The sequence below is a fragment of the Haemaphysalis longicornis genome, unplaced genomic scaffold (genome assembly GCF_048455015.1).
Source record: "Haemaphysalis longicornis isolate Haplotype H1 unplaced genomic scaffold, Haemaphysalis longicornis Haplotype H1 scaffold_99, whole genome shotgun sequence".
Lineage (NCBI taxonomy): Eukaryota > Metazoa > Arthropoda > Arachnida > Ixodida > Ixodidae > Haemaphysalis > Haemaphysalis longicornis.
In genome coordinates, this window is record NW_027526471.1 from 873,439 (window position 1) to 934,187 (window position 60,749).

At 48.4% G+C, this 60,749-nt stretch overlaps 1 protein-coding gene, 1 long non-coding RNA gene and 15 other non-coding genes across 17 annotated transcripts; 1 reads left to right on the top strand and 16 right to left on the bottom strand.

The window, feature by feature from the left end:
- Positions 1–32,829: 32,829 nt before the first annotated feature.
- Trnam-cau (transfer RNA methionine (anticodon CAU)) lies at positions 32,830–32,901 on the bottom strand. Its single transcript has one exon. It is a non-coding gene; the product is annotated as a tRNA-Met (tRNA).
- Positions 32,902–33,082: 181 nt separating this feature from the next.
- On the bottom strand, positions 33,083–33,154 carry Trnam-cau (transfer RNA methionine (anticodon CAU)). The gene has a single exon. It is a non-coding gene; the product is annotated as a tRNA-Met (tRNA).
- Positions 33,155–33,588: 434 nt separating this feature from the next.
- On the bottom strand, positions 33,589–33,660 carry Trnam-cau (transfer RNA methionine (anticodon CAU)). The gene has a single exon. It is a non-coding gene; the product is annotated as a tRNA-Met (tRNA).
- Positions 33,661–33,841: 181 nt separating this feature from the next.
- On the bottom strand, positions 33,842–33,913 carry Trnam-cau (transfer RNA methionine (anticodon CAU)). The gene has a single exon. It is a non-coding gene; the product is annotated as a tRNA-Met (tRNA).
- A 179-nt stretch (positions 33,914–34,092) lies between these two features.
- Positions 34,093–34,164, bottom strand: Trnam-cau (transfer RNA methionine (anticodon CAU)). Its single transcript has one exon. It is a non-coding gene; the product is annotated as a tRNA-Met (tRNA).
- A 179-nt stretch (positions 34,165–34,343) lies between these two features.
- Trnam-cau (transfer RNA methionine (anticodon CAU)) lies at positions 34,344–34,415 on the bottom strand. The gene has a single exon. It is a non-coding gene; the product is annotated as a tRNA-Met (tRNA).
- A 2,553-nt stretch (positions 34,416–36,968) lies between these two features.
- On the bottom strand, positions 36,969–37,040 carry Trnam-cau (transfer RNA methionine (anticodon CAU)). The gene has a single exon. It is a non-coding gene; the product is annotated as a tRNA-Met (tRNA).
- Positions 37,041–37,221: 181 nt separating this feature from the next.
- Positions 37,222–37,293, bottom strand: Trnam-cau (transfer RNA methionine (anticodon CAU)). The gene has a single exon. It is a non-coding gene; the product is annotated as a tRNA-Met (tRNA).
- Positions 37,294–37,472: 179 nt separating this feature from the next.
- On the bottom strand, positions 37,473–37,544 carry Trnat-cgu (transfer RNA threonine (anticodon CGU)). Its single transcript has one exon. It is a non-coding gene; the product is annotated as a tRNA-Thr (tRNA).
- Positions 37,545–37,723: 179 nt separating this feature from the next.
- Trnam-cau (transfer RNA methionine (anticodon CAU)) lies at positions 37,724–37,795 on the bottom strand. Its single transcript has one exon. It is a non-coding gene; the product is annotated as a tRNA-Met (tRNA).
- Positions 37,796–37,976: 181 nt separating this feature from the next.
- Positions 37,977–38,048, bottom strand: Trnam-cau (transfer RNA methionine (anticodon CAU)). The gene has a single exon. It is a non-coding gene; the product is annotated as a tRNA-Met (tRNA).
- Positions 38,049–38,229: 181 nt separating this feature from the next.
- Trnam-cau (transfer RNA methionine (anticodon CAU)) lies at positions 38,230–38,301 on the bottom strand. Its single transcript has one exon. It is a non-coding gene; the product is annotated as a tRNA-Met (tRNA).
- Positions 38,302–38,480: 179 nt separating this feature from the next.
- On the bottom strand, positions 38,481–38,552 carry Trnam-cau (transfer RNA methionine (anticodon CAU)). The gene has a single exon. It is a non-coding gene; the product is annotated as a tRNA-Met (tRNA).
- A 5,488-nt stretch (positions 38,553–44,040) lies between these two features.
- Positions 44,041–46,094, top strand: LOC144154834 (uncharacterized). Its single transcript, XR_013319461.1, has 4 exons — positions 44,041–44,420; positions 44,476–44,616; positions 44,842–44,932; positions 45,006–46,094. It is a non-coding gene; the product is annotated as an uncharacterized LOC144154834 (long non-coding RNA).
- A 6,253-nt stretch (positions 46,095–52,347) lies between these two features.
- On the bottom strand, positions 52,348–52,419 carry Trnam-cau (transfer RNA methionine (anticodon CAU)). The gene has a single exon. It is a non-coding gene; the product is annotated as a tRNA-Met (tRNA).
- Positions 52,420–52,599: 180 nt separating this feature from the next.
- Positions 52,600–52,671, bottom strand: Trnam-cau (transfer RNA methionine (anticodon CAU)). Its single transcript has one exon. It is a non-coding gene; the product is annotated as a tRNA-Met (tRNA).
- Positions 52,672–56,478: 3,807 nt separating this feature from the next.
- Positions 56,479–57,931, bottom strand: LOC144154839 (uncharacterized). Its single transcript, XM_077685931.1, has one exon. It carries the CDS (start codon positions 57,929–57,931, stop codon positions 56,867–56,869), a length of 1,065 nt encoding a protein of 354 aa, XP_077542057.1. The 3' UTR covers positions 56,479–56,866.
- Between the last annotated feature and the right edge of the window lie 2,818 nt (positions 57,932–60,749).

The following is a 60,749-nucleotide window of genomic DNA, read 5'->3' on the forward strand; positions in this document are numbered from 1 at the left end:
AACTGTGTAACCGCTACTATTGACGTGTATGCTCCTGAAGCAAGAACGCACTAAACGACCAGTAGTCAGACCAACTAGAGCCAAGACGGTGCCCTCACTGGCAGGCAGTAGCTGGTTCATCCAGTCAGAACTGTGTAACCGCTACTATTGACGTGTATGCTCCTGAAGCAAGAACGCACTAAACGACAAGTAGTCAGACCAACTAGAGCCAAGACGGTGCCCTCACTGGCAGGCAGTAGCTGGTTCATCCAGTCAGAACTGTGTAACCGCTACTATTGACGTGTATGCTCCTGAAGCAAGAACGCACTAAACGACCAGTAGTCAGACCAACTAGAGCCAAGACGGTGCCCTCACTGGCAGGCAGTAGCTGGTTCATCCAGTCAGAACTGTGTAACCGCTACTATTGACGCGTATGCTCCTGAAGCAAGAACGCACTAAACGACCAGTAGTCAGACCAACTAGAGCCAAGACGGTGCCCTCACTGGCAGGCAGTAGCTGGTTCATCCAGTCTGAACTGTGTAACCGCTACTATTGACGTGTATGCTCCTGAAGCAAGAACGCACTAAACGACAAGTAGTCAGACCAACTAGAGCCAAGACGGTGCCCTCACTGGCAGGCAGTAGCTGGTTCATCCAGTCAGAACTGTGTAACCGCTACTATTGACGCGTATGCTCCTGAAGCAAGAACGCACTAAACGACCAGTAGTCAGACCAACTAGAGCCAAGACGGTGCCCTCACTGGCAGGCAGTAGCTGGTTCATCCAGTCAGAACTGTGTAACCGCTACTATTGACGTGTATGCTCCTGAAGCAAGAACACACTAAACGACCAGTAGTCAGACCAACTAGAGCCAAGACGGTGCCCTCACTGGCAGGCAGTAGCTGGTTCATCCAGTCTGAACTATGTAACCGCTACTATTGACGTGTATGCTCCTGAAGCAAGAACGCACTAAACGACAAGTAGTCAGACCAACTAGAGCCAAGACGGTGCCCTCACTGGCAGGCAGTAGCTGGTTCATCCAGTCAGAACTGTGTAACCGCTACTATTGACGTGTATGCTCCTGAAGCAAGAACGCACTAAACGACCAGTAGTCAGACCAACTAGAGCCAAGACGGTGCCCTCACTGGCAGGCAGTAGCTGGTTCATCCAGTCAGAACTGTGTAACCGCTACTATTGACGCGTATGCTCCTGAAGCAAGAACGCACTAAACGACCAGTAGTCAGACCAACTAGAGCCAAGACGGTGCCCTCACTGGCAGGCAGTAGCTGGTTCATCCAGTCAGAACTGTGTAACCGCTACTATTGACGTGTATGCTCCTGAAGCAAGAACGCACTAAACGACCAGTAGTCAGACCAACTAGAGCCAAGACGGTGCCCTCACTGGCAGGCAGTAGCTGGTTCATCCAGTCAGAACTGTGTAACCGCTACTATTGACGTGTATGCTCCTGAAGCAAGAACGCACTAAACGACAAGTAGTCAGACCAACTAGAGCCAAGACGGTGCCCTCACTGGCAGGCAGTAGCTGGTTCATCCAGTCAGAACTGTGTAACCGCTACTATTGACGTGTATGCTCCTGAAGCAAGAACGCACTAAACGACCAGTAGTCAGACCAACTAGAGCCAAGACGGTGCCCTCACTGGCAGGCAGTAGCTGGTTCATCCAGTCAGAACTGTGTAACCGCTACTATTGACGCGTATGCTCCTGAAGCAAGAACGCACTAAACGACCAGTAGTCAGACCAACTAGAGCCAAGACGGTGCCCTCACTGGCAGGCAGTAGCTGGTTCATCCAGTCTGAACTGTGTAACCGCTACTATTGACGTGTATGCTCCTGAAGCAAGAACGCACTAAACGACAAGTAGTCAGACCAACTAGAGCCAAGACGGTGCCCTCACTGGCAGGCAGTAGCTGGTTCATCCAGTCAGAACTGTGTAACCGCTACTATTGACGTGTATGCTCCTGAAGCAAGAACGCACTAAACGACAAGTAGTCAGACCAACTAGAGCCAAGACGGTGCCCTCACTGGCAGGCAGTAGCTGGTTCATCCAGTCAGAACTGTGTAACCGCTACTATTGACGTGTATGCTCCTGAAGCAAGAACGCACTAAACGACCAGTAGTCAGACCAACTAGAGCCAAGACGGTGCCCTCACTGGCAGGCAGTAGCTGGTTCATCCAGTCAGAACTGTGTAACCGCTACTATTGACGTGTATGCTCCTGAAGCAAGAACGCACTAAACGACAAGTAGTCAGACCAACTAGAGCCAAGACGGTGCCCTCACTGGCAGGCAGTAGCTGGTTCATCCAGTCAGAACTGTGTAACCGCTACTATTGACGTGTATGCTCCTGAAGCAAGAACGCACTAAACGACCAGTAGTCAGACCAACTAGAGCCAAGACGGTGCCCTCACTGCCAGGCAGTAGCTGGTTCATCCAGTCTGAACTGTGTAACCGCTACTATTGACGTGTATGCTCCTGAAGCAAGAACGCACTAAACGACAAGTAGTCAGACCAACTAGAGCCAAGACGGTGCCCTCACTGGCAGGCAGTAGCTGGTTCATCCAGTCAGAACTGTGTAACCGCTACTATTGACGTGTATGCTCCTGAAGCAAGAACGCACTAAACGACAAGTAGTCAGACCAACTAGAGCCAAGACGGTGCCCTCACTGGCAGGCAGTAGCTGGTTCATCCAGTCAGAACTGTGTAACCGCTACTATTGACGTGTATGCTCCTGAAGCAAGAACGCACTAAACGACCAGTAGTCAGACCAACTAGAGCCAAGACGGTGCCCTCACTGCCAGGCAGTAGCTGGTTCATCCAGTCAGAACTGTGTAACCGCTACTATTGACGTGTATGCTCCTGAAGCAAGAACGCACTAAACGACCAGTAGTCAGACCAACTAGAGCCAAGACGGTGCCCTCACTGGCAGGCAGTAGCTGGTTCATCCAGTCAGAACTGTGTAACCGCTACTATTGACGCGTATGCTCCTGAAGCAAGAACGCACTAAACGACCAGTAGTCAGACCAACTAGAGCCAAGACGGTGCCCTCACTGGCAGGCAGTAGCTGGTTCATCCAGTCAGAACTGTGTAACCGCTACTATTGACGTGTATGCTCCTGAAGCAAGAACGCACTAAACGACCAGTAGTCAGACCAACTAGAGCCAAGACGGTGCCCTCACTGGCAGGCAGTAGCTGGTTCATCCAGTCAGAACTGTGTAACCGCTACTATTGACGCGTATGCTCCTGAAGCAAGAACGCACTAAACGACCAGTAGTCAGACCAACTAGACTCAAGACGGTGCCCTCACCTGCAAGCATTACCTGCCTTCTCTGACACCAAGTAGTATCTTCAATAGGTGGGAACCACACAGTTACTGCAGTGAAAATACATACCTTGAACAGTTCCCGTCGAGGCAATGCCCCGAACAGCAAAGTAACCGGTTTAACCTGCAACAAGTATTCGTTATCGCTTTCAACTTCCTTCAACCCATTATGTCGCTTTCCTGGTTGTCTATTGCAGAGCAGCCTTGCCGTTATGTGTATTTCTAGATTACGTTTTGCAGTGGAAGCTGGACCCGGAAATGTGGAACCTCAGCATTGTCAGCAGGCATGGCCCGCTGTTCACCAGACTCGGTGAGAGGTAGCAGCTCGGACCAACGGTGGTATACACTTCTTTTTGAGTAACTGGCATAAGGTGTTCTGTATACAATGACGTCGCCCTTCAGGATATGTTTGCCTTTGTTTTTAAACTTTCCTTGTTTCTTTTGTCGAGAGCAGCTTATAATTTTTATGTGCTCAAAAACACGACTTTGCTATTTTAGGGTTGAGACAGCCCAAACAGATTTGGGAGCACTTTGGAACAGCAATATTTCAATTTTGGAGCAGAAGAACCTTTGTTTCGGAGAAGTGGCGACATTTATTATGTCGTCACAGGGCTCTGAAAATAAAATTTGTAGCGACGTTGCGGGGGTAGACCCATTTTTAATTAGTTTGGAGTGTTCAGAACACTGAGATAACGTCTAGAGAAAGTGTTTGAGAGTATCACAAGGAATGATCTGCACTACCATCTTGCAAACTTTGTAAACATTATTGAGGCTGTATGCAATACAATGTAAAATAGCGTAAAAATTTTAAAAGTGGGAAACGCTACAATGGTGTTTTTTTTTCACCATTTCAATGCTGAAATTATTTTTGCAATCTCTGAATACCTTGTACGATCAAATGTGGAGCCAGGGCAAAGTTGCCCAAAGTGAGGTGGCGGCCGTTGCACCATTTCAATCCCCGAAGCACACGGTCACCCCATTCGTAATTTGAGTGACGTTGCTATGTTTAGCCACTTCACTTTTGTCAATATCACTTCACATACATCAATTATTACTACTTGTGCAACCAGTTCTACTATCAGGCGCAGATGCCTGAACACTTCACGGGGACGCAGCGTACACAGCAACCTACTTCTGAAATGTCGATCGCTCGATTCCAGAGGCTCGCGAGCTTGCTGTCGACAACAGCACCAACCGAACGTTTTATAACATTAGAGAGTCCAAAGGATTACTTCACTAAGATGCACGCACTGCACTTCACACTCAAGCACAAGCCACTGCCAAGTCTGGCACCGCATTGTTTTCGATAGACTCCTTGCTTTGAGCCGTGCCACTTCCCGTAATCTTGCACACGTTAGTACGCAACAGATAAACTGACTTATTGAGAATCCAACTGACTGCTTAACCTAAACCAGAGAAAGGGCCGGCGAAGCGTACTGAACCCCTTCAACTACGCAGCAGCCGCTCCATCCAGCAGCCACAATTTGTGTTGCCATGCACGGAAGGCCATTTCAATGAACACAGCCAGAGAGCCAATTACGCTTTAGAAACTATTATATACTTCATTTCAGTCTTTCTCACCCTGTTGTCCCATCCCTGTATTTGATAACCATTATGTTATATTTTTGTCTTTTCAGCTTGCTGTAAGATACAAAGGTCTTTTGCCAGTTTGTGTGCCTCTGTAGGGCTCATGACTTTTGCTTAGTGCAAATAAAGGCCTTTGTTGTTACCCTTGCTTGTTAGTTTTTGTTTTGCAAAGTTTTCAGGAAAAGCAGCTGAGTTCGGTATGCCAGGAAACAACATGCAACCGCGAGAGGAACATTTACCAGTCGAAAGCCATTGTCAACGAAACTGGTTCCTATTTCGTGCAAAACCTTCATGTAGTTTGCATGTTCAGTAACCTTGTTCATTTCAAGCAAGTGAAGAAATTTGTGTACCATTGCGCGTTGATTGGCAAGCACATCTTTCTTCTGATGAACTTATTGTAACATTACATAGCCGAGAGTATTTCAAGGGTCAATAAAAGTTCCTTCGCAGCAGCTTTGGTGAATCTCTGCCTCCTGCATCCGAGTATGCCAGCTTTCTTTTTTTTATTCACATTCCAAGCGCAGCAAAGTTTGTATGGAGGCAGCGGCGTTGGAAGTTTTGTCTCCAATAAACAGCTGTGTCAGTGCCTGTACTGTTGCAGTTCGACCTCACGTGTGACCTCAAAACGTGTGACCTCAGTTTGCTGGGAAAGGTGGCATCTAACTTTGTTGGCAGAGCAAAATTATGCAATGATCTTGGCGCTGTAATGACCCCGTTGCTGGACGGAAAATTTTCATTCAGCCGAGCACATGCAATATAATTACTGATTAGCTCATTCCTGTCAGATCGAATGCAATCTCTGGAAAATTTGGTGACTGGGTGATGGCACCATAAATAGCCGATGGTGGTGGTCAGTGGCGTAGCCAGAAATTTATTTCGGGGGGGGGGGGGGGTTGCGTCCCAACCCTAATGCGTGTGTATATATATATATATATATATATATATATATATATATATATATAATTGGTAGTTTTTACAGGACAACATTCAACATTACATTTTAACACATTTGAAAGACAAGAAAACATCCAGCAATAAAAATTTCTGGGGGTTTGAACCCCCCAAACCTCCCCCCCCCCCTGGCTACGCCACTGGTGGTGGTAAAAACGTTTGCGCAAAGAAAATAAATGTTACGAAAACTAAGGTTAGGTGCACGATTTGAACCTATGCTAGGGTATGCCCGTCCAGTCCCACACGCGTCCCTTGCACCACGACTAATTAGATCTTACTCACTACAAGGTGAAACGGGAAAGCCCGGCCCCGTCCACTGAGCCGCCACGGCCGCAGAGCGCCGTAGAGCACCGCGTACCTCCCGTTGCGGCCAGAGAGTCGTGGGTTCGAAACCGGGCATGGCCTAAGTATTTTTTTTATAGTAGAGTGCGGACGCCGACGCCGCGGGGCATAGACCCGAGCAAGAGATGCTTCGCATCTAAAATAGAAAAGCCCCCCCACCCACATCGATGTGGCAATGTCAACAAGCTGTTTAGGAGATACTATCAGTTGTCTTGTTCAATGAAACGATTCATTCAAAACAAAATGGAAATTGGAAATTACCTTCTCCGCGAGTGTATATATGCTCGGTAAAATAAACTCTGAACAACGGTATCAACATAAAATACAACAATACTTTCCTAAATTTAGGCTTTGATTTCTACCTGGAGAGTGAAGCTACGACGTAGCAGTCTTCCTATACAGTGTTTTTTTTTTCTTTTTGAATAAAAGGCAACCCTGTAGAAAGTGGAAGGAAGAACGCCGAGCGGCCCAAACAATTCGCTATATGCCATAGCTATTCTCATAGCTATGGTACCACAGACATATTGTGCTGAAGTGAACAATCGAAGTGCCATAACAACGCTTTATTCGAACCATCTTCCCCTGCCCATATTCCCAGATCCCACAACAGGGCCGCTTGGCCTCCTTTTTCAAATAAAGTCATCCTTCTCCTCTCAAACACTTTCAAAACGCCATCAGCAAACAACTACAAAGAGCCGCGACCAGGCTCCCATTCAGAGGGACTTCCTCAGATAGGGAGGGGGGTGTCGTGGGTTGGGGAGGTGAATTCGCTACGGTATTGTGGAAGGGAGGGTGGGGGGTGCTTGTAGGCTCGGCAGGTTCAGCTTTTCTCCAATTTATGTGCAGCGAGAATTCTTTTTTTCTTGAAGTAAAAAAAAAACACTGTTTACCGTGTTGACTCGCGGTGTCCTGCCTAGAGTTCATACAAGAAGCTGCGTGCGCCTAACTCACCGTGAAGGAAAGCCGCAGGGGCCTGGCGGTTCCACCTGGCCCTAAGCCCCCTTCACGGTGCATTAGGCGGACTGTTCACAACGATGTAGCCTCCACAATGCTGTACGCAGCTTCTGGTATGAGCTACCACGCACGAGCTAAGGAAGAACGCAACAAGGGTGAGCACTGACTCGAAACGGGAGCTTATAAGTAGTTATAATCGCATTTGAAAATGAAAAAAAAAAAAAATCTGTTCGGTGTTCCCGCTAATGGGTTAGTATTCTGCCTTCCGACCAAGAGAGAAACTACATAGTGCAAGCAGGCCAAACAAACGCAGAAAGGCTTTAGTTGATGGTGTCGCGTGTTTCGATCTTTTTTTTTTATATGTATAATAATTCTGAGCAGCATGTTCTGGCGTCGACAGAGAAGCCAACATTGCCGCCGTGCATACGTCGAGGGTGTTGCTGATGAATGAGCAAGTGGAAAACCGCCGTGGAAAACAACCCCCATACAACCTAACAGCAGCGTATATTTACCTTCCCCCCGCCAAATAAAAATAAAACAAGAAAACATCGTCGCGTGTCGCCAAGAGTCCGACCCTCAATCTTGGCCGATTCGTTTCACCCGGCGGAAGCAAGTTTCTGGAAGCAAGTTAGTTCACTCCTCCAGCACCAACATCCTGTTGAAAGGTTAGGATAAGTGGAACCAGAAGCAAGGGAGAGGAACACAAGAACAAGAGGGATAGCCAGCTGCCTTTGGAAGTTCAGCCTGACACAGGTGTAGGGCAGCGACAGCACCGTGAATAGAGATTTCACTGGTAAAAAAAGAAAAGACAGGTGGCCTCACAAAAATAATAATCATAATAAATCTATAACATGGAAGCGTGTGGACCGAAAACCCGTGACATGCTGAGGTGCAAAGTGATGAACAGAGGTAAAAACGAAGCAACCTGCCGTATAGTGACTTACTGTGAACAGAACAAAAAACGCCATGAACGAGAACGAAATCAACGGAAACGCGAAGAACAGAATCAAAGGATTTGTGGAGACAAATTTATACCCATCACAAAAATATAAATGGCACCGAATAGTCCGTACACGGAAGTGTCCGGGTCCCGCGTAAAAGGTACACGCTCCGCGTCCACGGCCATCTATCTCCACACTCCGCTTGCTTTTGCCAGAGGAAAAAGTGCTAGCTTTCTTTCATATTATTCTATTTGTTCATCATCTGTGTAAACAGCGAGAAAGAGAAAGCCTTGTTACAAATGAGAAGGTTTGCCTGGGCGAATTTTGAGATAAGGTATCGATTTGCCTGGATTGGCGGGTTGGTTCACCATTCATGATTACTGCAAACTTCAAACCATCCGCAACCAAATAAATTTGGTTGCAGGTGGTTGAGAAAAACATTTTCGATAAAACGGCTTCGATAAATCGTCCATCGATAAAAAGGCGTTCGATAAAACGGGGTTCGATAAAACTGTCCGGACCCCGTTGCGGTTATAATAGCTGCCACATCTCAAGATGCGCCTATTTGAGATGACATACAAGTGGACTAGAACATGAAAATGGGGTAATGCTGATGGAGAAAACATTGCTTCCTCAAAAATATGCAAATGTGCAATTGTTCTAAGCAAAGCGTTATGCCAAATTGAAATTTATTATTCTTTGTGTTCTTTTTCTTGATCAAAACAAGCTGTATTTTGTAATGGTTACACAAGCCGTTCGATCCTTCAATTCAGTCTCAGAGCAGGTAAAAATACGCGAACGCCGATTTCTCTATGAAAGAAGAAAAAAAACATGAAAGAAGAAAAAAAAAACACGGCGATTTTTCTATTTTTATTAATTTTTTTTTAGTGTGAGAAAGGCAACTTCGGTGGAATGTCAACGCTGGCAGCCGTCGCTTTCTATTTATCTTTATCCGCTCAGTCTATGTGTCTTCTGGCTCTTGGAAAAAATGTCAGCTGCCGGTAATCGCTCGTCCCATAGCGCTTGCTAGTTTTACCCGTACATCTGTAGAGTGCGGTTTGCTAAAAATGGGTCCCGCACCAATGAATCCAGCAAAAGCGAAAGTGAAAAAATATCTCTCCCATGACACCTTAGGAAACCGCGCGAAAACGTGGACGAAGAGAAGGCGAAGACAGACGTGTCTGTTTGCCTTCTCTCCGTCCACGTTTTCGCGCGGTTTCCCAAGGTGTCATGTGTACCCAGCTAGCCCAACGTTTGCTTTAGTCATCTCTTCCAAGTACTGCTTATGGGAGAACGGAAGGGGGAGGGGGAAGATAGGAGACAGGAGGGAACGGTGGCCTTTGATGGCGAATCACGTGTTTTGTATATTCCCGACCTGTCCTCACCATGGAATGTGTTTTCACTCTCCGGATCGTCACTAAACCCCTCTCCCCTAGCATGACAGCGCACCATCCTCAACTGCGGCAGAGAGAGGGAACAATCACGTGGTTTACGCTGTCGATAGCTGGTCACCTATACCAGGGGTTATTGCTGTCTTCTCAGCGGACTGACGGAGATCGTGCGGCAACGGTAAGCAAGCTTATCAGCAATATTTTCTCATTTCTAGCTAAAATGTGTACAAATGCCGGACAGATTTTGTAGCATATTTGCAAATGAGGCCTTCCACGCGTTATCTTGAGGCTCTTGGGGTGTAACTGAGCAGTCAGTACCTATGTAGGTTGTAGTTGAACACATTCCAGTAATGCAGTGCAGACTTACGGCGAAACACAGTTTTTTCATATTCATCATGAAAACCAGCACAAGGAACACAAGGACAAAAGAAAAGGGGACGACGGCACAGCGCTGACAGTTTCGTCTTACTCCTTTTTTGTTGATGGCAAGTACGCGTGGCTTTTCAAACAAAGACAACCGAGTTCACGGTGCAAAATCTAATGGCATCGGTCGCTTTTACTGAATGGGGTTGGGGCAGGAGCGCATTCTCGTTGTTCGGCCGAACTTACACAGTCTGTGATGTTTGCTCGCAGATGTTCACCAACTCCCCTGCGGCGCTGTGGGGGCACCAGCTAGTCGGCGACAGCATGCTGACGAGGCTGGCGGTGCAAACTTCAGGCTTGCCTCGTCGCGCAATAGGTGAGACTGGTGGCAGCTCTATCACTCGGCTACAAAGCTGAGCTGCTAATAGAGAGTTTAGCATAGCGGCTCCCGTACGCTACGCTAAGTTTAGCGGGTCCCGACTGCGCATGCGCGCGCGGGGCGAGGTGCGGAACGAATGTGCGCATTCCTTCCGCGGAGCGGGAGCCCATGCCTTGCTGAGACTGCGACGAATTTGTTCGGGTGAAGGGGGATCTCTTTGCCCTCTCCGCGCGCGCATGCGCAGTAGGGTCCCGCTACCCGCTAAACCTAGCGTAGCGTACGGGAGCCGCTATGCTAAAAATCTCTAATAAGTGTGTAAGCTTTGCGTGTTGCTGACCGCCTGAATTTTCTTTCGCACCCAGAGAGCCCAACGCTTGTACCGGGTTGCCGTGCGCGGAGGCTGATTAGTTGCCTGAGAAACCTCCGCCACATGGAGCCCAGGGTCGTCCTGATGATCGGCACCAACGACCTGCGCCTGGTATGCACAACAGATGCAATTCTGCCTCTGAGCTAAGGGTATGCTCAGAATTTCTGCATCAACACTGCCATTTTCATTCTTTTTTTCACAGGCCAGAACCATGGACGACGCGTACCAATTGATTGTGGATTTGGAGGTCGTATTGGCGCTGTTACTCGGACGCGGATGTGGTGTTGTCGTCATGACGCTGCCGCCGGTGGCCCGCGCTGCGCGGTCCAGCTCCCACTGGCGAATTCTGAATGCCGTGAACGCGTGGATCCTCGGGCTGACTATGGGTACTATGTCTCTCTTTACGACAGTTTGCGGCAGAGAATAACCTGTTCGTTGCGCTGCTTTCACGCAGACGGAGTTGTTGCTGTTGAAATCCATCGCCTCTTTGTGCTGGGCAGACGTCGTGTCCGCTATTGCCTGTACGAGCGGTAAGCTGTCCCGGCTACATTGGTTGTAGTGTAATCAACACTGACACATTTACAGGCGGATGGGGTCGGACCGGCGGCTGGACATGGTGCACTGGAACGAAGAGGCGATGGGTCGTGTGACAATGGTGCTGAGGGACGTGATCGGCGCCTGAACACACCCTCCTCCTCTTCTCAGCAAAAAAAAGAAAAACGGATAAGTATCAGCTGCACTGCTTTCAAAAGAACTCGATTATTTCGCAATCTGTTCATACGTAATTTCACACCGACCATACATTTAGGACTCAATTTCCGTTGCAAAAGCACGTAGACTCGAAATTTGTCTGTTTATTTTATCCTTTACCTAGTGATTTTTTTTCAATTTCACTTCTATATCCTTTTTCCCCTTCAGGTATGCATAAACTTCCTTAGTACGTAGAAAACATATTTTTATAGCTGAACTAAGTGTCCTGACCGCCATTTCACCATTTCGTTTTGCTGGCCGCATCCGGCATGATTATTTCAAGCGTAGTTATAAATAATCAAAATTAGTCCCGAGAACACCCCATTGTATTGACGAAACATTCCCGTGATATTTTATAACGCGCGTTTTGCTATTGCACTAGCATCACTGCCCCATTGCAGGTTAGCTTGGCTCTTCTTATAGATCATTTGTTTTTGCTCATAGCGTGCACATATGTCACCCATTCTTTTTTTCCTTTTTTACAGCGGAGTTCGGCCACGGCCAACTCCCACCGGGAAGCAAGGGTGGGTTGAAAAGCAATTTCCTGCGATCTCCTGCGCTTGCCTGTGGGAGCTGAAGCCGCTGAGCGACGTATATGCTGAAGCTGATATGGTCTTCGCACTTCGCCCCCCCCCCCTCCCCCTCTCATACCACCAGCTGCAATATTTATGTTGGAAGCTAAATAAATATTTCCTCTGACTCGGCGTGCTATGCTCAGTTTCATCCGGTGTAAAGCCGTGATTGCAGTGCAAAGCATGTGGGCTGAAAGGTTCTACGAAATGTTGACTGCCGCAGTGAGATGTTGGTTATATTTTCGAGGCGATCACGTGGGATGCCACAAAGACATGTGATGTCGGAAAAAAAATTTCGAACAGTAGCACCAGGATAAATTCAACAGCGCACCTGTCGCATCCTTTGACCGGACAAAATGCTTTCGGCATCTTTTGACCTCTATCTTGAACATGCATGATGAATTACGTTTGGTGCCGGAAGGCAAGAATAGAAGACAGGCCATCTGATACTTGCGCATATGGCGCAGTCTATTATATTTGCAGTATTATGTATGTATACGATAAAAAAAACTTTTGTGCCAGACTTAGCTTGCAACCCATACTAGGGTCCAAAGGTGTTCTGATTCCGGCTAAAGTTGCCATGACATCAACACAGAGGACATTATTGCACAGCGGGAAAGACGAGGATAGAAGGAAATATGCACGGCCCATGCCGACGATTTAGCGGCGGTTCATTGAGAAAAACCACCTGAAATATATCAAGAGACGTCGATAATTTTCACAGTATCTCTTTCTTCATTCCTTTACACCGAGCTTTCTTTCTGCTCTTTTAGTAATGTGCGCTGGCAATCTTGGCGACATACGTATTGCTCATTCGTCCAACGTTTCACCCCAACAACAGTGAAACGTTTAGTTGATTATTTTGTTTTATTTGTGCTACGCGCGTGTACAGAGCAAAAGCTCTTCAGCGCGATTTCGGAAGCCGAGCGCCGAGCAACTCGCGGCGAGAAAGAAGGCAGGGCCAATCCAGCAACCGTGCACAGCGGCGAACAGAATCGGTTGGTCATGGTTCAGGTTCGGACAAAAGGAGCGTCTCCCCTCGCAAATCGCAGGCGGAGGGGAGGGGACGCCGGTACGGGGAACATCGCGCCCGGAAAGCCTGTGCCGGTATTTTCGTCCGCCACGGGTGGGTGGCGTAGTCTGGTGGCAAACTCTGAACTAATTCCAACATGGCGGGTGTGGGACCGCCACCTGCCTTACGCCGCGTTCTGCAACCACGCATCCGTCCTCACCTCCTGTGAAACGACACACCCGGCCACCGTTGCGAAACATCGAGACTCCACTCGACGACGATAAGGCAATAGTCGTCAACCACCTGGACCAACACGAAAATTCATCACACCAGGGATTCTACTATGATGTCAAGAAGACCAGCTCCGATACTGGCAAAAGCCAGTCTGGAATTGATCAACTGCGCGAAGTGGTTAAACAGCTCCGCCTTGAACTACAGGGTCATGTATCTGAGCTAGCAGAAAGCAGACGGAGGCAATCGCAGATGGGGGAAGAAATGCGGCTGCTAAAATCGCAACTAGCAGACCTTCGAAAGAAACTACGAGCGACTTGTCTGAACTCGGAGAGCACAAGTGAACCTGAAGAGGGTCAAGAGGAAGAAGCTAACAAGACCGCGGGAGACTCCGAGAAGGCCGACGAAGCTGACAAGCCCGGGGGAGACGCCGCGAAGGCCGACGAAGAGGGAAGGCCCACGATCTTGAAAGAAGCGGAGAAGGCCAACGAAGAGGATAAGCCCAAGATCGAGGACGTCGAGTATGACGAGGTGTCCGCTGACAAGAAGAAAAAAGAAAAAAAAATCGCGCCAATCCACTCCGTGAATGTGGTGGGAAAGCAAAGCTGTAAACGGCACCCATAACGATTACCCATGCGACGTCACTTAAAATCACTCGCATGGCTCTACAAATAGTAAAACCAGAGAGAAGTGAAATGCACTTTACCACACCATTTATTACTTCAAAGAGATTTTCTTGGTAAGGTTAAATCAATGCGTGAACAGTGTTTGGTTGAGTTGTATTGGTGTAGCACAAGAGTGGAAACTTTTTTTATAAAATTAAAGTAAGCTCCAACCCGATGTTAGACAATCTGACTTCTCCGTCTCTGCGCCGCGGACGGAGGCGACGAGATTTGCGACAGAGAAGGAGATGGAGGAAGAAATACTTCTGTTCAGATTTCTGAGCGGCCCAGAGTGCAGTCCTGGGGAGTGATTCCTTCTTATGTGGGGCCCATATGCAGTCCGCACGGCCTGTGTTCTGTCCACCCGCTGAAGCTGGGTAGGTAGAGAGGGCCCGGACAGCAGCATCTCCCATTGCTCTTGTTGGGTAGTTGACGGACAGAGAAGAGGGTGCTCAGGGCTCAAGTCGCACACACCGATTACGGGACGGAGTGTTCCTACTTCTGAGCAAAATTTACATTCAGCGTCGTAGCGATTCTGATGCATCAAGTGAAGACGAGTAGGCTGTGGGAAGAAGCCCGGATTGTATGAGCCGTAGGGTAGTTTGTTGTTCTCTGGACAGGTCAGGGCAAGGCGAAGGTACGGTCTGTCTCAGAAGGCGATAATGCTGGGTTATTTCCCTAAACGTGAGAAGCGGGTGACTGTCCTCGTGCAGCTCCATAGCACGGGAGGTACAAGCGCAGGCTTGTTGGGTGGGCGTATTTGTTGCCCTTCATTGAAGCGTGAGGGGGTGTCCGGATGAGCTGAATGGTACCGTTTGGGGAGTGGTTGTTTAGCACGCGCAGTGCAGGTCAGGACACCCAACCCGACTGGTATTTCGAGTAGGCTTGCTGGGAATCGGTGACTACCCTCTGAACCCCTGGTTGAGTGAGAGCCAGGGTGATGGCTGCCTCTTCTGCTGCCGTCATTTCTTTAGTCCTAAGCGAGGTACACGCAAGGAGGTTGGTTCTGGAGGTAGCCACGATGATGGCGTATTGCTGCCCTCGATGTTTGGAGGCGTCTGTGTAGCTAACTGCATGATCCCCACCGAGGGTGGTGTTTAGCGCTTGAGCCCGTGCTTTTCTATGACCCTCGTCATGTGAGGGGTTCATATTTCTAAGCAAAGGGAGCATCCTTAGTTTTAGTGACCAAGAGAATGGGAGTACGTGAAGCGGAGTGACATTCTGGGCTGCCCAGCCAATCTGGTGAAGCATGCGGTTACCCACCGCAGTTCTGAGTCGGACCTTCTGGTTAGAAAGATGGCCTTTTATCAGCTCTTCTACCGTATTGTGGAGCCCCGTGCTAAGCAGCCTCTGTGTGGACGCACTCATGAGAAGACCAATGGCCTGCTCGACCGCCTTTCTAATCAGTATATAAAGCATCTCTATGTCTTCCTTGTCGAGAAGAAGACAGGGTGTTGAAGTAAGTGACTCTCGAGCGGACAAAAGCTTCAATTAATCGAAAGGTACCGGATTTCTTTAGGCCTTGCTTCTTGGGGGAAACTCGCCTGATCATGTGTATGATTTGATTAATGCTGTTTTTTGAGGCGCTGCAAGGAGACCTCACGCTTGGTGTTAGCCTCGAGATGTAGGCCCAGGATTTTGATGCTGATTCTTGGAGTGATGGCCTGGCCATCAAGGAGTATTTGAATGTATTCCTTGATTTGGCGTGAGGGTGGACGATGAGGAGCTGTGATTTTTTACGTGAACACTGGAGGCCACAGGCTTTAGCACATTGGCGTAGTAGAAGTGAGATGCCATGCATTGGTGTGAGCTTCCTTTAATTTTTGTAACTCTTAGCACATGAGTAAGGTGCGCACATGGCCGCTAGACGGGCGTGAGTGGTCGCGTGACGCTTTCACGTGGCATTCAGCGAGAACACAGGGGGTAAACCCGTAGATGTGCTTGGTGAGTACACCACCTGTCTTCCCCGTCTTCGCGTGGGCTCGTAGCTAAATCAGTAAGACAACGGGCTCTCCCTTTGTTAGTCTATTAGTTCAAGGTTCGATTCCCGGCGGTGCCAGTAAATTCTTTTATTTGTTCGCTGGAGTTTTCTGGTGACACCAACGGTCGCGAAAGAACCCTTGGGGGGTAGAGGTAAAAAGCTTTGCTTTAAAAGGGGAAAGGAAACAATGCAGTGTGTGAAGTGAAGCGCAGTGCAAATACAGTGAAGTACATTTAAGCGAAGTGACAGTTAGTTTTGGACATGTGGCTGATACTACCTTTGCTGTGTGGACTGTGTCAGTTGTTGTGTAGAGTATGGGAATGTCAATTGCTCGTTTTATTCTTTTCTTTATAAGGGGGAAAGATAAAGTACAAAAAAAATTTAAGGGAAGGAGTATGCAGTATCTGGGGTTTTTGCATCTCGGCGTTTCGGTGGTTCTACCACCAGGGGGCTAACCCCTGAATAAATTATTCTGAATAAATTATTCTCTTTTGGCTTGACTCTTTCACCGGGCGTTTGTCTCCTGCTTCGCCCTTCGGGGCCGTCGCCGACGCGACACTACATTTCCCATTCCACGCCATTGTTGCAACCGATGCTTCTGTCCGGAAGGAGAAGGCAGGCGTAGGTATTTTTTCTTCGGGTCTAGATTGGGCCTTTTCTCTCCGGCTGCCTAACTTTACTACATCTTTCCACGCAGAATTTCTCGCAATAGTCTTGGCGCTTCGTAAGTTTGGTTCCTCGAAAGGACAGGCAATAATTCTCACGGATTCATTTTCTGTTAGTTCTGCCCTTACTTCTTCAACTTCATCCCCCCTACGTCGAGGCCTTGCTTCTTTATCGCCTTCCTGCCTTCGTGAACTTCGTCTGGTTTGTCTACCCGGATATGCAGGTATCTGGCTTAACGAATCGGCGGATGCTCTGGCGGGAATGGCATTGGGCGGTCCAGTAGTTGAGATTCTGCCGCCCATTTCCCTCATAACTTCTGCTCGCTTCCGTAGGCTGTGCTTACTTCAAAATCGGCCTGATTCTGCTTACGAAGACTCGGAGCTCGAGCACCTAAGGTACTCATGGAAGTGCAGCATAAGCCAGTCGCGAGCTTGCGAAGTCACCCTCACTAGCTTTCGCTGTCGCGTGCCAAATTTAAATTATTACTTGCACCGGTCTAATCTGGCCCTGTCGCCGTTATGCGCCTTTTGCAAAGAACCAGAAACAATCGACCATTTCTTCTTCTACTGCCGACGGTTCTCCTCGATAAGACGAAAATACTTAGAAAGTTTTTGATTGATTGATTGAAGGGTTTAACGCGCCGACGCAACGCAGGCGATGATGCGCGCCGTAGTGGAGGGCTCCGGATCAATTTTGACCACCTGGGGATCTTTAACGTGCGCCGAAATCTCGTACACACGGGCGTTTTTGCTTTTCGCCTCCATCAGAAAAGCGGCCGCCGCGGCCGGGAATCGAACCCGCGACCTCGTGCTCCGCAGCGCAACGCCTTAGCCACTGAGCCACCGCGGCTTTTTTTTTTTTTCTTCATTGCCTGCTTGGCGACAACACAACACGCACTGCTCAGTACACAAATTACTAGCTCCAGCCACCAATCGGCTGAAGGGAGTGGCTTAAAACATCTTAAATTGCGCTAGAACATCCAGAACGGGTAACCACTCAGGCTCTTCCGGCATCACTCGATAAACTTCTCTTATATAAGCAACGCTTTCAATGAAGTACTCTCGCACTGTGCGAGCATCCTCTTCGGCATTTTGAACCGCCATGCGAGTTTTCCACATAGAATGCAGACTAAGTGCCATGAACATATCATAGGGCACGCCTCCATCGTTGTTTACGGGCAAAAAGCGAATGCCATAAGGCGTTAATGGTAAGTCTTTTTTCAGGGTTCGTTGGAGGATGTCCCAGTGAAACACCGCATCCCAACAGTCCAGAAAAATGTGCTCAATTGTTTCCAGCTTTTGGCATAGTCTACAGTTAAGTGTCCATGGGTGTACATATAGTCCTTTTTCCTGCAGCCAGGGTTTTACTGAAAGCGTGCCGCTATGAAGTTTAAAGAAGAAAGATTTAACAGATGAACGTACTGGCATTCGTTTCACTCTTTTTAGAACATCTTTTCCTGAACCCACTGCATATAACTGACGACAAACCGGAACAGGTAGACACACATCAATCATATCTTTGTACAAACGTTTTCGCGGTACACTACTCAAATACTCCGAGGAAAACCTAACCCTTAAAATTCTAAAAGCATCCACAACTTCCCGCAAGAACCCACGCACACGTACACATCGCATTTCAGAAGTTGAAACTACATAGTCTGGAATGACATCACGTAGTCGGGCTTGTACCACAGTACGTAGAAAGCAATCTCTCTGATCTCTCAGAAACATAAACCTAGAAACTATTTGTCGGATAAACAAATGTGCCAGTCCCAATACACCACTTTTCACCGAGCGAAACAAATTAGTTCGACTCATGCGCTCCCAACTTGAGCCCCACAAAAACACCGCAAACACTCTGTGCAGCTTTTGTATGTTCCTTCTTGACATACAAATCGCCTGTAGGACGTACCATACCTTGGCAACAGCAAACACATTACATACTGATGCGCGGGCAAACATTGACAGATCCCTTCCCCCCCATTGTGTTAATTTCTCTCTAACTCTATCAGTTTCTCCGTCCCAGTACTCTCTAGCATCCTGGTAGTTTTCAAGGGGGATGCCCAGATACCTGGCCGGAGTTGTCGTCCAAGGCATGTTCTCGAAAAACACTGGCTTACTTTGCCAGTCACCATGCCAAAATCCTATGCACTTGTTCCAGTTAACTGCACTGGCAGACAACTCGCAAAATCGCTTTAGATCGTTCACCACCTCCCTCACACTTTTCCTATCACTACAAAAAACAGCGATGTCATCGGCATATGACAAAATTTTAACTTCACTGCAGTGCAAACGGAATCCGTGTATATTTTCATTTTGAAGAATCTTTAAACAAAAGGGTTCAAGATAAATCGCAAACAACAAGGGACTCAAGGGGCACCCCTGCTTCACCGACGACAGTATATCAAAACTTCGTCCCACTTTTTTGTTTACAATAACACGAGCTGAGCACTGAGTGTACGACATCTTTACACCTTCGAGGATGACGGATCCTACGTTAACGTGTTCTAACACTGAGAAAAGAATGTTATGCGCAACACGGTCAAAGGCCTTCTGCAAATCAATTTGGATCATCGCCACGTGGCCCCCTAGAGCGTCGCAACACTCTAATACACTTCTAGCGACATGAATATTGGTAAAAATAGATCGTCCCTGAATTCCACATGTTTGATGGGTTCCAACAATTGTTTTTATTACTCCTTGCAATCTTCTAGCCAAAACCTTCATGAAAATTTTGTAATCAACATTCGTTAAGCTGATTGGCCGATACGACTCTACCGCCAACAGCTTTTCAGGATCATCAGTTTTAGGAATTAACACAATATGACTATTCCGGAACGAAGGCGGTGTTCTCTTGGATTCATACGCTTCCGTTATGACCCTGTACAAAATTAATGCTATATCTTCTTTGAAGAACTTGTAAAACTCGGTTCCCAATCCATCTGGCCCCGGTGACTTCCCTATGGATAATTCGTCGATTGCGTTATTTATCTCCTGCAAACTGATCGGCGCCTCCATGCTTGCTCTGTCATCATCACTTAACTTTGGCATTGACGGCAAGAAAGTTAGCTCGTAATCTTTACTGCCTTGCTTTTCAGTTCCCAGCAGTTCCTTATAATGTTCAAAAAACGCGCGCTCCACGACTTCAGGGTCCCTAGAAACCACATTATTGTATCGAATAGCTTTAATCTCATTCTTTAGCGCATAACCCTTTTCGTCACTCAGGGAACGTTTGGTTGGCGTTTCGCCCAACCAGAGTCGCTCTGCGCGTGCGCGCACTATGGCACCCCTGTACTTCTCGATGTCAATGACCTCCAACCTATTTTTAACTTCTCTTATTTCTTTTGTAAAAGTTCCAGGCTGTTGAGCCTCAATGCCTAGCAAGAAGTGCAATTGCCTTTGTAGTTGTGTTTCCTCCTCCTTTTCTTCATGGCGTATGACGGACGATCTTTCTATTGCACTTATCTTAACGTCACTTTTTAGCTGTTCCCAGACGGTGATAAGTGACCCACTTTCTGTTCCGATTGCCTCCTCTAATCTTTTCTTTACTACACCAGTTGTGAATGGTTCATCATTCAGTAGTTTTACATTGAATTTCCAGGTATCCCAGCTAAAGCGAGTTTTCCTTTGCTTCTGACCTATTGTAAACGTCACCATGCTGTGGTCGCTGAAGGACAGCGGTTTCACGTTGTAGGCCTCGCACAGAGGCACAAGACCCAGTGATATGTAAACTCTGTCCAATCTTGCGTGACTTTCACGTTGAAAATGTGTGTACTGTGGTGCATTCATGTTCGACAGAACACACGCGACGTCCTCCAGGCCAAACTCATGCACTAGGCTATTTAAAACCATCGTACTCAAATCATGTGTCGGCGGTTTTTTTGCTCTATCAGCGCTCGAACAGACGCAGTTGAAATCGCCAAGAAATATTACGGGCCTATCGCAGTTTAAATACACTTTCAAACTTTCAAAAAAAAGGCGGCGATCCACTTCCTTATTTGGCGCATATACACAAATCACTCTCCATGCCATTTCCGAGTACAAAAAATCGCACACAATAAAGCGACCGCGTTCGCAAACACTGACACTTTCTTCAAAAATTCCCACAGAATTACGCAGAAAAAGCGCACATCCAGCCGACGCGCCTACCGAGTGGGACACGCAAACGTTATATCGTGCTCTGAAAGTTTGCACCATCCGGTCCGTTTGCTCCTGACTTTCAATTTTCGTCTCTTGAACGGCGATTATGTCGATATCGTCTTCCAGAAAAAGGCGGTTAAGCTGGTACTGTCTCCTTTTTGACGACAGGCCCCTGACGTTGATTGTTGCCACCTTAAGTGCTGAAAGGAGATTCGTTGCCATTCACATTAATGAGCGTGTGGACAGGATGGTGCTTTCATTAATGCCAGGAAGAGGAGTGAACCGCTGTAGTCAGCCAAATGCACCGTCGAAATGGCATAGAAGCTGTCATGTGCCCCATACCAATTTATGGCACCTGTTCCGACCTCGACAATATCCTTACGTTGTCCTGCCCCCCCCATACACTACAGACAGCACCACGGGTACGGGACGTGAATTCAAAAGCAGCGCAGAATACACTACTGAATTACGGGCCTGGAGTTTCAGACACAAGGATGACCGACGCTGGCTCACTCGCCCACCGGCGCACACCACTCGTGCGACTACGTCGGCGTCTTCGCCGGCGTCGACGCTGGCTCCCTCCTGTCCGGGGGGACGCTACGCTTGGGCTTCTGTGTGGAACGCCGCCCCAGCACCGCCTTCCAAGGCGGCTCGTCGGAAGCCGCGTTGTCGCCTTCTGTCATGTCGGCGTTGCTCTCGCGTCCACGCTTTCCGCAGGTGCTGCTAGCGAGGTCCTTGCTCGTGTCCATATCGATGGTGTCATCGTCAGACTCCTTCCCACCGTCCGCTTGGTCGGTTTCCAGGATAGCTCCTCCTTGGGCAGCTTGGTTCACTGGTGGCAGTGATAAGTCGTCTGTGTTGAGGCCCGGCCGGTCATTATCTTTTCCCTGGCCCATGCCAGCTTGTACGGCGGGTGACTTGCACGTCGGCAGGTCCTTGAGCTCATGCGTCGGCGCTGGCTCGTCTCCCCCTCCTCCAGCGGCGACTTCTTCCGCTTCAGCTTCATCCATGAGGTGCTCAGATTTGTCGTCACACCCCACTGGTCCGGCGACAGTGGCGTAAGTTTGCACGCACTGTGAGGCCTTGTGGCCAAAACGACGACAACGAGTGCAGCGCGGAACACGACACTCCCGTCGCACGTGTCCAGAACGCTGACACCGCAGACAAAGCGGCAGACGCCCCGGAACGACTACGAGTGCGTTGTCCCCGGCGATTCGGAGCTGGTGGGGCACGTCGTCGGGGGAGACGCCTGCCTTGAGTTTCAGCGACACAAGGCGCGTTGTCGAGCCCTTGTCGCCGCACCCAGACACACGCCATCGGTCTCTTGCGACGTCAGTCACTACGCCGTACGGCGCAAACGCGGCTCGCACCATGTCGTCGGGCACACCATAAAGAACCCAGTGCACTTTCACTCGCAGCACCTGGTTGTTCGGGTCGATGACCATGCAGCGAAGATCTTTTACTTTTACGTCGCGAAAATCAACCAACTTTTTGGCACTTTCGGCGTCCTTGAATGTTACTGCCCACACGTGATTCATTTGGAACGCTCCCAACGCTATCACGTCGGGGAGCAGTTCCAAGCGTGCGAGCGCGTCTCGAAAATCTTCCACTCGATAAGGCCTCGCTTTGACGTCAGCGTGCAAGAATACTGTGTTCAAAACGAACCGACCTGATGGCAGTTGAGGCAGAATTATCTGGTAGTCCTGTGCTTCGTTTTCCGTTGTCCTGTTTCCGCGGCCCGAAGCCGCAACGACCGCTCCAACTGGGGAGCTCGACATCTTGCGTCCGCTCGCTAGCGCTACCGGAAGCAGAGTCTGAGCCACCGCGGCGGGTTACTTAGAAAGTACATGCAGCCGGCTAAACCTCCCGTTGTCTACTACAGTTATTTTGTCATTCGGGGCGAATGAACTGGGATTCTGCCACGGGGATATTTGCAGTGCGTTGCACTCATTCATCCTGGAATGAGGCCGTCTGCCGTGCTAGACATCATTTAGTCCTACTGGATTCCCTTGTCAAGAATATGCGCGCCCAGCTCACTGCTTCGTCTGTACCACTTTCTTCGTGTTTCTTACTTCAAATTTCCATTAAATTGCGTTCGTTTTTACTTTTTTTTCTTTCTTTCTCTATTCTCCTTACTTTTATTTCTCTAGTCATCTACTGCTAATCCATCGTAATATTTAAATATTTTTCTTTCTCTACAAAAATTACCGGATTTCTTTCGGTAAGGCGCCCATTTCCTGGCCAATCCCTCTGAGTGGGTACGCGCCATTTCACTGGAACCACCACCACCACCACACGTACACAAGACGCTCTGCAGAAGGCGACTGCCACGGTGGCTAAAATGTCACACACCGAATTCGCCAACTTACCCATGGAGATTCTCATCGTCCAAAACAACCCCTACATAATCAGAAGAACGGAAAGTTGGGCTAGTTGGTATGTGTTCATTTTGGTGGAATACAGAAGCGCTCAAAAAACAAGGACGAAGGAAGAAGTAGTAAGCGCCGTGCTGTTTTTCTACTCTCAATGTTTTTTTCTCGTACTTCTTTTTTTTTCTCTCTAAAATAAACCGGGTCACAGCCTAATTATTACAGGCAGCTTCTTGGCCAATCCTTCGCGTGGGTACGCGCCATAACGTAAGGAACCAACCAACCTACTTCTTCCTTCGTCCTTGTTTTTTGAGCGCTTCTGTATTCCACCAAAATGCCCTACATAATCACCACAAACATCGACGTCGTCGACGGGCGTGTCAACGGAGCGGTGGAAAGCTTGACGGACCCGCCGCGGTGGCTCAGTGGCTAAGGCGTTGCGCTGCTGAGCACGAGGTCGCGGGTTCGATTCCCGGCCGCGGCGGCCGCTTTTCTGATGGAGGCGAAAAGCAAAAACGCCCGTGTGTACGAGATTTCGGCGCACGTTAAAGATCCCCAGGTGGTCAAAATTAACCCGGAGCCCTCCACTACGGCGCGCCTCATCGCCTGCGTTGCGTCGGCGCGTTAAACCCTTCAATCAAATCAAAGCTTGACGTGTTGAGTCTATATGATGTGATCGTTAGTGGCTAACTTTCCTGGGTGATGCTCGTAGCAGGGGCAGTTGCACAGTACAAGTTCAGTAGTCTGTGGTATGTGACCACAGTCCCGGTCACTCGCACCAAAGATGAGGGGTTGGTATACAACGATACGCCGAGCCGCAGTCGATGGAACGGAGACGAGTAGCTTCGCTAATTCCCTGGGGGCATCGGAAACCTGGAATAAGGGCCCAGACGATGGAGCCTTCTGTGGCGGTGGTCAGGGTGGGCCCAGTAATTCGTCGCGGTGTCGCGAACAACAGTGGTGAGAAGAGCGGTCGTGTCTGGTCTTGCGAAGGGAAGGCGCACTACGACTGCGCCCGCTGAAACCTCTTCTGCTTGCGCATCAGCCTGAACCAAATGTTGAAATAAAGTAGTACTACACACCACTTGCCATTTCTCGCTTCTCGATATCACTTTTCCTCCGTAAGGTGATCGACGATTTCCCTGCATCGCATGAAGTCGTCGTTCCGGATTCTGTTCGAAATGCGAAGAATTCATCCTCCTCCCTCTTCTACCTTTTTGCTCTGCTAGTATAGTTCATACCACAAGCTACATGCAGCACTGTGGAGGCTACATTGTTGTCAATAGAGCGCCAACTCAGGGCGCCTAACTCACCGTGAAAGGGGTTACGAAAGGAAAGGACCTTTCAGTATCTCCTCCCGGCAGGTGGAAAAGAAAGGCCCGGGCGTCTATTCTCGCTTTCCTTCGAGGTGAGTTAGGCGCCCTCAGTGGGCGCTGTATTGACAACAATGTAGCCTCCACAGTGCCGCATTTAGCTAGTGGTATGAACAATTGCTGACAGCGACAGGGGAAATCGGAAGCATCAGTGTTCAGCTGGCGGGGCATCGAAAACTCACTCCTTCTCGCCTAAGCCAGTCGAGGTCACAACGTGTATCCTTGTAGGGTAGAACGGAGGAAAACTCCCGCTAGAGCAATTCGCAGCCTCCGTGCGCCAAAGTGGGCTCGTGAGCATCGCGGAGACCAGCGCGAAGCTAGTCGGAGCTTTTTTTAAACCAGCGCGAAGCTTGTTCAACTGAGAAAGAGAAGGCCCTTTATTCAAAAAGCAGAGGGGTTTGCCGGCGTTTGCAATCGCGCCTGCATGCTTGTCTGCTATGGGTCGGGGATGTAGGGAGAACAGGCCCTAGAAAGAGGTGGGCAGAAAGAAAAAAAAAAGAACACTGGCGTGGATTGACGTGCGTGGAGGACTATTTTTCAGATTGTGTCACAGAATTCACAATTTTGAAATGTGACTAATTTAACTTCATTTCTTTTTTTGAAGACAAAAAATGAAATGAAATGAAATCGGTAACATTTTCAAAAAAAAAGAACCCTGCTGTAGCTTGACGTGCGTGGCGGGATATTTTTCAGATTGTTTCACAGAATTGACAATTTTGAAATGTGACCAATGTTTTTTTTTTCAAATAAGAAAACGAACTTTTTAAAGCCTGACGTTGCTTTGAGGGACAAGTCGATGGTCCTACGATAGACTTCAGAGTTACCGGCCCTTGTTCTAAGCGTTCAATATCTTCAAAAAAAAAAAAAAAAACAGGGTCTTGGTGCCAAGTAGGCCACACATGTTCAATGGTTTCTACAGAAGAACAGTTGTCGCAGTACGGGTTGGTCGCCAGTCCGAGACGAAAAAGGTAACTGTTGGTGTAAGCCGAGCTTTATGCAAACCTGATGCGGACTTGAGATGCTTCTTTAACGGAAAACCCATGCCGATTTTTGTGGAACAGCTTGTTCGATAAAGACGAGCAAACTTTTCCGGCTGGTCGGTGATAGCGATTCCGAGATATTTCTACCGCCATTGCCCTATGTGATTGTATGGTTTAACGCGCCGACGCAACGCAGGTGATGAGGCGCGCCGTAGTGGAGGGCTCCGTATTAATTTTGACCACCTCGGGATCTTTAACGTGCGCCGAAATCTCGTACACACAGACGTTTTTTGGTTTTCGCCTCCACCAGAAAAGCGGCCACCGTTGGGCCATTTCCCTACGTGAACTGCCTGCACCATCGCAGGGCCGTGTCCACATCGCTTCGCCCCCAAATACAGTAGACTCTCGATAAACGAAAATCGCTTAAATGGAATTGCCGCTTAAACGGAACAGTAGGCTGTAAGTTGGATAGTTTTGTATTTAGATAACGTAAAAAGCTCGCGGTAATCGGAACTAAAATTTCCGCGTCACCGTACAAATGGAACTAGAAATGAAACTTCGTGTGAAAAGAATTATCATGCGAATCAGCTTTTTGCGGTTCCGGCTGTTTCGTTTTTGTTTTGTTTTACTTCCTTCCTGCTTTGTTTAGCTTTGTTAGCCTCGTAAGCCTTGTCTCGTTAGTGGTCAGGCGTTTTAGCGCAACAAGTGCAACATCTCAGTTCTTGTTCTAGTCGTCCGGTTTCGATTCAAGACGCCGAGGTTACAGGGCTCAGCTCCTGCCGCGAGCTCGCTCGTGCCATCGGGGTGCTTTTCGCGCTCCATTACCGTGTTGCCTTCTTATAAACTCGGTGGCTCGTAAGCACTCGCGAAGTGGAGGCCTGTAGCCTCCGTGAATATGCAGTTGCAAGGACTCAAAAAGAAATAATTGATGCATTTTGTAGTGAACACCGGTTCATTGTTGCAAAATAAACTTTGTGAGTGCTGTGCCTAAATCTCTTGTAGTTTTCTTGCTTTCTAAAAACATATCAGCTACATTCGCCTTCGAGTGCTTAAACTTCCATAATATGGTATTAAGAGTGCGCACGCACATAAATTTGCACTTTCACACATCTATCTCAGTAAACGGCACAACTGTTAAACGGAACTAATTTTTTTCGGTCCCTTGAAGTTCCGTTTATCGAGATTCTACTCTAATGCCTCGTAGGTTACCCCCATTGGACTCAATTGTCCAGCCGCAGTCTTTTCATGCTCAAAACTTTTGGGTAGACCTACATTTTGGGTAAAAGAGAAATGAAAGCTCATTCATTACTGATGTTTTTTTCCCCATTATTATTTGAGGACATGTGAGGCGTCTTTTCTTCGAAATGAGCCAGATGTACCTAGCGCGAATTTGAGAAACAAGCATAAGTTTGTTACCGCACCTAAATGCAGCACCGTCGATACTACTTTATGATATATTTCACATGTCAGCAACCGGAAGTTTATGGCCACAAAAAATTGAAAATTTCGCCGTGAATTTGAACAATATTTGGGTGATAAGTTTAGGTTTGGCTCATATTTAATTGAAACACTCAAGTTAACGCTGCATCCTTACGAAAACTTTATTTCAATTGACTTTCAGGCATTGTGCGATTGAGTGTTGGCGGAAAAGGCATTAAAATATGCAACAGGGCCTCAAAGCAGGTGAGTCGTCTTGGCACCATTGGCTGCTATTTTCGAATTCTTCCCTAGGATAATTATGTTCGGTACGTATCAAGGCACTAACGAAGCAAGCAAGCTCTTCATTGTTTTGCCATGAATTTCCAAAATGCTTCACAAGAAGGCTGCTCATATATTATTCTAAAGTTATTCGTACTCTCAGAGCGGGGAATAGAGGGGGGGGGGGGGTGTAGCCAGTGCTTGTTTTGTAAAGTACTGAAACGGTAAATATAGGAGAGAAAAATAAATATAACCAGAGTTATTTTGTAGGAACGAGAAAGACGAAATGAAATCATTGTTTCACATCTCTGTTTCATTTCGTTCACTTATTCCGTTCACTTCATCGTCGACATCTGCGGACAGATCTTTCGCCGATCTCCTAAATGCAGTCTGAATTCATAATAAGCCAGCTCCTAAACGCAAAAAAAAAACTTCCGAAAATATCCACGAAACAGTCTGAACACTCAAGCCAAAAGCAGACTGCCATTGGACAAATGTATTTGGCTCATTTTGATTCATAACAGCAGGATCTGGCTAATTTTCGATACGAGCTACGATTTGCGTACACGTTTTCAAAGGGTTAACTAAGCTAGTTTCTATCGACCCCTTTTTTAGCGGAAAATTGCCGAGTTTTTCTTGTCACTGCAGCTTTATCCGACTCAGTTTCGGCTTTTGGATCTGGTTCGTTTCGAAAAAAAAAACGCCTCATGTGTCCTCGTTCTGCGCAAACCTGTCTTTAACGTGGCCCATGAAGTTGACCCGTTATCCTGAGATAAACATGCTTATTGGATACATTAATGAGTGGTTTGTAAAGTATATTCACGTTAGTTTCATCAAAAGCAGCATTTCTGGTTTTAATCTCGCGCAATGGGTGGGCGCCCATCGGGTTCACGTCGGGAGAGAGACAGAGCTAGAGGGAGCGATTTCAAATGAGTCTGGCGATGTTAGCTGAGCTAAAGCTAGATGTTACACATATGAAGAAAGCATCAGTAGAGAAATGCAGAATACACCATCTCTGTCTATTTTGTTCTGTGGACCTCGTAAAAAAACAGACAGAAGCGGGCCCTTTCAGCCAGCCGAAGCTGATCGCCGGGGTCCGGGCTGGCTAGCATGCCGTCCCATTGCTCATGGTTGGGGGAGGGAATAGGGGGGATGGATGGCGTGTGGGAGCACGCCTAAATCATAGGGTAGAGTGTGCAGGGTTGGGTAAAGTAAACTTGCAGTTGACGGAGTAGGAGGTGGGGTGGACGGCGTGGAGGAGAGAGAGAGAAAACTTTATTATTTGCAGTAGGTTTAAGGGGTCGGAGTGGCCGTAGGCTCCAGCCTGACGGCGACTAGCATGGCCCTGTCCACGAAGGAGAGTTATGTCCTTAGGTCAGAGCTACAGAGCGCCCCCTCCCATTGGTCGTCGGTGGAAATTAGAGGGAAAGGGTCTTTAGGGCAGCCCCACATGGAGTGGGGTACAGTGGAGCGTGTGCCACAGGCAGGACAATTGGGGGCGTAGAGGAGGGTGCCATACGGTTAGGTGTTGTTAACGAGAAATATTTAAAAACGAAGTTCTGTGAGCTAGTTCAGAAAAACTGCCATTTCGAGAAACTGTACCGTGAAGCTGAACTTTGACGTTCATCGTGAAAGTACACGGACTTAATAAATACCGGTGGATTTCCCGGTATTCCCGGGGGGCACGCATCGTGATATGAGTCGCCCTGTGAAAACGGCCATTGTATTCGCCGCGTCGACACGTTGTCCCGATAGAGAGTCCATTTAACGGGATTCGCCGAGTAAAAACGCGGCTTCGTTCGACGGTGTCCGACAATCGGCTGTTTCGACTTGGCATGCTTCAGCTGCACCGTAAATGTAATTGGAGAAGCAAAGAGGACTCACAAGGATAACCACCTTGTAATGCGCACGCCCGTAGACGCATTTCTTATATTTGTGGATTAGTGACTGTAAGAATCGGTTTTCCCAAAACAAATACCATTTTAACAGCCAGCGATGCATTTATCAAATCGAAATTTTTCGTGCCCGCGGTTAAAAATACCCAAGCGCGTGCACTTGAGCGCGGGCTTCGCGGCGACCACCCGGCAGTTAACCAAACCAAGAAAATGCCGAGCGCTCGTGTGTCCGAGCCTCGCGGCAATCGTACAGCGTCGCCTGCGCACGTTTGTCAAGCAAAACATAACCACTTAGGGAGATTGGCCAAAATTGGCAACAAAAGAAATCTTCAGCGTTAATCGTACTCGTGGCAACACTAGCTCCGAACGAGAAAGACTCAAATGTTTGCCGTAACCGTGGCAGAACTTGCTCGGATCGTGAAAGACGCGTCGTAGCGCACATCCCTCCAACTTTTGACAAAATGAAAGCTCACCTGTATTGCGACAATGATGGAGTAAAGTCGTTGCGACTGTGAAAAGGTAGCAAATCGGCTGCAATAGTGGACTTAAACATTCGTGATGCTCGTGAAGCTTAGGTACAGATTCGTTACCGTCAAGTCTTACCCGTTAGCGTAAGCTTCCTTCATTTTTTCTCGCTATCTTGCCTCACAACTTCGTTTATTTTAAATGGTTATCTGATCGCTGCGAGGCAATTGCTTCAAAACCTGTGACTTCGATGGTTTTCTTGAATAATTTTCTTTTTTAAAAAATTAAAAAGAGCACAATGAACGATGACAGAGAAATACAGTAGACTGAACGAGCGCTCACCAACTGGCTTATTTCGAAACCCTTGTCACCGTATGAACGTCAGTACATCACAGGTGCGCCTGCGCACACACCACCCGATAAGAAAGACACATCCGCTGGGACTGATTACGGCAGAACAGGCGAAACTCGCGCTCCCGCAAACACACCGACGTCTGACTGACACAATCTGTGCCCTTCTTTTAAATGCATAGCATTTTAGTAATTCACAACGTCACGCGGCGTTGGCGTGCCTTGTCGTAGTCCGCAGGCGCGCCTTGTCGTAGTCCGCAGCCAGGCCACTACACTATAAAAGAAATAACAATTTCCGGCGCCCGGTTTCGAATCCTTGACGCCGCGGGCGGAACGCAAGGTGCCCGGCGCACTACCGACTGAGCCACGAAACCGACACTGATTTCGATGCACCGAACGCGCCTTATATCCTTCACTCATTTCTGGTTTGTTTCGAAAGCGCCACAAGTTGTCCCGCGCCTCCGAAAGATGGCGACACGGGTCCCGCGATCGAGAGATACGACTTGCCGGCGCACCCCCTCGGAAATGCTGTGCATTTGATCGTGCCCATCGCGAGGGGGATGTCTTTTTTCCCAGTGATTTCAAATATGGCATTATTTTTTCAGTTGGTTAATTAGCCTCTGAGATAATTAGTCATTTTTGGAGCAACAAATAGACAAAACAGTGTTGGTCATAAATCTGTAATCTTTACATTTTCCAATTAATGCTGGTGAGTGCAATAAGAGAATCAATTTTCTGATGCACCGCTTAGAATTAATTTTACAGGTCATTAAGCTTTGGCGGCAGCAGTCGCAAGGAACCATTTTTCATATAATACACCTCCAAAAGTTCGCGTGCCACTGTGTCCCGGCTGCGGCCCAGCACCTTCAACTCAGACAATAAAGGCACATATTTACACACTGCGCATGTCGATCATTTGTAAGTGATACGGGCCGGGTTATTGACACATCGTTTGGTTTGTGCAATATAGGACTTTCCACAGTCCAGTGGGAACTCGTAAGCAACATATACTGCACAATCCACATAGCGTCTGGTGTGCCTATTACCACAAGCCGCACCCTTTTTTGCATCACCTCACAAAATTTGCCTACTTCCTGCTCTCCTCTCCAACCCAGATATCTGAGGAAGAAAAAAAATAGTAGCAGAGCGTAGTTTCGATCCACGGACCTCTGGGTTATGGGCACAGCACGCTTCCACTGCGCCACTCTGCTGGGACGGAACAGGAGTAATTATGCGGGGAAGCAGCCCCTGCTCCGAACATTCGTCGCCATCGTTGTCATAGAGTGTATATGATAAGAAGCGATTAGCATCCTTACCTATTACCTACCAAAATTTCCCTCCTTCTTTCTCTCCTCTCCAACCCAGATATCTGAGGAAGAGAAAAAATAGTAGCAGAGCGTGCTTTCGATCTATGGACCTCTGGGTTATGGGCACAGCACGCTTCCACTGCGCCACTCTGCTGGGATGGAACAGGAGTAATTATGCGGGGAAGCAGCCCCTGCTCCGAACATTCGTCGCCATCGTTGTCATAGAGTGTATATGATAAGAAGCGATTAGCATCCTTACCTATTACCTACCAAAATTTACCTACTTCTTTCTCTCCTCTCCAACCTAGATATCTGAGGAAGAAAAAAAAATAGTAGCAGAGCGTGGTTTCGATCCACGGACCTCTGGGTTATGGGCCCAGCACGCTTCCACTGCGCCACTCTTTTTTTTTTCTTTATTGCCTGGTTTTGACAACACACAGAACATTACAGATCATCACAATAAAACACTCAACTCAGGAAAAATGGGGCTGCCAGCGAATAACGGGCTGGCGTTGTCATTAAAAAAGCCTCATCTTTGTCAGCTGCTCCATTTCTGGCAGCCAAACCGGGAATAACTCCCGAGACTTAATAATTTCGACAAAGCAACCAACACTCTCTTTGAAATACTGTAGTGCAAAACGGGCATCGACATCATTATACAGTCTTGCTGTGCGCGAGCGCCATATGCTATGGAGGCCCAGTACCATTACTAAATCATAAGGCACTCCAGCCTCATTGTCCACTGCAAGAAATCGTATACCGTGAGGGTTTAACGGAAAGTCTTTTCGTAATGTCCTTTGTAGAACATCCCATAAATACACCCCCTCACAACAATGCAAAAACACGTGGTCGATTATCTCTGGTAATTTACATCTAAAACAGTCTGTCTCCCATGGTACAAATAGCCCCCTCTGTTCCATAAATGTTCTTACTAATAATGTACCTGTATGCAGCCTAAAGAAAAAAGACTTGACCCCTGGCTGAATTTGCATCTTTTTCACCCTCTTAAGAACGTCCTTGCCTGGGCCTCCAGAGTACATAGCTCTGTACATTGGCACAGGGAACACGGTATCCACAATATCGTTATACAGGTTTTTCCTTTTTACCGTACTTAAGTATTCTTTTGAAAACCGCGCGTTCAAAAAATTTACACTTCCAACGATTTCTTTGAAAAAACCAAAAATGCCTCCATGCATATGCCCAGTGGTTACAACAAAGTCAGGCAGAAGCCTGCCCAACCTTACCTGACATACTGTCCTCAGAAAGGGGTCCCTTACATCCCTTACAAACAGAAATCTATTTACAAGCTGTCGCACAAATAAGTGCTCCAATCCCAGACCCCCATCTTTGATTCGCCTGAACAGGTTGGTGCGGCTGCACCTCTCCCAATTCGAGGCCCACGCGAAAACAGCAAGGACCCGATGCAGCTTTTGCACATTTGTACGCGAACAGTGCACTTGCATCACGTACCTCAGTTTACTAACGAAAAACAGGTTGCACACTGTTGCCCTAGCAAAGGTTGACAAACACGCCCCCCTCCACTTGTCTGCCTTTGCTCGAGTCTCCTGTGCTAGTTCGTGCCAATAGGGCTCAATATCTGCGCCACTCTGCTGGGGCGAAGCAGGAGTGATTATTCGAGGAAGCAGTCCTTGCTCTGAACATTCCTCGCCATAGTTGCAATAGCGTGTGTCTGATTAAGAGCGATTAACATCCTTACCAATCACCTCACCTAATTTACTTACTTCCCTCTCTCCTCTCCCACCCAGATATCTGAGGAACAAAAAAAATAGTAGCAGAGCGTGGTTTCGATCCACGGACCTCTGGGTTATGGGCCCAGCACGCTTCCACTGCGCCACTCAGCTGGGGCGAAGCAGGAGTGATTATTCGAGGAAGCAGTCCCGGTTCTGAACATTCCTCGCCATAGTTGCAATAGCGTGTGTCTGATTGAAGAGCGATTAACATCCTTACCAATCACCTTACCTAATTTACTTACTTCCCTCTCTCCTCTCCCACCCAGATATCTGAGGAACAAAAAAAAAAGAGTAGCAGAGCGTGGTTTCGATCCACGGACCTCTGGGTTATGGGCCCAGCACGCTTCCACTGCGCCACTCTGCTGGGGCGAAGCAGGAGTGATTATTCGAGGAAGCAGTTCCGGTTCTGAACATTCCTCGCCATAGTTGCAATAGCGTGTGTCTGATTGAAGAGCGATTAACATCCTTACCAATCACCTTACCTAATTTACTTACTTCCCTCTCTCCTCTCCCACCCAGATATCTGAGGAACAAAAAAAAAAGAGTAGCAGAGCGTGGTTTCCATCCACGGACCTCTGGGTTATGGGCCCAGCACGCTTCCACTGCGCCACTCTGCTGGGGCGAAGCAGGAGTGATTATTCGAGGAAGCAGTCCCGGTTCTGAACATTCCTCGCCATAGTTGCAATAGCGTGTGTCTGATTGAAGAGCGATTAACATCCTTACCAATCACCTTACCTAATTTACTTACTTCCCTCTCTCCTCTCCCACCCAGATATCTGAGGAACAAAAAAAAAAGAGTAGCAGAGCGTGGTTTCGATCCACGGACCTCTGGGTTATGGGCCCAGCACGCTTCCACTGCGCCACTCTGCTGGGGCGAAGCAGGAGTGATTATTCGAGGAAGCAGTCCCGGTTCTGAACATTCCTCGCCATAGTTGCAATAGCGTGTGTCTGATTGAAGAGCGATTAACATCCTTACCAATCACCTTACCTAATTTACTTACTTCCCTCTCTCCTCTCCCACCCAGATATCTGAGGAACAAAAAAAAAAGAGTAGCAGAGCGTGGTTTCGATCCACGGACCTCTGGGTTATGGGCCCAGCACGCTTCCACTGCGCCACTCTGCTGGGGCGAAGCAGGAGTGATTATTCGAGGAAGCAGTCCCGGTTCTGAACATTCCTCGCCATAGTTGCAATAGCGTGTGTCTGATTGAAGAGCGATTAACATCCTTACCAATCACCTTACTTAATTTACTTACTTCCCTCTCTCCTCTCCCACCCAGATATCTGAGGAACAAAAAAAATAGTAGCAGAGCGTGGTTTCGATCCACGGACCTCTGGGTTATGGGCCCAGCACGCTTCCACTGCGCCACTCTGCTGGGGCGAAGCAGGAGTGATTATTCGAGGAAGCAGTCCCGGTTCTGAACATTCCTCGCCATAGTTGCAATAGCGTGTGTCTGATTGAAGAGCGATTAACATCCTTACCAATCACCTCACCTAATTTACTTACTTCCCTTTCTACTCTCCAACCCAGATATCTGAGGAACAAAAAAAAGAGTAGCAGAGCGTGGTTTCGATCCACGGACCTCTGGGTTATGGGCCCAGCACGCTTCCACTGCGCCACTCTGCTTTTTTTTTTTTCTTTAATACATGGAAATTTTAGAGAGAAGTCAGCCAAGACAATTGACACACAATATAAACACTAACAGACAGAAAAGGGTAAGCCCGTCAGTCTAACAAAGGTCGGCACCAATTCAAAACTCAGGCAAGCAAACGCACGCATCCAAAAGATGCAGCCACTCTGGTGGATCACTCTGCGCGACGTAAACGCTCCGTACCAACGCCGCCTGTTCCCGAAAAATGACCTTGGTCGGCCTAGGGGGTTCAGCATGCCGATCAGTCATGCGGCACTTCCACAAGCTAAACAAACCTAGGAGCACAAAAACGTCATACGGCACCCGATTAACGTCCCCAAATGGCAAGAAGCGAATGGTGTATGGGGTGATGTCAATGTCCTTTTTTAGTGTCCGTTGCAAAATGTCCCAGAAAAACACCGCGTCACGGCACAGCACAAAACAGTGGTCAATAGTTTCTGGTTGGTTGCACAAGCGGCAATTGTCTGACCAAGGGATCGACATCCCTTTGTCTCGCAGCCATGTTTTAACTGGAAGCGCTTGCGAATGAAGCTTAAAGAAAAACGTTTTAGCATTTGGCGGCACGCACATACGCTTGACACGGTCTAAAACATTATTCGTATGGTCCCGCAAGTATGGCTGGCGATAAAGAGGCACGGGGAATAGATTATGAATTAAAGTGTTCGTCATAGCTGTCCTTGAAAGACTAAACAGGTACTCCAGAGAAAACCGCGCAGTAAGGAAATGAAAAGTATCTACAACTTCTTTTAGAAAACCCCATGGCGGCTTTTGGTTGACCTCACCCGTAAAAACAAGGAGAAACGGCAAATGGTAACTTATGCGCTCTTGAATTACAGTACGTAAAAATGGATGCTCCGCCGACTTGTAGAAGAAAAACCGAGACACAAGTTGGTGCACAAACAAATGCATTAACCCAACACCACCAGACCGTAAAGGAAGAAACAAATTATCTCTGCGCATTGGCTCCCATTCAGATCCCCACACGAAGGTAGCAAACACTCTGTGTAGAGCCTGGACTTTCGCCCGCGCACAGTGCAGTACCTCAAGCACATAAACAAGCTTTGCTACCAAGAAGACATTGCAGACTTGCGCACGGGCAAATACAGAAAGTTCTCGCCCCATCCATGCCTGCGAGGCACGCTTGACATGCGTGAGTGCTGAAGACCAGTGTGGTCCTGAGTTCCTTATTTGGTGCAAATGCACGCCAAGGTACTCAAGCGGTGTGCTGTCCCAATTAATACCTGCAAATTTGGAAGGTTTGGTTCCCCACAGGCCAAGCCAAAACCCCTTAGTTTTCTCCATATTCATGACCGCTCCAGACACGTCACAAAACTCCTTAGTCAATGCAAGGGCTTCGTGAACACTACGCTTGTCAACACAAAAATAGGCAATGTCATCAGCATACGCAAGAACTTTAACTTCACATGACGCTAACGAAAAACCACGTACTCTTTGACTCTTTTGTATGCTAACACAAAGAGGCTCTATGTACAGTGAAAACAGTAGCGGCGATAGAGGACAGCCCTGTCTAACAGACGATCTGATCTGAACTGGCTTCGAGAGGATGCGATTGACGACAAGTTGTGTAGTGCAATTCTTGTAGCAAAGCTGAATGCCTCTATATAGCACATCACCTACATTAGCCGCTTCCAAAAGTGCAAATAAAAAGTCGTGAGACACCCGATCAAATGCTTTCGCAAGGTCACGATCACGGTGTTTTGCCCCCTACCTTTTACTTAGGGCACACAGTGTTAATACCAAAAACTGCGGATGAACACAAGCTGAGATCACGGTGTTTTGCCCCCTACCTTTTACTTAGGGCACACAGTGTTAATACCAAAAACTGCGGATGAACACAAGCTGAGATCTGTAGAGGGCTATCGGCCAATCTCTCTCTGCAATGTTGACTATAAAATATTCGCCAAAGTTTTATCTAACCGTCTTCAACACGTAATTTCTAGTTTAGTTGGTTCTCACCAAACGTGCGGTATTCGGAACAGAAGTATTCAAACGAATATACATATTGCTCGTTCTATATTGGAATGCGTGTCTGATTCGGTTGAACAGGTGGCCCTTATCCAAATTGCGCCACTCTGCTGGGGCGAAGCAGGAGTGATTATTCGAGGAAGCAGTCCCGGTTCTGAACATTCCTCGCCATAGTTGCAATAGCATGTGTCTGATTGAAGAGCGATTAACATCCTTACCAATCACCTTACCTAATTTACTTACTTCCCTCTCTCCTCTCCCACCCAGATATCTGAGGAACAAAAAAAATAGTAGCAGAGCGTGGTTTCGATCCACGGACCTCTGGGTTATGGGCCCAGCACGGTTCCGCTGCGCCACTCTGCTGGGGCGAAGCAGGAGTGATTATTCGAGGAAGCAGTCCCGGTTCTGAACATTCCTCGCCATAGTTGCAATAGCGTGTGTCTGATTGAAGAGCGATTAACATCCTTACCAATCACCTTACCTAATTTACTTACTTCCCTCTCTCCTCTCCCACCCAGATATCTGAGGAACAAAAAAAATAGTAGCAGAGCGTGGTTTCGATCCACGGACCTCTGGGTTATGGGCCCAGCACGCTTCCACTGCGCCACTCTGCTGGGGCGAAGCAGGAGTGATTATTCGAGGAAGCAGTCCCGGTTCTGAACATTCCTCGCCATAGTTGCAATAGCGTGTGTCTGATTGAAGAGCGATTAACATCCTTACCAATCACCTTACCTAATTTACTTACTTCCCTCTCTCCTCTCCCACCCAGATATCTGAGGAACAAAAAAAAAATAGTAGCAGAGCGTGGTTTCGATCCACGGACCTCTGGGTTATGGGCCCAGCACGCTTCCGCTGCGCCACTCTGCTGGGGCGAAGCAGGAGTGATTATTCGAGGAAGCAGTCCCGGTTCTGAACATTCCTCGCCATAGTTGCAATAGCGTGTGTCTGATTGAAGAGCGATTAACATCCTTACCAATCACCTTACCTAATTTACTTACTTCCCTCTCTTCTCTCCCACCCAGATATCTGAGGAACAAAAAAAATAGTAGCAGAGCGTGGTTTCGATCCACGGACCTCTGGGTTACGGGCCCAGCACGCTTCCGCTGCGCCACTCTGCTGGGGCGAAGCATGAGGGATTATTCGAGGAAGCAGTCCCGGTTCTGAACATTCCTCGCCATAGTTGCAATAGCGTGTGTCTGATTGAAGAGCGATTAACATCCTTACCAATCACCTCACCTAATTTACTTACTTCCCTTTCTACTCTCCAACCCAGATATCTGAGGAACAAAAAAAAGAGTAGCAGAGCGTGGTTTCGATCCACGGACCTCTAGGTTATGGGCCCAGCACGCTTCCGCTGCGCCACTCTGCTGGGGCGAAGCAGGAGTGATTATTCGAGGAAGCAGTCCCGGTTCTGAACATTCCTCGCCATAGTTGCAATAGCGTGTGTCTGATTGAAGAGCGATAAACATCCTTACCAATCACCTTACCTAATTTACTTACTTCCCTTTCTACTCTCCAACCCAGATATCTGAGGAACAAAAAAAAAATAGTAGCAGAGCGTGGTTTCGATCCACGGACCTCTGGGTTATGGGCCCAGCACGCTTCCGCTGCGCCACTCTGCTGGGGCGAAGCAGGAGTGATTATTCGAGGAAGCAGTCCCGGTTCTGAACATTCCTCGCCATAGTTGCAATAGCGTGTGTCTGATTGAAGAGCGATTAACATCCTTACCAATCACCTTACCTAATTTACTTACTTCCCTTTCTACTGTCCAACCCAGATATCTGAGGAACAAAAAAAAAATAGTAGCAGAGCGTGGTTTCGATCCACGGACCTCTGGGTTATGGGCCCAGCACGCTTCCGCTGCGCCACTCTGCTGGGGCGAAGCAGGAGTGATTATTCGAGGAAGCAGTCCCGGTTCTGAACATTCCTCGCCATAGTTGCAATAGCGTGTGTCTGATTGAAGAGCGATTAACATCCTTACCAATCACCTCACCTAATTTACTTACTTCCCTTTCTACTCTCCAACCCAGATATCTGAGGAACAAAAAAAAGAGTAGCAGAGCGTGGTTTCGATCCACGGACCTCTGGGTTATGGGCCCAGCACGCTTCCACTGCGCCACTCTGCTGGGGCGAAGCAGGAGTGATTATTCGAGGAAGCAGTCCCGGTTCTGAACATTCCTCGCCATAGTTGCAATAGCGTGTGTCTGATTGAAGAGCGATTAACATCCTTACCAATCACCTTACCTAATTTACTTACTTCCCTCTCTCCTCTCCAACCCAGATATCTGAGGAAGAAAAAAATAGTAGCAGAGCGTGGTTTCGATTAACGGACCTCTGGGTTATGGGCCCAGCACGCTTCCGCTGCGCCACTCTGCTGGGCATAGGTTGGCAAAACAGAAAGAACTCACTCAAACTCAATCACATTTTTTTTTATTTACGCTGTACTCAATCAAACTCAGACTCAAAAAGTTCGTCTGTTCACAAAATCACTCGTACTCACTCATCAAATACTCATTTGTAATCGTACTCACTTGTACTCAAACTCATTTGTCCTCACGAGTATTCGTACTCAATCTGTACTCATGAGTACTGAATCTGTACTCATGAGTACTCAATGAGTACTACTGCTCATGAGTACTACTCATGAGTACTACTCATTCTGCACTCGCAAGTACTACTCATTCTGCACTCACGAGTACTACTCATTCTGCACTCATGAGTACTACTCATTCTGCACTCTTGAGTACTCAATCAGTACTCATGAGTACTCAATTTGTATTACTCACGAATAATCAACTTATCTGCACTGTTAGCCAAGTCGTAGCTCGAATGAAAGACTAAGTAGAAAAAATAAATTGTTTAATTGATTAGAAAAACACAGGTTACATATAAATCAGGACAGAGCAAGAAAACGTCTGTCGTTGGGCGACTTACTGTGCGAAGGCAAGTACACTGTACATGTGAGAAAGCGAAACGGAACGTAAGCACTCGCGTTGCGCCTGGCGTCTCGTCTTGTTCTCAGGCCGGGTCGGGCTCAGGGGAGCTCGGGGCTTGTCGGTGCGGCCGTGGCCGTAAACTGTTTTTCTGCGTGTCTTCGGGTGGCAGCTTTTGTCGCCCGTTTTCGTTTCCGGGCGCGCTGATACGTATCCTAATCGTGCTCTGAATCCGAAATGCGCCTGCCCCCTGGCATAATGAAGCGTTCGCGTAGATTGACGTCCGTTCGTATCCAGATCACTGTCCGCTTGTTCACAGATGCTCGATGCTGGCGTTTGTTTTTTGTTGTTCCAGATACTAGAAACTTCGTTAAGAGGGTGTTCGTCTCGTTGAGTTTCGGTGAATTTCAAATCTGCCTAATTTTATTGTGTGTGTGCCGTGGGATTCACTTTGTCAGACCTGAACTTGACAGTGTTTACGGCGTTGCGTTGGTTGCGCCGCTTCCGTCGGCGATTGTGTTCGTGTAGCTCGTCGCGTGCTTGATGCATGTGGGGGCGTAGACGTCTGGTTTGTCCGGTGGCGAGCTGCGCTGTGTAGGGATGGCATAGTTCGGCGCGTTGAAGACGTTGCTTGAATTGACGCGTGCGTTGCGTATGGTGCGGGAGCCGTTTGGCTTTTCGTTTAGTGTGCGGTAGCGGGGCGTTTTCGTAGGGTGGCATGGCTGATCGGTCAAAGTCGTTGCGGCTCCGTGCTCGCAGTCGCCGTGGTTGTTTCGGAAGTGAAACCGTTGTGGTGGGGAAGCGGGCGTACCCAGGCAGCACAGAATGTCTAGAAAACGTCGTATTTACGGAGGAAACGTCAGAAAGGGATTTCAGACAGGAAAAGATGGCTTCTAGAAGTCAATCATTGCAAGGATAACATCCCTCCGACAATGACGTCTTTAAAACGTATTTCTGATAACTGCTGTTAGCAGTTCTTCCTCTAGCCTTCTTGTAGCCGGCCGTAAAGTCCCGCACTTGGGCGCGCGCTGGTTTGAGAGTAATCAGGTTTGGCGCCAATGGTATGGCCTGATGTGACCCCATGGACTTGGAAAACAGTGGCTTTCCTCTCTGCCTCTACCTCCTCCGCAGCGTTCGCATGAGCTGGCTTGGGCGCGCGCTGGGTTGAGAGTAATCATTTTGGCGCCAATGGTCAGTTTGCGGCTGGGCGCCGATCTTCGAGCTTCTTTGTGAGCCCTCATTTTCGTAAGTATTTGCTACTTGTGCCGTTTTCAATGGTCACATTTTGTTCCGCCCGTTGATACCGCCGCGCTGTGACTCGTAAATGTTTCTGATGTATTTGTGACAGTGCTTCTGAAAAAAGCTTTATTTCCAGCCACAAGCGCCCGTTAAGTTGTCTTGATGTGTGCAGTTTCGCGATGTTGTCAAACACGAGTGTTGTATACGTAATACCGTGGTTAGTTTTAAGCGAGAAGTATTTGGTTAAGCAGCTGCTCCTGCAATATATTGTTCGCATTGTAACATTTATTAAGTGCTTTGGTTTACTTACGCGACAACTTGTGCTCCATCTTGGCATCCTTGGTCGGAAACGCTGAGCTGCGCTTTCACCGTAATTTTTAAGAAAGCCGGCGTCGAAATTGTGTGTTATCTTTTGTGCACTAACCCAGGAGGGCCGTAGGCGAACACGTGGGTTTGTTTCACTCCATATGAGAGAATTCTGTCGTCCCGTGCCATGGCGCAGTGCATGCCTGACCGGGCATCGTGGGTGAACGTTTAGCCAGCCGCAGCGCCTGAGATATCTATGTTTTTATGCCGATAAAGCTCTGCAAACCGCCTCTAACACGGGTGCCTCTGCTCGAAGCGGCACTGCGATTTTACTGGCGCCTGTTTTTTTTTTTTGTTTTTTTTTTTCGCAGCAATTAATATCCCTGCATTGCCGCTATTAAAATTTGCGCAGGTTCAAATCGCGATCTGTTTCAGAACCGACCCGGCTGTAGCGATCGCGACATGCCGCCCCAGCCAGATGATAGACGTGGTAAGCGTCGCAAGATGTTAAACCCTGGTGAGGGATAAGGCTCTTTCGGCAATGTTAAATTAAAGTAGTGCAAAAATATCGCGCGATTGTTAGTTTTGCATATGTTAATCAAATTTTAAAATATATCAGCTTGAAACATCAATTCTTGGGAGTGGATATTCGGCCGGCCGGCAGCCGGCCTACCCGCGCGAGCGGAAGTTTGCCGGCGGTCTCTCCTTATTGGCTTGCTGCGGTCACATGATATGTGCCGGCATGCTGTATGAGAACGCCCTTTGCCGGCAGACAACTGGACAGTTTTCTTTCGCAAGCTGCCGTGGAGCGAAGAGTGCCGGTCTTTCGCACTATTAACCGGCAGCTTTCTTTAGCTAGGGCATTTTCACTGTCCGGTTGCGATCTCACCGGCAGTTTTCTGTCGGAGCTGCCTAATTATTTGCCGGCTGCTTGGCTCAGTCGCGGCGCATCGATGTTCCGTCAGGTGAAGGGTGCAGGCCTTTCGCGCTAGGATAATTATTTGTCCGCAGCCTGGTTTAACTAAAGGTCATATTCTAGGCCCAATTTTAACGCACTGTGGCGGCGCAAATAACCGAAATAAGCCACCCGGCCGTGCTCTCACGGCAAATAATTATTCTGACACGAAATGCCGGCACTCTTTGCTCGCGAAGGACAACTTCCGTGACAGTACGGTCGCGTGGGTTATTTCGATCATTTGCGCCGTCACAGCGCATTTAAAATGGACATAGAATAGGACCTTTACTTGAACCAAGCTGCCGGCAAATAATTACCAGAGCGCAAAGGGCTTGCACCCTTCACCTGACGGAAGATCGCTGTGCCGTGGCTAAGCAAAGCAGCTGGCAAACAATTAGGCAGCTCGCGACAGAAAACTGCCGGTGAGATCGCAACCGGACAGCGGCCGAATATCGACTCCCTTAAATTTTTCAGGCATGCCAGCGTTGACCTTTTCCCGATTGTCGTAACTGTCCCTTTACGGCTGATAAAAAGCTTTCATCATAATCACTCACGGGATCGCTTTTGTCTTTAATTTCACAACTGGAGGCTAGTTCCCGCACAAGTTTGAGTAAACGCGAGGTTACCTAAATGTGAAAAATTTTAAGGCTGTCTGGTTACAAGCGCACTTAATGCATTGTACCTGTTTGCAGCCTTTAAGATTGTACGATTCGTGAAGAGTAATGAAGTGGAGGCTGTGCCGTCATCGTGGGGAGAGAAGGAAGGGGGTGGGAGGGTTAGCTTGCGAGCCCATCTGATGACGATGATGAGGGTTAGGGTGCCTGGTTGAGAACAAACTTTACATGCTAAGGGGTATTTAGTTGGATAAAGGTGGTGCAGCCATGTCGGGTGAGGGAAAGTGTTTGTGTGAATTCTACTGAGAGTAGTTTATTCGTGTTTGAACAGGTTAGAATGAAGAGGGGAGGGATTGCCTCAGGGCGCGGTAATGCTGTCTGATTGATGTCTTGGAAGGTGACCAGGGGTGGAGTGTCCAATCGCCCTCGGTAGCCTTACAAAAACGGCCGTGGACCTGCTGGTGGGCATAGTTGCTGCCCGCCAGTGAGGAATGAGCTAGAGTCCAAAGAAAACCAATGCTCGAGTGGAGTGATGATGGCTCAGTAGCTGAAGGGTTTTTGGGACCACTTTACCCAACAAGAAGTTACAAAAGGCAGCCTGGGAATCCGTGAGTATTAACGGTGACGTAGTTTGGGTGATTGCCAGAGCAATAGTGAGTTGTCGGCAACCCAAGAGGAGGGGGTGTTAAGGGAGGCGCAGGTAATGAGCTTATGTTGTGTATTCGCCACTTCCAGGTGCCGAGACTGGGTGGGGTACGGACTTGCATCTGTGTACGCGATGTGTGTGTGTTTGCCATATGCCCGTTGGTGGGCTTGACTACGAGCGAGTCATTGACCTCAGTGAAGTGTGGGATACATGTTCTTGAGTAAAGGATAAACTTTAATGCGTTGCCGCCAGTGGTGAGGATTACTGCTCGTCAGAGGCCATTAGTGGAGTTTTGTTTCACTGCTTAGGCATAGCCTCCGTGGCTAAAAGTTGAACTCCCTGCGTCTACAGTGAGGCATTCGCCAAAGCCACTTGTCCAAAGAGGTGAACGAACCCTTTTCCCCAACCCGGACAAGAACCTCTCTGGCGCAGAAGCTCAAACGCTGAGGGAAATCCAGACGAACACTTATCCTAAGAAATCCCGGCGATCCAAAATGTTCCCTCAAACACACACAGACGCATGCAATAAATGCGGAAACCCTTCCAACTTTTTTATCGCAACATGGGCCTGCCCTATCATCTGGCCTTCAGGAAACAACCCCACAAATACGGTCGCGCTATGGGAGGCAACTCTGGCCAGCTCCGACTTGGGGATTCAGAAGGACTTAATTCTTCGAGCCCGGAGAGGAGCAGAAGAGTCTGGGGCCCTGGAAGGAGGGCACCACCTCTAAGACAATCGCGTCACCTCCTTTTTTTTAATAAACCTTTCATCTCTCTCTCTCTCTCTCTCTCTCTCTCTCTCTCTCTCTCTCTCTCTCTCTCTCTCTCTCTCTCTCTCTCTCTCTCTCTCTCTCTCTCTCTCTCTCTCTCTCTCTCTCTCTCTCTCTCTCTCTCTCTGCGTCTACAGTGGCACTGAATATGCCCCACTGCGTTCTTGTTTAGGTCGCGCTGGGGTAGCCGTTTAGGGTAGCCGTGAGCGGAGTTGTGCTGTCATTTATACTGATATATGTTTTGACTGTTTCACTGGAGCGAGACCAAATACCTTCTCGGTACATCTGCAACTGGTCTGCATTGCATGTTCTTTTATTGTTTTAGCAATGCAGGTGACAGGAAGCTCATCATGAAGGAGCTTGCTTACGTACGGCAGCAAAATGAGCAAACTTTAAATCTTCTGAACCGATGGTGCCCGAGGCCTCAACTGAACATGGACGAGTGGAGCTTTCCCCTGAAGTGTGCTGAAGATTTAGGAAGACTGGAGGACAGCCTTCAGGAAAACAAGGACCTCGAATGCAGCCTGCATGGTGGGCCATTCTAAATGTGTTTGAAGTTCCCGCCTCACTTGCTGTTTATTTTCAGATCAAGCGACTTGCAGGCTTAGGTGGCATATCCGACGGCCGTGCTGTGGGGACACAGTTGCGGTTCCTGTTTGTAGACGAATTGACGGCGACCTTCAGCTACTCGGGCCAGAAAAACAAAGCTTGTGCCGCCTCGTCAGAGGTTAGTTAATAGGTGTATATATAGTATAGTCAACTCCTTTTTCGGCTGTCAAGCCTGCCGTATTAAATGAAATAGACCATGCTTGCTGCTTCAGCTTGCCCTGGTTCAACTTTTTATTATCTTATTGCAACCGCTAAGTTTAGTTAAATTTATGTGGTAATGTACAATAGGCCGTAAAAAGGGGATGTTCTCTGAATTATGCGTGCGTGTGCAATTCCTTTTAAGAGGCTGTGAGAGCAAATATGCAAACACGAGGAGCCCCGGACGCAGAAATGAAGACAGTCATGATTCAGCTCAAGAATGCAAAGGCGCGAACGTAAGACCCACATTGACAGGGTATTTTAAACGAATTACACATCTAGGCGTTTTTATTGGCTTTTTTTCTGCAGTTCATCCAGGCAACCTGAAGAGCTAGAGGTACGACCAGTACAGCACAGCTAAGGAAAGTGCAAGAAATGGGAAAGGCGTCGTCGACAGAAAGGCCACGGAGGATTTGCCCCTCATCAGTGCAGAGAAGAGGACCGGGCCATTATCTGTTGTGGTTGTTGAGGGTATTTTTTTTTTTTTCAAGTATGTATGAACCACGCCTATTGATGGAAAGTTTTGGCATTTAAGATATGTTCACTACTACTGGGTATATTTGCTAGTCATTCTACACATGGCTTTTTATTTGTTTAGAAAAAATTGTGCATTGTATTTTTTTTTCAAACATGTATGAACCATGTGTATTAGCTTTTGCATTCGCTGGTGATGCTTTGTTAATCATGCTTCACGTGGCTTTTTATTTTTTCGAAGAAAGATTTAACACTGCTGGCTCCAGATGACCACTAGTATTGTGCCTAGTCATTTTGTGGTACATTTTTACAATGTGATCTTTCAGATAAATGCAGTTCAATTGTTTGACTTTCCTAAGTGGCTATCATTTTTTGTAGAACAAGTTGTCCTTGCATCTTATTGTTTAAGTTTAAAAACAAATGTACATAGTTGTGGACTTGATGGTACAATTTTCTTCCATTTATTTTTTTTCGTGTAAGTGTTATTTGTGCTGCATACTTGCTTTCAAATAATCATACACAAATGTACAAGTTGTGGACGTTATGGTGGGTGTTTCTTGCATATGCCTTTATTGTAGTGTTTTATTTGTGCAGCATTCGTACCTTCAAGTATCCATAAGCAAGTTCACAGAGTTATGGACCTGATTTTACAAGTTTCTTGCATTGATTTCTTTTGTTTTTGTTTTCAGAGTTCTGTTTGCCCTCCATTCTTTCTTTAAAAATAAGAAAGTGTAGCGTTCTGGACTTGTTGCTACAAGTTTCTTGCACTGCTCTTTTTTGTTCAATGTTTTCTTTTCACAGAATTCTTTCTTTCGTATGACCACTGGAATGTTTTTATATAACGATGCTTCTGGCAGGTGAAAAGGATGCTTTCACCACATTTTGTTTTGAATTGTAACGGTATTTTTCTCCTCGGTACATTACCCCCATTGCTTGGTCGCAATAAAATGTTTGCTCGAGCCAAATGGCTTTTAATTGCGAATGCATGCAGCAAAGCCGCTGCATTCGCCCCCAGCATCACCTGCGGGAAAGGGGGGTATGGGAGGGGGGAATGGGAGGGGGGTTCATAAAGCCGTATTTCATACGTCTAAAAAGCGGCTCTAAATATCCCAAGAAAGGGATTCTTAGCGTCTTTCTAAAGCCCTTTTCTAGACCAGAATTATCAGAACGTCTTCTAACCATCTAAAATGCGGATTGAAAAGTCACATTGACAGACTTATACAGCTCTTGTAAAATCCCACTTCTAAACCGATTTTCGAGGATGTTTTAAAGAGAGTAAATATATCGTCTAGAAATAGTAATACCCGCTGGACATTAGACGTGATTTAAGACCTTTCGAAAACGTCGCGAATGCGTGATCGGATTGTCTGAGATGTTTGCAAGCCGTTTCTTTCGTCCTGAAAAATCGCGGTAGTAGAAGTCTTTAAGCTCTTTTGTGCTACCTGGGTAGTTCGTGCCGTCCGTTCGGTCCCACATTCCTCGGCGTCGCAAGCATGACTTCATCGTCAGGGCATTCGATGCTTCGTCTGGATCGGGTTCATTCGTTGCCGTTCTTGCCGTGTCCGTGTCGTCGCTCAAGACCTCGTCTTTTGCCCGTTGTTTCGAGAATGCTATAATTGCTACCTCTCCCATACAAGCAGGATCCGTTTATCGCGAGTCCGCTTGCTCGCGGTTGCGTCCTCTTGTACGAAATGGTGTTTGTCATGTGAGTCTCGATCGGAGCGCGGGTGCCGGTGATCTTGTTAATTCTGGCTCGGACATGCCGCATGCGCTGGCCGTGTCGTTGCTCGTTGACGGACCTACTTGCACGAGTGTCATGTCGTTCGTCCGCTGGACTCGGGCGGGAGCAGCGGGTGTCGGAGAGCTCGTACTTTCCGGTAGGGTTGAACCGCGTGCGCTGGGTCTTTTGTTGCTTGTAGCCAGGTGATTTCTGCGCTTGTAACATTCGCTGGTCAAGTCCGGATAGCACCTGCAGTGGGAGCGGAGGATGTCGCGAACAGCAGTTTCCTCCGTGTGTGCTGCGGCTTGGTGGCGTTCCGTGCGTTGTGCATTTCGTTCTCCGTGGTCAGCTCCACTGGTTCAAGTTGGATGTCGTTCGTCACTTCTGGTGCGTTTCGTGCGCTGTGCGTCTCGTTTTATCTAGGGAACTCCCCTATAATTGGGGTGCGGTCGTTCGCCACGTATGGTGCAATTCGGGCGCCGTGCGTCTTGCTCGCTTGTCGTGGCCATATCCACCAATCCGGATGCGATGTCGTTGGTTGCGTGGACCCGCGCCGGGACAGCACGGGCGGAAAATGTACGTACCGGCTCCGTTGCGTTCCGTGCTCTCAGCGTTCCGTTCGTGTACGTCTGTGGCGGAAGAGCGGGTGCCAGGAACGTGGTGCCTTCTGGCTCGTGCGCGCTGCGTACGTTGCGCGTCTCGTGGCTCGTTGCTGGAATGACCTGCGCGTGGGCGATGTAGCTCGTGGGCGATGTAGCAGAGCAACGTGTGTTCGTCATCTCGCCAGAAATGCGCTGAACTTCGATGCGTCTCCGTAATCGTGGCGATTACCTGGGAAAGGTCCGGTGAGCACGCAATCACAATTTTGCATGCGTCGTCTCGTTCATGTGCGTGCCATCGTGCATTCTGCCTGTGCTCGGATCTCGTGCAGTCCAGGCACCGTGGAAAACGTGCGGCCGACTCTCGCCAGTTGTCTCAGAAAACTTTCTCGTTCATCACGCAGCCTTCTACGCTCAAACAGCGCCGCTTGCATGGTCCTCCGCCGTTTGTTGCCGGAGGCAGCCTGAAGTAGCGTTGGCACATTCGTTCGTTTGGAGAGATGGCGACGTTCTTCGTTGTCCTCTAGAAGACGCAAGATGATGTCGTCCTTACGGCCAGAGCAGGGTAGCCCTCGTAATCGTAGTGCGCTCACGAACTGCTGTTTCTTCGTAGAGCATAGGACGTAGCGTTCCGTTGAAGTCAGCACTGTGTCGACCACCGCTGGCGTGGAGTGCGTCGGTGCCCCATGTCTGCGTGCTGCACTCTCGTAGTCATGGTGCGGTCCGTCCACGTTGTTCGTCCGTTCGTCCTCCCGTGGCCTTAGATCATGATCCTGTTGACTGCAACATCTTAGCTAGGTCGTGGCTGGAATGAAAGGCTAAACAGAAAAAAATAAAATGTTTAACTAATTAGAAATACTGAGATTACATATACATCAGGACAGAGGAGCCCGAGAAGAAAACGTCTTACACGGTGCATTGTCGTAGGGCTTAATTCCCACTGCGCGAAGGCACGTACACGGGAGAGAGCGAAACGGGACGTACGCCCTCGCGTTTTGAATCGCGCGCTGAATCGCGGTTGAATCGCGGGGCAGTTGGCCAGTTGTAGAGAGGGCGCATTATGTACATGAAGCTACTTAACGGCGACCCCAGTAGCTCCCATGTGTACAGCGGGGCGTGATATTAAGTTGCAATAATGAATTATCTTTATGACGGACACAGACAGACAGACTGACAGGCCAACATTGTCGCGCTCAAGTGGCCGAAGAAAGACTATCGTCTTTAAAGGAGCCATGAAGACAAAATACAAGTTAGGTGTATTAGAAAGACGGCTTAGTCCCGATAACAATGATACCAATATCATCGCAATCTTCGAACAAATAACGGAGATATTAAAGAAAACGTGTGAAGCAGTCGCGACCCCCTAGCCAATTTCCCGCAACTTTTCTATGATGTCACGGAACCTTGTTTGTGCGATTGGCGGCCGCCTAACCGACCTGTTCTTCTTCTTCTTAGGTGGTTCGGGTGAAAAGGAACTGTCGCGACGACACATGACTGGACGTCTGTAATGGGGCCTCTAGTTCCATTTGAGCGCATCACTTGAATGCTAACGTGCAGTTAACGCACTGAAAATTGTTTTACTGTTGGCCCGTATGACGTCATTCTTGCTCATAACACGTCACTGTGGCGCAAAATTTGAAAGTTTTTAAATACTTCTTCCGTTTTTTTCGTTAAAAAAACATCTTTTGTGGCTGTAATGGAGCTGAGTGAGATACTGAATCCTAGTTCTTTCAAATTAAACGAAGTTGTATTTTCTCTTCATGGCTCCTTTAAAACCATCTGGAAAGAGACGCTGCCGCCGCTGTTCTGAATTCTGCGAACATTGCGCAACCGTACCCCTCGCAACCGCCGCCAGCCCGCAAAGTAAGAGATAAACAGAAAGACGAAAACCGGCTAGCGCGCGAAAAGCCAAAGAGGGAGGTCCCGCCGCGAAAAAGGGACAGGACGGGCGCTACGCGTCGTTGTGTCTATTTCCGTTAACAGCTAGGCCAAAACCCACACGAGTCTGATCTTACTAATTTTTCTATGCGTGTGTGTGCGGTTAACCAGAGCACCCGACACAAATTTGCTGCACCTGGCGACGCGCCGACGGTGGGCCCGATTCGCGCCTCGGTCAGCCGGCCCGCGGCAGACGTGCCGCAACTGGCGGCACACGGCGCCGCCGAGTCTACTCTCCTTTTCCCATCGAGACGGCCGCACCAAATCATGCTTGGGACGACCGGCCCGCAAAAGACACGCAGCGACGAGTAGACTCTGGAGACGGCGCCGCTGAGTCGCCTCCCCTTTCCCATTCGTGGCTCGGCTGACGCAATCACTTCGCCTGCATTCGCCGGATTCAAACTGCGGCCAGTGATAGTCCTGATTGGAAAGATTCGAACTGCACGCGGCTGCGGCGGAACCCCGGGGGTATAACACCAGCCTTGAAGCAGCGGCTGTGCGGCGGCATTTCATCGGAGGCCCTGAGTTGAGAAGTGCCTCTGCGCGAGCCATATAACGCTCTTGCTACCTTTGTATATATTGTATATGAATGCAGCCTAAAATCACCGTCGGCTCGACAACTTCATCGCTCTCCTCTGCGCCGTGTCGATGGCGGACTGAGCAGGGCAACGTCGCAACATCTATGCATCTGTATTGTTAACCTGTGGCTTTTGTATCTATGTTGTACAACGCGCCCCTTATGTAACACCCCCCTGTGGGGTCTTTAAGGAAATAAAGTGAAGTGAATCGAACAGTGGTGACTGAGCTAGAATGGCCCAGTCCCAACAGTGTGTGTGTGTGTTCGGGGGGAGGGGGGGGGGAGAGGGTATCGGTCGCAGTCGAGGGCCGCAGGGCACCCAGTTGCTGCCGGTGCTTGGCAGCCGTTAAAGCAGTGTCGAACTGCTCTGCCGTGTTTCGTGTACTCGAGAACAAAGTTTGTAGACGCGTTTTTCGGAGGCGTGATAGCTTGCACTGACGTCACTGTATTGCCGTGTTGGTGGGTTGGTTGCACAGTGGAAATCTGCAGCTCTTATCTCGAGCAACGCGGGTGAAGCTGGCAGCGATCGATCAAAAAGTGCGGTGACGTCGTTATGTGCAATCTACATGTTTTACGAGACGTTCCAAGATGAGAGCTTAAGCAACAATCTCGGCGTCTGGCGTTGGCGTTCATCAATTCAAAACAATTCCTTCACGAGGCCTCTCACAGTGCGAGCTTAAACTCGGCGGTATAGTTGCTAGCGAGGGGTGGTCGCCCCGCCCGTAAACAGTAGTGAAGGTAGGGGAATAACAACCACCGAAATTCACCATCATCGTCAGCGCCCTCATTACACGGTGGCATAAACGAGAAGCGGCGAATCGGGTTGCCACTCGAAAGTAAAGCCATTTGAAAGCAAAACACTCCTCCAGCGGCAAGATGACAGAGCTCTTCGACAAAATATGTGAGGCTAAACAAGGCGCCGCACGCGTTGAACTGGATATTATGATGTCCGATTCACAACTCACAAACGTGCTTAGGTGTACTCGGATATTTTATTTCCATTGCTGGGGTAAATTCCACTGCCGCGCGTGCACGCCGTAGTGCACGGTGGGGCTATATGCTCACTTGTAAATGGCACTACACGAGACCATATTACTAGCGAACCTGAGCAAAATGTTTCAAAACGGGAACCTAATAAAACCATACGGGCGCACGTACATCAGCCAAACTGTCGCTCGAATACGCACAGCGAACGTTACAAACCACGCAGTCGGTTTGACGCGAGTTACGTAAATTAACTGCGACTGTTGACATGAGCGGTTCGGCTCACGAAAAGACTACTCAGCGTGACATGCGTCTACGGAAACTTCTGAAGACCGAAAAAGAGGGACTTCAGTGCGCCTAGTTCGTGCGTTGTTAGCAGCCTCCACCGCCTCTCCCCTAAAACAATTGCAAGGGTGCAAGCGCAATGAAGCCGCCACGCGTTCACAGGCCGCGTCAACAAAAATAACTGCGGCAGTCAACAAGCCCCATCAGAGAAGAGCAACTGAGGCCGCGTTTCCCGCCGGGCCCTCACCCCCTCCTTTTTCCCTCTTCACCGTGACTGACCCCTTTGCGAGCGACCGCCGAAAAACGCGCCAAACAGGGACCGGGAAAGGAGGGAGGTGCAGTTTTCGTTGTCTAATTTTGCCATCCTTGACAGTTAAGCTGCACAGCGGCACCGCTAAATGTTTGCGACTCGTACACGCGCGTCCGGACTCGAGCTCGTTATAAAACTTGTTTGCGCTACTGTACTCAGGAGTGCATATACTCATGAATACACAGTACTCATGAGTACACAGTATTCATGAGTATTGTACTCATGAGTGCTGTGTACTCATGAGTACTGTATACTCATGAGTACTGTGTATTCATGAGTACGGTGTACTCATGAGTACTGTGTACTCATGAGTACTGTGTACTCATATACTCATACTCATTAGTACTCAAACTCATGAGTACTCATACTCATGAATACTGTACTCATGAGTACTCATACTCATAAGTAGTGTACTCATGAGTACTGTACTCACGAGTAGTGGACTTACCCCTGTACTCACTCGTCATCGTACTCACTGTTTTTTTCTGGGTGTGTGATCACTCATCATCGTACTCACTCATGAGTTTGAGTACAAATGAGTACAAATGAGTGTACTCACGAGTGAGTACGCCGACCTATGCTGCTGGGGCGAAGCAGGAGTGATTATTCGAGGAAGCAGTCCCTGCTCTGAACATTCCTCGCCATAGTTGCAACAGCGTGTGTCTGATTGAAGAGCGATTAACATCCTTACCAATCACCTCACCTAATTTACTTACTTCCCTCTCTCCTCTCCAACCCAGATATCTGAGGAAGAAAAAAAATACTAGCAGAGCATGGTTTCGATCCACGGACCTCTGGGTTATGGGCCCAGCACGCTTCCACTGCGCCACTCTGCTGGGGCGAAGCAGGAACGATTATTCGAGGAAGCAGTCCCTGCTCTGAACATTCCTCGCCATAGTTGCAATAGCGTGTTTCTGATTGAAGAGCGATTAACATCCTTACCCATCACCTTACCTAATTTACTTACTTCCCTCTCTTCTCTCCCACCCAGATATCTGAGGAACAAAAAAAAATAGTAGCAGAGCGTGGTTTCGATCCACGGACCTCTGGGTTATGGGCCCAGCACGCTTCCACTGCGCCACTCTGCTTTTTTTTTTCTTTAATACATTGAAATGTTAGAGAGAAGTCAGCCAAGACAATTGACACACAATATAAACACTAACAGATAGAAAAGGGTAAGCCCGTCAGTGTAACAAAGGTCGGCACCAATTCAAAACTCAGGCAAGCAAACGCACGCATCCAAAAGATGCAGCCACTCTGGTGGATCACTCTGCGCGACGTAAACGCTCCGTACCAACGCCGACAATGCTGGGACGAAACAGGAGTGATTATTCGAGGAAGCAGTCTCTGCTCTGAACATTCCTCGCCATAGTTGCAATACCGTGTGTCTGATTGAAGAGCGATTAACATCCTTACCAATTACCTCACCTAATTTACTTACTTCCCTCTCTCCTCTCCAACCCAGATATCTGAGGAAGAAAAAAAATACTAGCAGAGCGCGGTTTCGATCCACGGACCTCTGGGTAATGGGGCCTGCACGCTTCCACTGCGCCACTCTGCTTTTTTTTTTCTTTATTGCCTGCTTGTGACATGATACAATCAACAGACACAACGCTTGGTGGATGAATGTGAAACAGCAGCCTCTCTTATGCTGCGTGAAGAACTAAAATTTTTTCAATGATGCCAGGCTATCTAATGTTGTGATCCACTCAGGTGGGTCTACTTGCGCTCGGTAAACTTCCCTGATGTACGTTGTACATTCAATAAAGTATTCCCTGACGGGTCTAGCATTGGCATCAGCATGCCTGACCGCCATACGAACTCTCCACAAACTATGTAGAGAAAGGAGCATGATCATGTCATAGGGCACTCCCCCTTCATTTTCCGTTGGAAGATACCTAATGCCGTAAGGAGAAAGTGGCAGGTTCTTTTTCAAAGTCCTCTGCAGAATGTCCCAATGAAATACTGCGTCCCAGCAATCCAGGAAGATGTGTTCAACTGTTTCTATTTTTTTTTGCACAAACGACAGTTTACGGACCCGTAGACAAATAACCCCTTTTCTTCCAACCAAGGATTCACAGGAAGAGTGCCACTATGCAACTGGAAAAAGAACGTTTTGCAGTGTGCTCTAACTGGCATTTTCTTAATTCTTTGAAGAACATCTTTGCCTTTTCCAGTTGGGTACAGCGACCGGTATATTGGCACGGGCAAGCATACATCAACAAGATCTTTGTACAGACGTTTCCGCGTGACAACACTCAGGTATTCTGTCGAAAATCGCACTTTGAGGAGTTTGACGGCACGCACAACTTCACTCAAAAACCCTCTCACAGACACTGGTCTTGCTTGACTAGTTGACACAACAAACTCAGGGAGAGTGTGCGATAGCCTTGTCTGAATAAAATGGCGCAAAAAAGGATCGCTTTCATCACGAAAGAACATGAACCGTGCGACCACTTGTCGCAGAAACAGATGTACAAGGCCCAAACCCCCTGCCTTCGCTGAACGAAAAAGGTTCGTGCGACTCGTTCTTTCCCAAGTTGACCGCCACAAAAACACCACGAACACTCGGTGTAACTTCTGAACTATAGTTCTTGACATACACAGGGCTTGTAGAACATACATTACCTTCGCAACAAGAAACACGTTACATACGGTCGAGCGTGCAAACATAGACAAGTCCCGTCCACCCCACTTGAGCGTTTTCTCTCGTGTAGCCTCAATTTGCTCCTTCCAGTACTCATCTGGGTCTCTGTAGCACTCAAGTGGCACGCCTAAATACTTAACTGGACACACACTCCACTGGACGTTTGCAAATGTGGACGGCGTGGTTTCCCAATCCCCGTGCCAGAAACCTGAACATTTTTTCCAATTAATTTTGCTCCCAGTCACTTCACAAAACAAGGAGGCTTCTTTTACAGTCTCCTTCACGCTATCTGTGTCCACGCAAAACACGGCAATGTCATCCGCGTACGACAGTACTTTCACTTCACTTGACTGAAGCCTGATCCCGTGTACAGAACTATTTTCCCGTATTTTCAAACAAAAGGGTTCGAGATAAATCACAAAAAGCAACGGACTCAAGGGGCACCCTTGCCGTACCGATGACAGAACGGGGAAGCTCTGACTCACGTTTTTGTTTATCACTAGGTTTGCTGTGCACTCCTTGTATGCCATCGTCACGCCTTCTAAAATGACCGACCCTAGGTTCACATGGCGCAAAATGCTGAACAACACTTCGTGCCCCACCCTATCAAAAGCCTTTTCGAGGTCAATTTGTAACATTGCCACTTTACCACCGAGTGCATCAATCATCTCTAATATACTTCGCGCCACATGAATGTTTGTGTAAATTGTCCTTCCTTTAATCCCACATGTTTGGTGTGGCCCCACTATTTCTTTAATGACTAATTGTAACCTGCTTGCCAAAATTTTCATTAAGATCTTGTAATCGACATTGGTAAGACTAATCGGTCGTTAATACTCGACTTGCAGCAGCTTCTCTGGATCTTCGCTTTTGGGAATTAAGACGATGTGACTTCTTTGAAAGGACGGCGGCATTTTTTTACACTCGTACGCTCTCGTAAACACCGCGTGCAATATCACCGCTAAATCTTTCTTGAACGTTTTGTAAAAAGCGGCGCTGATGCCGTCCGGCCCTGGTGACTTGCCCTTTCCCAGTTCATCGATTGCCTTTTCTATTTCGCTAACACTTATCGGTTCCTCCAGTCTCGCCTTGACCTCTTCATCTAACTTTGGCATAAGAGACAAAAATTTACTTTCATAGTCTTCTTTAAACCAACTTTGATGACTAAAAAGACCTCGATAGTGCTGAACCAATTCGCGTTCTATCAGGTCGCTGTCTTCAGTAACTTCATTTCCGCATCGTATCCTAGTGATTTCGTTGCGTTTCGCACACCTTTTTTCCTCCCCTAACGCTCGCTTCGTCGGTGTCTCATTTCACCATAACCGTTCCGCGCGTGCGCGTATCATTGCCCCCCTGTATCTTTCGATGTCGATAACCTCGAGGGCATTTTTCACTTCTTTGATTTCTTTACTAAATATTCCAGGCGCTGCGCATTCCTGGCTTAGCAAAAACTTCAATTGCGTCTGCAGCTCTCCCTCTTTTTTCTTTTCATTGTACCGTAGTACACTCGCACGCTCTATTGCTTTCATTTTCACGTCATTCTTAAACTGCTCCCACCGAACAATAACATCATCACCTTTTTCGATAAACTCGTGCACCCGCTCATTTACTTTGTCTTCGTCTTCGAGTAGCTTTGCGTTAAGCTTCCAGAGATTCCAATTAAATCTCGCCTTTTTTTGCTTTCTACCCATCATAAGTGTCACCAACGCGTGATCACTAAAGGATACTTGATTGACATTGTAACTTGTGCAACATGGTATAAGCTTCAGCGATGCGTACAGCCTGTCCAGCCTTGCATGACTCTGGTTTTAGAAGTATGTGTATTCTGGCGGCTGGCCACTGGCCAGAGCGGAGCCAACATCCTCTAACTCATACTCGTGTGTACCAGTTCATTCAAGAAAATGGCGCTTTTGTCCCTGACAGGCCGCCCCTTTACTCTATCTTCAGCGTTACATACGCAGTTAAAATCTCCAAGGAGTACAACATTCCTGTCGGTGCGTAAAAAGCTCTCCACTCGCTCAAAAAACACTTTTCTATCATTCTCTTTGTTTGGTGCATATACACACACAACACGCCAGTACATTTCCGACAAAAAGAAATCGCACACAACCAGTCTGCCGTCATCGCCTGCCGTTACACTTTCTTCCACAATACCAAGGCTATTCCGCAGTAAACGTATACAGCCCCCTGACGTACCCACAGCATGGCAAACACACACGTTGTAGTTTCCTCGAAACTGCGAAATAATCTGCTCCGTCTGCTCCTCAGTTTCTACTTTAGTCTCTTGAATGGCGATGAGGTCAAGGTCATGTTCAGTAAAGAGCCTACTCAGCTGGCATTGCCTCCTTCTGGCCGCCAAACCCCGGACGTTTATCGTACCTATTCGCAATGCTGTTTTATCCATTCTCGATTAATGACACAGACTAGGAGCAGAAATTTCGCTGCATCTCTCAATACACTGTTGGCAACCCACTACACCCACCCACCCACGCATACACACACACACGCAAGCACACACACACACACACCCAAACACAAAAAACCTCGTGATGGTGGCATACCTCGAGGGCACTTTGCAAGATCGTTGAGGGCTTTGAGTCTGCCATTACAAGTCTGCTTTCGACACGTGTCCACCCTCATTTCTTGGGGGGCTTCGATGCACTCTTATGTCTCTCCGTTGGAATGTTCGGTCTCACCTTCAGTTTCGGTCGACGCCGAACACCGGTTTCCGTAGACAGTTCACACGCACTAGTATTCCCGGAGCCTTCGTCGTCGTCATCGTCGTCGTCGTCCCGGACCCGTTTGCCACTCGCGCCGTTGGCGTCGGCCTTTTCAGCGTCTGCCTCGTCCTGTGGTGTTGTTCCTTGCAAGTCGTCGCTTACAGGAGGTTGGCTTCCGTCGCTGGTGGGGCCGGCTCGCTGGGTCGCAGTAGCGGACAGCACTTCCACCATTTGTGGTTCACCGCACTGCTTGCCTTCTTGCTGCTCTTTGGCTCCTTCTAGTCCGGGTAGTTGAAGCTCGGGGGTGGTGGTTCGGCCGCCGTCCCCCTTTGCCTCGTCCTCCCCCTTGTCGCTGCCCTTTTCACCCTTGGCGTCGTCCTTGACGTCTATTGCCGCTGCACCGGGTTCTTCCTCTCGTGCCCTGGCTGCTTCTTCCGCATCGGCTTCATCCATGAGGTGTTCCGACGCTTCGTCGACGACCGCTGGACCAGTGACACTTGCGTAAGTCTTGACGCAAACGTCGGCGTCATGACCGAAGTGTCTACACGTTTCACAGCGGGGCACTCGACATTCCCTGCGGACGTGACCTGTGCCGCGACAGCGTAGGCACATAGGGGGCCTACCCGGGACAGCGGCCAGCGCATTGTCCCCCGCGACACGTAGCTGATGAGGCAGGTCCTCCACTTTCAGCCCGGCCTTCAGTTTGAGCGACACGGACCGCGTCGTTGACGCTTGCTCGGAACAGCCGCGAACTCGCCACCGCTCCCTCGCTACTTCGGTCACTTTTCCGTAGGGCGCAAGAGCCACCCGCACATCGTCGTCGGTCACGTTATGCAAAACCCAGTGCAGCTTGAGCCGAATGTCTTGGTTGCTGGGGTCGACGATGATACACCGCCTTTCCTTCACCGTCACCTCCTTCGCAGCTAGCGTTTTCTTCAATGCTTCGGCATTCTTGAACGTGACAGCCCAAACATGATTCATTTGAAACGCCCCTACCGCGGCAACGTCGGCGAGCGCTCCCAATCTTATCAGCATGTCACGAAAATCTTCCACCCGGTATGGCCTTGCTTTCATATCAGCGTGAAAAATAAAGTATTCGAAACAGTACGACCTGTTGGCAGAGTCGGCAGAAGAATTGGTATTCCTGAGAAATACTTTCCATGGTCCTGTTTCCGCGACCCGGGTGGGCCGCAAAATCCGCTCTCGAAGAGCTCATGAAAAAAAATCGCGCCAATCCACCCATGTGAATGTGGTTGGAAAGCAAAGCTGTAAACGGCACCTATAACGATTACACGTGCGACGTCACTTAAATTCACTCTCACCGCTCTACAAATAGTAAAACGAGAGAGAAGTAAAAAGCACTTAACCACACCATTTAGTACTTCAAAGAGGTATTCTTGGTAAGGTTAAATCGATGCATGATGCATCAACGGTGTTTGGTTGAGTTGTATTGGTGTAGCACAAGAGTGGTAACTTTTTTTAAAATTAAAGGAAGCTCCAACCCGCTGTTAGACGATCTGACTTCTCCGTGTCTGTGCCGCGGACGAAGGCGACGAGATTTGCGGCAGAGAAGGAGCAGCAGGAGGAAGAAATACTTCAGTTCAGATTTCTGAACGACCCAGAGTGCAGCCCTGTGGAGCGATTCCCTCTTCTTTGGGGCCATATGCAGCCCCCGCGGCCTGTGTTCTGTCCACCCGCTGACGCTGGGTAGGTAGAGAGGGCCTGGACAGCAGCATCTCCCATTGCTCTTGTTGGGTAGTTGACGGAAAGAGAGGAGGGTCCTCAGGGCTAAAGTCGCACATCCCGATTACGGGGCGCAGTGTTCCTACTTCTGAGCAAAATACACATTCAGCGTCGTAGCGAGTCGGATGCATTAAGTGAAGACGCATAGGCTGTGGGAAGGAGCCCGGATTGTATAAGCCGTACGGTAGTTTGTTGTTCTCTGGAAAGGTCAGGGTAAGGCGAAGGTATGGTCTGTCTCAGAAGGCGATAATGGTGGGTTACCTCCCTGAACGTGACCAGAGGGTGACTGTCCTCGTGGAGCTCCATAGCACGGGAGGTAAAAGCGCAGGCTTTTTGGGTGGGCGTATTTGTTGCCTTCCATTGAAACGTCAGGGGGTGACCAGATGAGCTAGTGGTTTTTTAGCACTCGCAGTGCAGGTCAAGACACCCAACCCTAGTGGTAATTCCAGTAGGCTTGCTGGGAATCGATGACTACCCTCCGAACCCCTGGTTGTGCGAGAGCCAAGGTGAGGGCTGCCTCTTCTGCTGCCGTCATTTCTTGGGTCCTAAGCCAGGTACACGCAATGACGTTGGTTCTGGAGGTAGCCACGATGATGGCGTATTGCTGCCCTCGATGTTTAAAGGCTTCTGTGTAGATAGCTGCATGATCCCCACCGAGGGTGGTGTTTAGCGCTTGAGTCCGTGCTTTTCGCTGACCGTCGTCTTGTGAGGTGTTCATATTTCTAAGCAAAGGGAGCATCTTTAGGTTATTCGCCAAGAGTCCGGGAGTACGTCAAGCGGAGTGACATTCTGGGCTGCCCAGCCAATTTGGTGAAGCATGCGGTTACCCATCGCAGTTCTGAGTAGGACCTTGTGGTTAGAAAGATGGCCTTCTATCAGCTCTTCCACCATGTTTGGGAGCCCCGTGCTAAGCAGCCTCTGTGTGGACGCACTCATGAGAAGGCCAATCTCCTGCTCGACCGCCTTTCTAATCATTATACAAAGCATCTCTTTGTCTCCCTTGTCGAGAAGAAGACGGGGGTTGACGTAAGTAACTCTTGAGAGGACAAAAGCCTCAATTAATCGAAAGGTACCGGATTCCTTTAGGCCTCGCTTCTTGGTGGCAACTCGCCTGATCATGTGTATGATTTGATTAATGCTGTTTTTGAGGCGCTGCAAGGAGATGTCACTCTTGGTGTTAGCCTCGAGATGTAGGCCCAGGATCTTGGTGCTGGGGCTTGGAGTGATGGCCTGGCCATCAAGGAGTATTTGAACGTATTCCTTGGTTTGGCGTAAGGGCAGACGACAAGGAGCTGTGATTGTTTACGTGAACACTGGAGGCCTCAGGCTTTAGCACATTGGCGTACTAGAAATGAGATGACATGCATTGGTGTGAGCTTCCTTTATTTTTTAACTCTTAGCACATGAGCAAGGTGCGCACAGGGCCGCTAGACGGGCATGAGTGGTCGCGTGACGCTTTCACGTGGCATTCAGCGTGAAGGCAGGGGGTAAACTCGTAGATGTGCTTGGTGAGTACACCACCTGTCTTCCCAGTCATTGCCTGGGCTCGTAGCTGAATGGGTAAGACAACTTGCTCTCGCTTTGTTGGTCCATTATTTCCAGGTTCGATTCCCGGTGGTGCCAGCAAATTCTTTTATTTGTTTGCTGGGGTTTTCTGGTGACACCAACGGTCGCGAAAGAACCCTTGGGAGGTAGAGGTAAAAAGCTTTGCTTCAAAACACGTCCGCACACCGCGGTGGCCGGAAGTGGAATCTGCGCCACTCTGCTGGGACGAAACAGGAGTGATTATTCGAGGAAGCAGTCCCTGCTCTGAACATTCGTCGCCATAGTTGCAATAGCGTGTGTCTGATTGAAGAGCGATTAACATCCTTACCAATCACCTCACCTAATTTACTTACCTCCCTCTCTCCTCTCCAACCCAGATATCTGAGGAAGAAAAAAAACAGTAGCAGAGCGTGGTTTCAATTCACGGACCTCTAGGTTATGGGCCCAGCACGCTTCCACTGCGCCACTCTGCTGGGACGACACAGGGGTGATTATTCGAGGAAGCAGTCCC

Coding starts and splice junctions, on each gene's coding strand:
- LOC144154839 (XM_077685931.1), bottom strand. CDS start 57,931: ATGAATCATGTTTGGGCTGTCACGTTCAAGAATGCCGAAGCATTGAAG.